Genomic DNA, 72,089 nt, shown 5'->3' with positions numbered 1-72,089 from the left:
CATTTCCCCCAATGCTTTGGCATGTCATTTTCACCAGCCCTTTGCAATGACATTATCATTACGACGAGAGTTTTAACAACGATGGTTGTGATTTCGAGTCTCCGACAACATCAAGCCTATTGTAATTAATTAATCTTTTATATTTAGAAAAATGTGTATAAATAAAAACACAAAATGCATATCTATTGGATCGATGGAATGGGTTCAAATGCTGAAAAAAGATCGGATCTTTCACTACTTCCTTTGCATGGTTCCAAATGCTGAAGAAAAGATCCGATCTTTCACGACTTCCTTTGCATGGTTCAAATGCTAATGAAAAGATCGGGTCTTTCACAACTTAATTTCAACCAATGCAAAAGATTCTATGAAATCACGTCATCGCATGGAACCCCTTCCTTCAAATTTTGCTGGGATCCAGTATCTTTACAGACTATGATAACAATTGAAGTATAAATATTTAAATAACAAGTATTAAGAATGTAAATTCGAATAAATGTGGTACACACATTTTTTAAAAGCTTCTTTTTATGTGGTAAAATCAATACTCGGTTTTGACTCTCTTTGAAGTAGATTATTTACGTCATTCAAACTCATAAATGTGCCCATTAATGACCCGGGCAACGCAAAGATTTCTAGGAGGAACAAATAGAGTAACCATGGATAATATATTTGACGAAACAATGTTGTCATCAAAAACAGCAAATCAAAAACAAAACATGCTGACTGCAACTTTCAACGACATTCTAAACTTTGTAAACCAAGTAATAAATATTTGGACCTGTATGGCGGCATTTCGATAAGAAACATATTTTTAGAGTAATCTTAGTAAATTTGTTTTGCATTTTTTCTATGCGTGAAATGTGAATTTTGCATTGAGGATCCCAGACAATGAAAGAATACTCAAGTTTGGACCCAACAAAATATGTATAAATTAACTTAACAGTATTTGGATTAGAAAAATTCGGCACAGTTTCTCTTAACAAATTTAGGACCTTATAGGCTTTTGGAATGATATGATCAATATGTGGAATGAAGAACAAGTTCGTATCAAAAACAATTCCAAGATCACGAAACTAAGAGTTATAAGTGTCTGTTTGCCAATATTAAAAGATCTTTGAATGGGATTGAGTAGTCTATAATAAGACACGTGAAAACATTTTGATAGATTGAAATGAAGCTTATTTGTTTGACACCAAAGATCCAGTGATTTAAATCACTTTGCAGATTACTAATATCGGGCAATGACCTCACTTTGCAGAAAAACTTTAAGTCATCTGCATATAAAAGAAATTTAGAATTTAAAAAACAAAATGATATATCATTGTAAACAGATTAAGAATAAGGGGCTCAAGAATACTACCCTGAGGCACACCCGAAGTTTGTAAGTTTCCAAGTAATATACTGAGTAATACTTTATCAAATGCTTTGCGTAGGTCTGTGTAAATTACTTCAACCAGATTCAAGAGCTGACAAACAAAAACTTGTAAAGAATGTTAAGTTGGTCGTATTATAATTGGGGATATTACAGTTTGCAAATAAAAAAGAGTTTCTTAAAAATTATGTGTTCAAATAATTTGGAAATACATGAAAGCTTGAAATGGGCCTGTAGCTAGAAACATCAACCTTTTCCCAATTTTTAATATAGGGGTTATTGATGCTACCTTCCAATTGTCGACAAGAACTCCTTCAGTCAAGGACAAACGGAATAAATGAGTTAAAGCAGGTACGATACTGAATGATTTTTGTTTTTAAATTAACACATTAGCCGTGCGCATCATTATTAAAGCTATTTTTTATCCTACTAATGACATCTACAACATCATCTTGGCATATATTTAAATTACCAACACTAAGAATAGAATTTGAATTGGGATGTACTCTATTAAACTTTGTCGATGACTCAAAATTGGATTGGAAAAAAGTAGCAAACATGTTGACAACATCTTGGCGAGATTGTGAGATGCAATCATTGTATTTTACTGTTAATGGAATGTTAATAATGAAGAAATTTTATTTGATCGTCATAGTTATAATATATAATTGTTCCACAAACATCCCATAAGGGACAAGGGAGACTTCTCTCATATCAATGAGTGCACCCCGATTCATATTAGCTCAATGATATGGGATCTTCAGTTTATCGCCGAGTCCGAGTAGAGAAGTTTTACATGGCTGAAATACTCAGGAAAAGTCACCAACATTACTGAGGGGTATTTTGCCACCGTTGAAAAGTGTTTTGATGTTGCCTGGCCGGGGAATCGAACCCACGACCTTATGTGTGCAAGGCGGGTGTGCATACCATTGCACCACGCTTGCACGCGATCGTCATAATAATAATTATTGTCATAATTACCAGATCTAATAAATCGATTATGGAATTTATTACGCAGGAAGCTTATAAAGCCGATTCCTATTTAAATGCACGTCCTTGAGAAGGTAGTAACGACAACCAATCAATTGAACTATGTTATGAGTTTAGCACAACAAAATTGCAAGCATTGTAATTAAATTGTATTCTATAGAATCCGAATGTTTAGCAACATATTCAAAATTATTTAACTCTATAATGATAGGCACATGGTGCATATTTGACGGGGAAATTGTAAAGTAGGTGGGGAAATTGAAACGATTTGAAACGAAAACAAGATCCAGAAACCGACGTAATTTATTCGAAATAAAATTCATTTGTCCTAAGCCAAAACTCAGCAAAGAGTCGATAAAATTGATTTCATGTTCTCTATTAATATCCAGCAAAATTTATTTGAAGTTGTTCCTTTTGAAGTAGTGATTGAATAGCTTATTTTGAAGCAGTCCATGCAGAATCATGAAAAATGCATTCCGTTCTTCACATTTTGGCAATATCCGATTTGAATCCATTTGGTAAAATTTTCATATTTTAGCAATGTTTACATTTATAATAACTTTTTACAAATAAAATACTTAATAACACAAAAACAATTTATTTTATATTATTTTCATTAACCATCAAAATGATTTGTATCCAAAAAAAGTAATCATGAGTTCAATTGAATGCGGGCTGCATCTTTGCTTGGAGCCAAAAATGTAGTTGAATCATGAGTGCAAGTGACTATATCTGATTATGTGAAAGAAGCAATGATTTTTACAAGGGCATGGTGCAGCGAGGATGCTGTACATTTTGCATCTTAATCACGTCTTTTGCATAATTCTGTGTAAGCGAGTAAAGAAGCATTTATTAAGATGTTTTTGGGTATTTTTGAGTAATTAAACCTATTTTCTAGCATAAAAAGAAATATCCTATTTGTGTTTATTTGCTCTCAATCGGTTTTTATACCCTACACCACTATGTGGGGAGGGTATTATAAGTTGGTTTTGGCCAAAAAGTTTGTAACGCATCGAAATAATGGTCGTAGACCCATACTTATATATATCAAAATGAATGTCTCGGCGAGCTGAGTCGATCTGGCTATGTGTGTCCGTCCGTCAGTCCGTCCGTCCGTCTGTCCGTCTGTCCATCTAAACCTTGTAATCACGCTACAGGCCGCAATTTTGATCGGATCGTCACGAAATTTTGGATGTTGATGGGGGACCCGGAGGGGAAGAAGCCTATTGATTTTGGTCATGGTCGGATAATATTTAGGGGTCGGAAAGGGCAATAAACTTAGGTGGGTAAAAAGACAACGTTTTTTTCTAAAGCCAATGTCTCAGCTTCTATATGGGGTATACCAAAAGCAAAACCTGACAATGGAAGCAGAAAATATCACCTTTCTAATGATGTAAAGTAGGTGCTCGTAGGTGATCAAACAACGAAGATATCGCAAAAGTGGCAAATAAAACCCCAATTTTCATTTTTGCGATTTTAATTATATTGACAAATATCACAGCTTTGGTTGAAATTTTCCAAAAGCAAAGCCTGACTATGAAAGTAGAAGATCCCGCCTTTACAATGATGCAAACTAGGTCGGCGTAAGTAACCTAATAACGGAGATATCGCAATAGTCGGTAATACATCCCATTTTTCTATTTTTTTGGAAATCACGCTACAGGTCGCAATATTAATCGGATCATCACGAAAAATTTCAGGGTTAATGGGGGTCTCACAGATGAAGAAGCGTATTGATTTTAGTGATGGTCGGATAATATTTAGGGGTCGGAATGGGCAAACACTTATTTGGAGAAAAGTCAACATTTTATTTCAAAGCCAATATCTCTGTTTCTTTATGAGGTATATCAAAAGCAAAACCTGGAAAGGAAAGCAGAAAATATCACCTTTACAACGGTGTAAAGCAGGTTGTCGTAGGTGGTCAAATAGCAAAGATATGGCAATAGCCGATAATGCATCCCATTTTCCGATTTTTTTTTGTAATCACGCTACAGGTCGCAATTTTGATCGGATGGTCACGAAATTTTGGGGGTTAATGGGGGTCCCAAAAAGAAAGAAGATGATGATGGTCGGATAATATTCAGGGGTCGGAATGGGCAAACACTTATTTGGAGAAAGGTCAACGTTTTATTTCAAAGCCAATATCTCTGTTTCTTTAAGAGGTATATCAAAAGCAAAATCTGGCAAGGAAAGTAGAAAATATCACCTTTACAACGATGTAAAGAAGGTTGTCGTAGCTGCTCAAACAACAGAGATATCGCAATAGTCGGTAACGAATGCCATTTTCCGATTTGTTTGTAATCACGCTACAGGTCGCAATTTTAATCGGATCGTCACGAATTTTTTGGGAGTTGATGCAGGTCCCACATAGGAAGAAGCCTATTGATTTTGGTGATAGCCGGATAATATTTAGGGGTCGGAATGGGGAAAAACTCATTTGGAGACAAATTCAAAGTTTTATTCTTTGTGAATATATTGGCTTCTAGTAGGGGTATTCCAACGACAAAGCCTGTCAATGGAAGAAGAAAATATTACCTTTACATTGGTGTAAAGCAGGTTGGCGAAGGTGGTCAAACAAGGGAGATACCACAATAGTCGGTAATGCATCCAATTCTTCCATTTTTTGCAATCAAGCTACAGGTCGTAATTTTGATCGGATGGTCACGAAATTTTGGTTGTTTATGGAGGTCCCAGAGACAAAGAGGCATATCATTTTTGGTGGTAGTCGGTTTATATTCCCTAAAAGAAATGTTTACCAGTGAAAAGTTTATGCACAGGGGTAGTGGTGTAGGGTACCACATGGTCGGCCCCGTCCCGACTATAGCCTTTGGTCACTTGTTATAATGATATATTTGAAATATACCATTGTTTTTATAGTCATTATATTTCAATTTCATAAGACGACCCATATTCAAATTTGCTCGAAATACTACCAAACTACTCTTTTTTGAAAAATACATATGAGTTTGGTTGTAATTTAGATCAATTTGAATTCGAATCGTCTTGCAGAAACAGCCCATAAATGTAAATTAAAAGCTACCACAACCCTTTCAAATAATTTTTCACTGATGTCTTCAAATCACCGAAAGTCATCCCTTAATACATGTTAACTTCTTCGGTATCCTCAAAATGCTTGCTTGCGAATCAATTTTTAAATGAACCGAAAAATCAATTAAAATTACGTTCAATAGGATGTATATTTATTCACTACAAAGAACTAATGCAAAATGTGTGCTTAAGAAGTAAATTAGACAGTATCCTCACTGCACCATGCCATTGTAAAAATCATGACTTCTTTCACGTAAAAAGATGTAGTCCGAAATCACTTTCACTCATGATTCAACTACTTCTTTGGCTACAAACATTTTGCTGGGTATTAGTATTCGTTAAAAAGCAATCATTCTGAACTGTTGACCAGCAAATACCTGGCGGATTAAAATCTCCAATGTGCAAATGTTAGTGACATGTTCACTATATAAATGATCATGACTACAAGGTGGTATATAAGACAAAGCAATAACATAGTTCAACTTAGACCCAATAATATAAATTGCAATTTGATCCAAAAGTTATCAATATTACAAATATAAGATTTAAATTTCGAATTCACAGCAATTAAAACGCCACCACCTCTTGAATAACCAGTACTGCAAACATTAAATAGATCAAGATCAAAAAAATTCAGAATTTAACTAGTATCCGTTATAGCAAATACATCAAAATCACATTGGAATGAAAAGTTAAGCATGTCCTTAGCTTTAGTGCGCTTACCTGACATATTGTGGTAAAATATTTTTAGGCTTTGAGTCGCATTTGTCAATGGGACACTGATTGTGCTTCTCTTGAACATTTCTAAATGGACGTATTCCTGGCATTTGGCATTTTGAAGTATATTTGACTAGATTCTCCTATAACCACTCGCTTTCACTGACACTCATCCAAAGCCCGAAATATTTGCTAGAATTCTACTAATAAACTTTCTATCCAATAGTGCATCAGAACAATAGTTAACCTTTTCAACGCCAGTATAACCCACAACTTCAGATAGAGCATGAAGTTGAATAGATAACTTTCGATTTCTCCTAAAATAATTGGTATAAAAATGAGTTGTTTAGCAGTGTTTTTACTTTATTTATTTATTTATTTATTTCAAAAGTCATCACATGTTACATTCACACTGCGAAAAGGAGATTGTCCCGATGTCAATTTAAACGGGTCAATTATACAACATAGTTCTTCTGTGAAATACTTAGGCATGCATCTAGATCGAAAACTACTGTGGAAAGAACACGTAAAAGCCAAAAGAAATCAAATTGATTTAAAATTTAAAAGAATGTATTGGCTACTTGGACCAAAATCAGAATTAAGTCTAGAAAATAAAATAATTTTGTACAAATCACTATTGAAACCAATTTGGTGTTACGGTATACATCTTTGGGGGACCTGCAGCAAATCAAATATCAAAATTATTCAATCAATTCAATCGAAAATTCTACGAAGTATAACTGCCGCTCCATGGTTCGTTTCCAATAAAACTATTCACAATGACCTTGGTATCCCTTTTGTTGATGCAGCAATTAAAAACTATAGTACAAAATATTTACAGAGGCTAAGCAATCATCCCAATCTCTTAGCAATTACCTTATTAGATGACAGCAACGAAGTTCGACGTCTGAAGAGATACCATGTTTTGGATTTACCTTTCCGACATTAAATCTTGATTAAATATATTTGTTATGTTCTGAAAAACATCATTGAATGTAAATATTATTATAAATGTACATATCTTGTATATATCATAAATATACGTATTTTGTATAAGTATAAAGTCTCCTTTCTAAAGAAAGAATGGAGACATCTGTTATATTATGTAAAAAAATGAACATATTTGCTTAATATTATAAAATAAATTGCAAATAAAGGATACCAAAAAAAAAATATTTATTTATTTATTGTTTGATATAGATAGTTTGGGTTGTTGGTAGTAATGACCTTGTGCAGAAATTTCATAGCTTTTATGTTAAGGATAGCGTTGAAACTGATTCCGTAAAGAGAATTGGTGAGGTGAGATATGTATATGCTGTGTTCTACTCAACCCATAGACATTGATATTTGAAAGCCCTGTTTAATTTAAGACGACTCTGAGAGTCACAATGAGCAAAAATTTCACAACCATACAGCAGTCCTGGTACCAAATATGTTTTGGCTAGTATCCATAAATTGCGAATTTTTGCAAATGTCTGCCCAACAATAGTATTGATGTTGTTTCACCAGCTTAATGAAGAGTTTAACATTACTCCCAAGTTTTTGCCAGAAGAAATTTGCTCAATCTGTATAATATTGATATGTATATTGATGTTCTGAAAAGATAATATTTTGTTTTTGTTGATGATAAGGCACTTAGACTTTTTGGGATTAAGGAAAAGTCAATTAGCGTTCGCCCACTTGTGGACCTGCCGTAGGTCGTCGTTGAATTTTCGACACACTGCACTATAGGTAATTTGCCCTGTTTTTGAGGCAAAAAGTCGATTTTGCAACTTTAAATAATAATAATTTTTTAGTTGGCATTGAAAAAAGAACATGTCTAAATTTATTATTATGAATGACATTTTTCAAAATAGTGTCTTTATCGCGGTTTAAATTGCAGTCAAAATGAGAATTTCGAAGAAGAACTAAAAAAATATATATTGTAAGGCGTATTTCAATGTACTTAAAACCGCGGAAAAATAAACCATATATAAATATATGTAAAATGGAATAGATTGGCAATTGCGAGAGGAATTTATTTCATATATAATATAGCTTAAACATTATGGGTAGGGACCAAAAACACAAAGAGTCAGAAATAAATATTTTATTTTTCTTAAACTCACTTCATATAGACTTATACTAAATTGGCCGTGTTTGGCCGTGATTTTGCCACCTAGAACACATTACTGAAAGTCTTCTGCATTGGTATTACCAGGTTTCAAAACCCGATTTTGCCCGTTTTTTGATATTCATGAGATTTTATTAGGTTACTTCTCAATAAAAAGTTTAAAAATTGTGGAAGTTTGGTTTGAGGAAATAAATAATAAATGTAAAAAATATTGTTGTTTACAATTGCATTGCAAGTAAAATAAGTAATGGCGACAAATTGTTCGGTATATCCGGGTTTTCTATAAGCGGTGCGGCAGTAGTAAGCTTTATTTTATCTCTCTATTACATATTAATCGTTGATACGGTTTAAAGGAGTACTAAACTCGTCTTTATTAACGTATATTCAAAAAATATACAAAACTGTAGTAACAATTCGTTGGAAAATCTACTCGAGGGGACAAAATTTGTGTTACTTACTACCGTGGTCGTTTTCATCAGTTTGTTGTGTATAAGAAAAATAATGAAAATGGCATTGGAAGAAATAGCTTTGTTCGTTATATACGTAGTTGCTTATAACCGTTGTTCGTTATATCCGAATTTATCTCTCGAAATCTTTGTTTTATCTCACTCTTACACATAAATAATTTAAAAAGTTAAAAAATCCTTTAATTTCGCTGTTATTAATTTTTGTCTCAAAAACAGGGCAAATTACCTATAGTGCACTGGTTGATATTATTAATACGGCTACTCAAAAAGAGTTGTAGGCATGCATATGTATGTATATGACAGTTTTTTTAATTGTTGCGAAAGGTCATTGGCTAACATGGAGAATAGAATTGACCCCTGCGGGACAACTGTGGGCACCGCTGATAGTTCAGAAATTTTTGTTCGTGTGTACACCGATTGCGAGCGGTTCGCAAGATATGACCTTATAAGATTAGTCGAAGTAATCGAAAAATGGGAAAAATACAGATTATTATGGTCATGGAAGAATGAGGAAACAGACTATGTTGTTGTCAATATCGTTTCTTATTGTCTCTAAGTCAAGGTTGTAATGCAGCTGTGACCAGCACGAAATTCTGATTGCACTTCGGTTAGAACCGATTTACGATTTAAATATTAACTAATTTTGTTATGGATGATCTTCTCAAATATCATGGAAATATAGCAAAGAATGACAATCGAGCGAAACTCATTTTTTGTCTTGAGAAGGGGTATTATTTTAGAGTGCTTCCAACGCGATGGGCAAGTTCTGTTAGTCAGAATATAATTAAAAAATGTGTAATATATGGATAAATCCAAGGAAGCAAAATGCGATAAAACTTGGGGTCGACCCCGTCAGGTCCAATAGCATTGCACTTAACAGCTGGACAACAGTCAAGGATTACTTGATGCTAGACGCAATGCAATTCGAGCTAGCTGTTGTGATCATGTGGACTATAAAAGGACGTATCAAACTGTATTCTAGGAATATTAACAAATGTCCTGTTTATATCATCAGCCTCTCCATAACACTGACTAGAAGCTTTGGACTTACCAATTCCAATTTCGCTGATAACTTTCCATTTTATTTGGAATCTAATGCTGAGCTGAAACGCTATAAAATTGGGTCTTTGCAGCATTGATAGCTAAGTTCACTCTTTTCCTGGCGATTCGAAATTCATCATGTAACTCTGCTGTTTTAAACCGTTTCCAGAGAAGATATGGTAAGTCTCTGTCGTTTACGCAAGACTTAATATATGAGTTGAACCACAGTTTACTATTGGTGGTTATCCGTTTACTTTTTGTGGGAACTGTTTCATTATATAAACAAATAATATTTTTTCAGCTATTTATTTATTTATGAAGTAATGTGTTGACTGTCGGCGAAAAATTAGTAGTATTTTTTATGTTTGTACGTTCATTTTCTGCTTAATCTGGCTCTGGGTCTATCTTCAGTTCTAGGAATGTGGCTGCTTCGATGGGATGTAACCATAGATCTCTTGGAGTTAGTTGCTTAGGTTGACAAGGCAGTTGATGAATTCAGGCGGATGCACCATCCCGAGCTTAGCTCATGCGAAAACTACTCTGGTTTGTCGCGGCAGCTGACGCTCTTAGGATGCCATAGATGGGGGATGTTCTCTGAGGACCGCATTCACACGGTAGTTGTTTATAGCATCAGCGACTGCATCCGTGTGAATGCTATTTAAACCTGGCGTAGGGGTTTTCTCCTGCAACGTTAGTATTATCTTTCTAGAGCATTAAGATCCCTCTAGACATGCCACGGCGTTGCCCGAGCTTAGCTCATGCGAAAACTACTCTGGTTTGTCGCGGCAGCTGACGCTCTTAGGATGCCATAGATGGGGGATGTTCTCCGAGGACCGCATTCACACGGTAGTTGTTTATAGTATCAGCGACTGCATCCGTGTGAATGCTATTTAAACCTGGCGTAGGGGTTCTCTCTTGCAACGTTAGTATTATCTTTCTAAAGCATTAAGATCCCTCTAGACATGCCACGGCGTTGCACTAATATTCGCGAACCACACTGGCGCCGCATATCTTACCACAGATCGACCTATCGTGTTATAGTGGTCAACAAGGTTTCCTTATCTGCAACCCAAGTACTGAAGGCCTGGGACTTGAGCACGTTGTTCCTACATCTCAGCATGTCCCAAATTGCTGTGACATTCGCGGACGACATGAACACGCTGTCGAAGTGATCTCTAGAACCTTGGGGTAGTTTATAGTCGGAATTCTGCTACCGTTGACATTACATTCAATTCAATCTCTGCCATCCATGTTATTAATAGAGTGGCCGTAGATTCACCGGCAGGAATTTGCATATTCCTCGAGTGGAAGGTGATAAGAACAGTCAAAACAGAGTTTAGCCTTTCACATGTGACATCAGTGAAGGTACCTGACGCTAAGATCGTACAATCATCCGCATACGTTACGATCTCAATGCCGCCTGGGGGTGGAATAAAGGAGGGAAAGAGGTAAAACGTTTCCGGAGATATAACTCCATATTGGGGAACAGGAAGAGATCTAATGCGACGTAGTACTCTTCTCGTCGCTCTGTCACTCCCGTGGTGCTCGACATACTGTCGACTGAAATAAGTGCGCACCTATTCGGATCAGCCAGCATAACGTCGCCAATGTGACTGAGGTCCTATCTTCTTTCTTTCCAGGGTTCGAGAGTGACTTAACCGTTGTCCACAATTCATTTTTTCCGGATCTAATGTTGCAACTCTTCAGAAATTTAACCACTCCCTGAATCTGGGGTCACTGGGGTAGGCACGACGAAACTCATAACGCTCATTTGCTAATGTCGTCGCCTCTGCTGGGAGTTTTGGTCTTACTTCGGGTATTCGACCAACAGGTATGTATGTGCCCAACACTCCTGATGCAACTGCTCGCCATAGTTGCATCAGGAGTGTTGGGCACATCTCTGAAGTGGTGATTAGTGAACTCTCTGAAACTAGGCTCATTAGCATTTCCATGATTGATGAAAGTGACGATTTCAGGGGTGATGAAATCGAGCGGTCTGAAACGACGGGATGCCAGGTGAGGTCCACTCCCCGCTAATTCTGGTAGTTACGTCTTCATTGGCCGTGCAAAACGTTGAGCTATCAATCTGCTCAGCCAGCACTATACCCTCCCCCCACACTGGTAGTTTCCGAGGACCGAATGTCACAACTCATGATGAGCTTTATAATCCCCCAAGATCGGACGGTTATGACAAAAAGCGGGTTAATGTAGGACTTATAACCTGGAGTAGAGCAATTTAACGGCGAGATGTATATGTTAAGTAACTCTGCATTCCATGTACGGGGCTTTGGACCCAGGCTCAAGCGACATACATTCCGTTTCATCTCAATAGTACATTTAAAATTTTTATTTGTTACTTCATTTTAGTTCACATTAGTTGAATATCTTTGGATATGTTTGTATATCTTCTTTCGTACACGAAGTACCTTTCCACAAAAAGTGTTGCTTCGATAAAGTCCCGTTATATTTTTTATAATTTTCTTTCAAAAAGCCCAAAATTTTTTCGGTTGGAAGTGTTTCAACGAAATAGCACATTCTTTAATAATTTAAGTACGACTGTAAATATTGAATGCTACTGTTACGATTCTCTAAAATTGGAACGAATAAAAGCCATTTTAGTTTAAAACTCTAAAATTAGATAAACGATGTCTTTCGTACTGGGCAAAAAAGATGATTTGAAGGCTTTAATTGTCTATAAAACGTTAAAAAAATTGCTTTAAGTTGTTAGTTTCCTGTTAGATTTATAGAGATTTAATAAAAAGCGAGTGATAGAAGACAAATGGTGCAAAATAAACTTGAGATTCTACTGAAATGTGGGTACAATTCTTCCTGAAACTGCAAATTCCGATGAATCCTATTCCATAATAGGGTCCAATGTTGGCCTTGAGATAAGTTAACCGTTAAAATAAACATGAACTTATTTTGCACCATCTCTCTTATATCATTCGTTTTTTATTACTTCTTTATAAATTCAACAAGAAACTATCAACTTATGCCAACATTTTAACGTATTATAGACAATTAAAAGCCACAACCTTCAAAACGTCTTACTTCCCCAGAATAAAGGACATCGTTTGACCAAATTTAGCGTTTTAAACTTGAAATGGCTTTAATTCGTTCCAATTTTAAAGAATCGTAATAGTAGCATTCAAAATTTGCAATCGTACTCCACTTATTAAAGTATGTGCTATTTCGGTGAAACACTTCCAACCGAACAAATTTTGCGCTTTTTGAAAGAAAATTATACAAAAATATAACGGGACTTTATCGAAGCAACACTCTTTGTGGAAAGATACTTCATAAGTGTGCGAAGCAAGATATACAAACATATCCCAGAATAAAATAAAAATTTGAAATCTGCTATTGAAATGAAACGGAGTGTAGGTCTGTATTGAACAGACTGTTGCAATAGGAAAGCTATTCCCCCACACCATTTCTGGTGCGATCCTTTCTCAGTACGTTGTAAGCAGATATACAATTGAAAATAAACTTTAGAGTCACATGAGATAATTAAACTGACATAACATTTATTTCTCACTAATTTTCTTCAATTCTGAGAATCGTAAAAATGTCGTAAACGCTTTTATTTAAAGATATAATTTTTTAACAAAAAACCAAAAATTTAAAATTTTTTCAAAGTGGTTTGTGCATGACCTTTTTCAATATTTGAATGAAATAAACATTATTATAGTTATTAGTAGGCTTATATTTATTCATTCGTGCAACAAAAAATAATTTTTGAAAAATCTTTTTTTTTTCATTTCATAAATTTTTTCAAAAAGTTATATTTTTAAAATCGATTTGTGCGTGAACTTTTTTTATATTTCAATAGAATAAACGATAGCGTAGTGATTATTGGGCAAAAGTTCATTCATCCCTGCTACAGGAAATCATTTTTGAGAAAAAATGTCAAAAAGTCATAACCCTAATGAGCACAAACATATGTATGTACATATGTACATTTGTGAGAACTTGGCTCCTCCTCATTTTTCCGTTTTCAGACAAAGTCATGTTGACACTTGTTTGGCTTCTCCTATTGTATGACATTTAAACATGCCATCATAAATCCCCTGAGTCCAGTTTGGAGGTCATTGATTGATATCATAATTCCTCTTTGTGGTGTCCGGATATCGAAAGGCTTTGGCTTGTTACTCCCTCCCTCTACATAAATCGTAGTTCCAATTATTTCATTTGTAGTTGATTAAAACAATCTCTGGTCACTGTTAATTTATTTCATAAATTTGATCCCTTCATGGATCAAATCAATAAAATAAACTATGTTGAGATGACATACGACAAGGCATTGGGAAAAATACATATAAACATATACCGACAGACAAACATGAAGATTTACTGCAATGACAAACAATTACTAAAATCATATGATTTGTACATCCTCCAGTATAAATGATTTGATTTCCACTTGAATGGTTGAATGAAAGATAGAATGACCGACCCATCACATCAGCTACTGTGATATTGTTGGTTCGCTGTCCCTGGAGTGCAGTTTCAATCGAACATAAAAAACAAACTCGCTGCCGGAAGAATTACTGCGCATTCATGGAAGATCTGCTAAAAGACCGGTCAAAAGTAACAATCGCTTTACAATTGTTTGTAAAGACATAACTTAAAATACAATTTAGATTTTTTAGCACAAAAAGTTTACAAATAAAAATTCGAAAAATATAAAACCACAGCAACTCTTCAATAGCTCTCTCTCAGCTATAAACTCATTCTTCACTACAAAAATTCAAATAAGACTTATTGATTGATTCTGCGACATATAAATAGCGGCATATTTCCCTTCAACATCTTTCAATATTAAAACATCTTATCACATTTATTCATATTTATGTAAATGTACATAAATAAACAATCTATTATGTGAGTGTATGTATGTGTTTTAGAATTGTCTTTTTATACGCCAATTTTATTTTATATTCTGTCAATAATTTGTCCGAGACTAATTGGATTTATTAAAAATAAAATTTATAATGTTCCGCTAACTTAGTAATAAATTTATATTTTTTAACTTCTGCTTAACAATAATACGCATTTCGAAATAAAATTGAATCGCAACATCGAAGTGTTGATTTAATAGCTCGAAGTGTTTTGATTTTCGAATTTTTATATTGTCTTGTTCAAGGCGAATTTAACAAGGTCTTCATTTGCTGTCAAATTTTTTTTGCGCGAAATATCCACAAAAGTTAGAAGAAAACGTTAAAATATTATTCGCGAAGCTTAAACAAAGATGTTGTACACAGATATTTTTTATAGAAGCAAAATATTTGTTATTTATTATTGATTAAAAATATGTTTTGACAGCAAATGAAGACATAGGTTGCTATTATTGTATCACCTTCTTTCTTACACCATGGTCTTGTTTTTATTAACTTTATTGCAAACCGAAATAATTTTCATAAATTTTATATGTACATATGTATATTTATTATTGCCGGAAGCCCGGCAGAACACTCAAACACACGACAATTACATGCACATGTATGTACATAAAATCTGTTTTTTTAACTCTTTTATAGGAATTAGCACAATTTCTAAAGGCCATTTGCACATTTGTGATATACATATTTAATTAGAGAACCAGAAGGTGAGCCGTTGTAAAATCATTGAATAGACGCAAAAGGACAACGTTTTAGAGGGAGGTTAGGTTTAAAATATATATAAATAATAATGATAACAAGCTTGAGTTGCCTTTGATTATTTCTCAAAAGCCAGTAACGTTTCCAGGAAAACGGATAAGAATCGTAAGATCCAATGAAGAAATACAGGTTTCAAAGTTTTATTGAAACAATGTTTATTTTTAGTTGAAAAAATTTGGTAAAAATTTGTTAATAATGACAAGAAATAGGAAAGACTCGCCACAGATCCTCATACACAGAAAAAAAAAATTGTAGCCATTTGATAAAGAAATTCAAAGATTCAACCAAAAATTTATCGATTTTCCGGCTATAAAAAAATTGTCATATTGACAAAATTCGATAAAATTATTTGATCACAAAGTAAAAATACAATTTGATAAAATAAAATTGTAATATTGACTAAAATATTTATCGAATTTGTTCATCTTGAACTGATAAAATATTTCACATATTGAAAAAAATATTTATCAAAATATTCCACATTTTGCTTGATAAAAACAAAATATTTTCTTGATTAAAAAAATTGTTGAATGCATTTTTTTCAATCGATAAAAAATGTTCATATTTACAATTATTTCGTTTTTTTTTAAATACAAACCCAAAAGCCATAAAAAAGATACATACACACATTTATAAATGGTGGTGGTGGTTATTTATTTAATTAAAACGCATAAAAATGCCAAACAAAAAGCAACAGCACACACATAGGTACACAAAAATAACAGATACATACAAGAAATAACAGATGAAAGAAAGAAAAACGGAATGGAATAATAAATAACAGAAGTAAAAAATTATTTGTTGCCACACTTCAATTTTAATAAAAGAAAACCAAAAAAATCATTTTAAATTTAAAATACAGGGAACATCGTTGAACGCTTCACGCTAGTTGTGAAATAAAACACATTCTTCTGCCACATTGAAAATCATCAGCGGAAAAATGGATATCTGTAATTACAAATATATTACATAAATATTTCAAATATGGGCAAATCCCAGAAACAGTCTACCAGACAACATTTTATTATTTTATCGAAATTAAATTATTTTTTCACAGATGATTAGACTGGATATCTAATTTTAGAAATATGTTAAAAACTTTTTTTTTCTATCATTATTAACACAAAAATTATTACAAAATTCTACCCTACCTCAGGTTTTTTAATTTTATACAAAAATTTTACATTTTTACATGTTCATATTATTACTTTAGTGTTAACATAAGTGGTAAACTCGAATGCTATATTGTTATTCACTCAATTCTCTTAGATTTTGACAGAAAATATTATCTTTTACTATTTTGGAAAAAGTGAAATTAGGTATGAAAAGACAGATCCAAGTGGTGTAGCGTTCGTCACGAAAAATTATGTTTTTTTATACTGTGGGCAGAAATTACTTTTTTATTTAAATTCATCTATAAATTTAACTAAAATTAATATCCAGCTTTTAAGGAAATAGAAAAAAAATTTACAATAATAAAAAAAAAAAATTACAGTGCTCCAAAAAAAAAAATTGCCTTTTAATTCTGTTTTCACTTTCTCTTGTATTCTATTTTTGTTTTATTCTGTTTTCGTCACGATTTGAGTTCTGTTAACTGTTAAGAAACTTAAAAAATGAAATGATATTTCAAAGTTATATTTATTTTCTGATGGATGTGCAAGTCAATTTAAAAACAAGTTCATTTTAAGTAGTATACCCTTTTTCAAAGAAGAATTTGAGTGGAATTTTTCGCAACTGCTCACGGAAAGGCTGCAGTAGACGGAATCAGAGCTGTCGTAAAGAAAAAAATTTGGAAAATGGTAAAAGCTCAGAATATTGTTCTTAATAATGCCCATAATTTTTTTAGGTTGGCAAAAATGAATACAAATGGTATTTTCATTTTATATGTAAGCAGTAGTTATATACAAAAATCAGCTGGAATTCTTTCGGAGAGATGGGCTAACGTTAAGAGCATTCCCGGAATTAAAACCAAATATTATTTTTCGTCATATAACAAAAATGCGCTCGAAATCGCACTAACGTCAGATTCATTAAAACATAAAATTTATTTATAAACATATACGCATTGATAAACTTATTTATGAACATAAAATATGACTTAAATAACGTTATTTACAAGAAATATACATTGTTTCGTTAAAATAAATACACTGGTTTTTATTTACTACTAGCTGAACCCGGTGCGCTTTGCTGCCCCGACTACTATAAAATATAATGGAATGCCATAATTATATTAACGTTTTTAATATTTTAACGAATAAATATAGGAGATATGAAGGCGTTATATACTTATTCAGGGTTGTTATGGAGCTACTATGGTGTTTTTGTATGTATAAGTATTCCTGCTGATTTAGATATATCATAATAAAACATAAATCTTAAGAAGTCTCTCAAAGATATGATACTTAATAGCTGTAGCCTTGGTCAATTCCTTCCCAACTATAAGTACTTGTGTAAATAATGATGACTTCTACTTTTACTGTCTTCAAAATTTCATTGATACGTTTCATACATACGTAACAAAAACATGAAATCGACCGAAAATAAATATGGGAGCTATATTCCTATATGAACCTATCTCGATAGAATTTGTCTAATTTATTTTTAGACCAAATCCCGTCTCACATTCCAAATTTCATTGAAATTGAACATACATAGCGTGGTTTGTGCATAAGATACAGAAAATCAGCCGAAAATATATATGGGAGCTATATTCAAATCTGAACCGATTTCGATATAATTTGGCACATTTATTTTTAGACCAAGTTCTGTAACACATTCGAAATTTCAGCGAAATTTGACATTTATAGCGTGCTTGGTGCATAAAGTACAGGAAATCGGCCGAAAATATATATGGGAGCTATATTAAAATCTGAACCGATCTCGATATAATTTAGCACATTTATTTCTAGAACAAATTCCGTTACTCATTCCAAATTTCAGCGAAATTGGACATATCTAGCGTGTTTGGTGCATCAAATGCGGAAAATCGGCCGAAAATATATATGGGAGCTATATCCAAATCTGAACCGATTTCGATATAATTTGGCACGTTTATTTCTAGACCAAGTTCTGTAACACATTCCAAATATCAGCGAAATTGGAAATATATAGCGTGTTTGGTGCATCAAATGTGGAAAATCGGCCGAAAATATATATTGGAGCTATATCCAAATCTGAACCGATTTCGATATAATTCGGCACATTTATGTCTAAACCAAATTCCGTTACACATTCCAAATTTCAGCGAAATTGGACATATCTAGCGTGTTTGGTGCATCAAATGCGGAAAATCGGCCGAAAATATATATGGGAGCTATATCCAAATCTGAACCGATTTCGATATAATTTGGCACGTTTATTTCTAGACCAATTTCTGTAACACATTCCAAATTTCAGCTAATTTGGGCATATATAGCGTGTTTGGTGCATCAAATGCGGAAAATCGGCTGAAAATATATATGGGAGCTACATCCAAATTTGCACCGAATTCGATATAATTTGGCACATGTATTTCTAGACCAAGTTCAGTCGCACGTTCCAAATTTTATTGAAATTGGATATAAATAGCGCGTTTGGTGCCTCGAATACAGGAAATCGGCTGAAAATATATATAGGAGCTATATCCAAATCTGAACCGATTTCCATATAAATTGGCACATATAATTCTAGGCCAATATCCATTACACGTTCTAAATTTCAGCGAAATTGGACATATACAGCGTGTTTGGTGGATAAAATAAATCGGCCGAAAATATATGTATATGGGAGCTATATCCAAATCTGAACCAATCTCGATATAATTTGGCACATTTATTTTTAGAACAAATTCCGTCAGACATTCAAAATTTAACGAAATTGGACATATATAGCGTGTTTGGTGGATAAAATAAGGAAATCGGCCGAAAATATATGTGTATGAGAGCTATATCCAAATCTGAACCGATTTTGATATAATTTCGCACGTTTATTTCCAGACCAAGTTGCGTCACACATTCTAAATTTCATTGAAATTGGACATAAATAGCATGTTTCGTACATAAAATAAGGAAATCGGCCGAAAATATATGTATGTGGGAGCTATATCCAAATCTGAACCGATTTCGATATAAATTGGCACATATAATTCTAGGCCAATATCCATTACACGTTCTAAATTTCAGCGAAATTGGACATATATAGCGTGTTTGGTGCATCAAATGCGGAAAACCGCCCGAAAATATATATGGGAGCTACATCCAAATCTGAACCGATTTCGATATAATTTGGCACATTTATTTCTAGACCAAGTTCTGTAACACATTCCAAATTTCAGTGAATTTGGACATATATAGCGTGTTTGGTGCATAAAAAAGAAATCGGCCGAAAATATATGTAGATGGGAGCTATATCCAAATCTGAACGAAACTCGATATAATTTGGCACATTTATTTCTTAAACAAATTCCGCCACACATTCCAAATTTCATTGAAATTGGACATAAATAGCATGTTTGGTACATAAAATAAGGAAATCGGCCGAAAATATATGTATGTGGGAGCTATATCCAAATTTGAACCGATTTGAATAAAATTTAGTAAATTTATTTCTACACCAAATTCCGTCACACATACAAAATTTGGAGATTGTATCTGTAATAGTTCTAAAGATATTTGCACACAAAATCTAAATTTTTTGGAGGTACCTCCGGTTTTGATGTTATATCTCCCGATCAACGCGAAATTTCAAAAAATGATATAGCCTATTTTCATTCCAGGCCATGTAGCAATGTACCCTTAACATTTCAGTAAGATCTGTTCAGCGGTTTTCGAGTCTATAAGGCACAAACAAACAAACAAACAGACAAACAAATTTCAATTTTATATATATAGATATACTGGAAAAAAATATAGCGTGCATCACGTAGCGTGCGTCACATTAGGTTCGCTGATTTTGAAAAAAATACAAAATTGTTTGCCTAAAAATTAATTGTTTTAGAATTCTCTTATATTCATCTTTCTTTTAAACTTTTCATTTTGTGTGCTTTATTATGCAAAATTTGCTAAACATTATGAAAACATACCACAACGTCGGAAGATACTTCCACTTTTTGTAGCGTGCGTCACAATAACTTATAATCAATTTTTTCCGCTAATTATACTTGTTAAAAAATTTTTTTATAGCATTTGAAAGTGCTCTCAAATTCTATTAAATACTATGTATAGATTCAATGCATCTATTTGGAAAGTTCAAAAAATGTTAATATTTATGCCCGAAAACGCGTACAAATGTAGCGTTCGTCACGCAGGATTTACCCATATATAACATGTATTGACGTTATTACCAATATCACATGCGGTTGCTTCTTTGTCTAATAAAATATTCTTATTCTCCTTTTTCAGATACGTGAATTCAATTATAAAATGTATTGGGAATTTAATTTACTTGAAAGGCACCTTTACTTTAAGAAAACACAGAACCACTGATTTATTTCTGCGTTACCGATCCACACACAACTACTGCTTTAAAGAGACTGCCAAAATTAACCAAATGGACGGTTAAAAAATATTATCTGCCTAACTTAACCACCAAACAGAACAAAACATGAGAACTCCTACCATTTTTTCCTTCCCTATTCGTTTGTTAGGTAAAAAAACAGTAGAAAAATTATTGTATACATACAAGCCTTCACCCGAGCACAAGTAGATAAACAAACCAAATGACAAACAAACGCATCATTCCTCCATTCCGCAAAAATGCCCATGAACATAGCAACTACACTCACATCTCATGAAAAAACACAGCACAATGTTGTAGCGCGCTATCTCTCTATGCCGTAAAAAAGTTTTTTTCTCTCGCTCTTGAGAGCGAGAACATGCGACAAACGTTGAAACCCATTTTAACAACAGAAATTCATTAATAACCATAAACAAATTTCAATAATTTTTTTGTTTGAAATCGTTTATCGATCGCTTTCTAGTAATATTTTCATGTTTGATAAATATTTTCCCTATATATTCGTAATATTTTATCACCATTCGACAAAAATATGGTGATAAAGCTTTTAATCAAAATTTTCAGGGTAGCTTTTTTTCTGTGTATTTATCTAAAATAGAATCTTTACTTACTTAGCTGGCCCATTACAGAACATTTGTTCTATAGAATCAACAATATTTATTATTATTATTATTAACAACCTTTAAGAAAATGTCTGTGCAAACCACCCAATCCGCCCGTCTGCTTATCTGGGTGGATCTCATGATAACTCTCGAATGAATGTTGATTCTGTTTGTTCCAAATTTTGGATTTCGTAATATGTCCAAACTTGGTTTAAGTCATATCGGTTCACTCCTTTAGGTTCAAAATTTACTTTTGAATTTAGATTATATAGACAAATTCCTTCAAGTACCACAAAAGCTCAACATCTTCGGGTACTACGCTCACAAGAGTTCAACATAAATGCAGTTTAAGGGCTGTTCGATGATCCTTTGGGCATTTTGACCAAAGGTTCCCCTTGTTTTCATAGTTAAGTCCATGCTTCCTGACACAATGGTAAAAAACTATACTGTGACAAACTAAAATGACTGGTGAGCGTTATAACTATCGAAAGAAATGCGCTTAAAATAAGATCCACTTCCAAAATGGATATGTCGGTCCACTCCTTCAGGTAACTTATCCGCAAAAGTGCAACCTTTTTGCCCTTAAATCCATTTAATCTGAGTGTTCACAATCATTAAGATAAATACCATAAAAATTTCTATATTTTTGTCTGCAAGTTCTGTCCAAAAAAGTTCACAAAATTCTGAAAACTCTCTAAATGCCTAATTTTTGAGGAAATGATTTTGGTTGTGTAGCCAGTATTCGATCAGTCATAGATAAAAGTCCCAATTCACACACAGGCTGAGGGGTATATCTTTGTCGGCAGAGCCGATACTTTACTTGTTTTCCAGAAAATAAAAGTCATGAATTTTCATGAGTTTGCTTGAAAACGTTTACAAGTTATGACAAATTAAATACGCTCTTGAGCCACGTTATTTGAGTTTTTGTTGATATATTTTCTTATTGTTATATATAAAAACTATCTAACTTTTGCAACAATAAAGTTAATTTTTACAAGTAAAAAGCGTTAAGCTGGTCCGAAATTGTTCATGTTTCACCATGAAGTATTCTGAAATAATTAGTTTCCTTTCTGTTACGAAAGTACCAATGTCCACAATTTTACGTGGAAATGTTTTTTGACCACTAGGAACGCCAAATACTTAATATTAGCTAATTCGGTCAGCAAAAAACTAGAAAATACCTGAAATCGGGCGATATCGTTATATGGAGGCTATTCCAAAATATGGACATATCTCCATAATTTTTGGTGGAGAAGTTTCTTTATCATTGGGAATCCTAAATGCTAATTCTCCCAGAAAATGTAGCTTAAAATGTCATAGTGGATCGTCTTTCCTATTTTCTTAATGTATATTTCGGAATTTTTAGTTGGATTGCACTGAATCTACACGGTGCTCTTGAATCCAATTTTAATGGAAGGTGCTTACACCTGGGAAGTTTTTGCGAATTCTGAAAGTACAATGTTCACAGATGAGAAAAGTCAAAAAACTAAAAAAATCGCCGGAGCGCTTTTTAAATAAATCGCGATTCAAGTTGACATTTTTAGGGGTTGTTTAGGTTTTTGCGAATGTGGTTTCAAAATACAGAAAACCGGGCGGAACTTTTTGTATGGAGACTATGCCGTGGTCCGATATGGTTCATTTTCATTTGGTTTATTTCAAAAATTGTGAACTTTCTCTATTGAATTTATATACTTTGTGTCAATAATTCATATAAAATCAACTAACTACACCTTAAAGTATATTTAGGTAACGCTACAGAACATTTTAAAATTTCATGATTTTTGGTCAAGTTGTTCAAGTTTCTTAACGAAATCTGAACAAACTCCTTGGGAAATTCGGAAGGGAAATTTATTTCCGACATTCGCTCCGATATCGGCACGAAATCGGTATAAAATCTTAACTATTTCCCATCCGAAAAATCGTTTAGAAATTGGAACGAAATATGAACGATTTAGCTTTCGAAATTGTTTAGATGTGTCGGACACAGCGTTGCCGACAGTTTTTGATCGGAAATCGTCAAAAAAATCGTCAAATCGTCAACAAAATTTGGAAAATCGTCCAAAACTCGGTTTGGCTACCGTTTAATGCAATTTTTCGCTGATATTTTTGTGAATGAGACTGACAACATAAGATATACAACACTCAGCAATAAATCTAACCCAATATCACTTAAATACCGCTAAAAGAACAGCTCTCAGAAAATGATGGTATTCCTATGAATAATGATGGTATGGCATGGTTAAGCTGGGTACACATTAGGTCTGTACGATAACCCAAAAGTTTGTACAAATTTGCACAAACTTTTACAAAATGCTGTTCGATAACAAACTTGTTCAGTAAAAGAGAATTGAGAAGTCTTGCAAGTAGTTGCAGGAACTTGCAAAAACTTTTTACTTGCAAAGTCATCGAACATGCATATTGTCATTTTGAATAACAGCTTAGCTAAAATATCGCTTGCTTGACAGTGTGACTGTCCATGTTTGTCTGTACACGTACATTTTAGTTGTTGGGCAGTCGTAAGTCGATAAAAATTTTCATTCAAAACTGGCTGACAGCTTAAAGAGGGCATTAGTAGGAAGTTAATAAAGCTGGATTCATATTTTTTACAACAATATATATATAATTAATATTTTATCACGTAAACTTTTTAAGGATGATTTTCATCCATTAACAAAACTAAACGAAAATTTTCGATTTTGGGCCAAAAAATCGTCAAAATGACGATAAATCGTCAAATTCGGCAACACTGGTCGGACATCCGACATTTGGTTTACTGGGAAGTGCCCCAAAGAAGGCAAAAACAATTCAATCGGCTGGTAAGGTTATGGCAACGGTTTTTTGGGACTTCAAAGGTATTTTATTGATTGACTATCTGCAAAAGGGCAAAACAAAAATTCAGAGTACTATTGCAACCTTTGGGATCAATTAAATGTACAAATTCGAGAAAAACGTCCTGGCTTACAACACAAAAAATAATTTTTCATCAAGACAACGCACCAGCGCACTAGAGTGTTTTAACAATGGCTAAAATCAACGAATTAAAGTACGAGTTGCTTGACCACCCACCTTATTCTCCTGATTTAGCTCCCAGTGACTTTTACTTGTTCCCAAATCTAAAAAAAATCCTTGCTGGCAAGCGTTTTACCTCAAATGAAGATGCAATTACAGTTGTAAACCACTATTTTGAAGACCTTGAGGAAAACTATTTTAATCAAGGGATAGAATTGCTAGAAAAGCGTTGGACTAAGTGTACTGAAGTTTCAGGAGATTATATTGAAAAATAAAAATATTTTTGAAAAACTAACTATTCTCTTTCATTGATAGGCTAAGAAGTTTCCGAACCGCCCTCGTATAACTATCGAAAGAAATGCGCTTAAAATAAGATCCACTTCCAAAGTGGATATGTCGGTCCACTCCTTCAGGTAACTTCTCCGCAAAAGTGCAAACTTTTTGCCCTTAAATCCATATCAAATTCGTAACAAAACGTAAGCATTTAATCTGAGTGTTCACAATCATTAAGATAAATACCATAACAATTTCTATATTTTTGTCTGCAAGTTCTCTCCAAAAAAGTTCACAAAATTCTGAAAACTCTCTAAATGCCTAATTTTTGAGGAAATGAGTTTGGTTGTGTAGCCAGTATTCGATCAGTCATAGATAAAAGTCCCAATTCACACACAGGCTGAGGGTATATCTTTGTCGGCAGAGCCGATACTTTACTTGTTTTCAAAAAAATAAAAGTCATGAATTTTCATGAGTTTGCTTCCAACCGTTTACAAGTTATGACAAATTAAAAACGATCTTGAGCCACGTTATTAGAGTTTTTGTTGATTGTTTGTTTTGTTTATTGTTGAAGTTCAATCTCATTTTCGATTGTTTGAGTGGAGTATTCCCCCATTGGCTCAACTTCATTTATTACCCTCTATTACAGAGAGTAATGTTTTTCAAAACGAACTGACAGTGTTGCAAAATTTTACTGATCGCTACCAATATCATGATTTCATCCCGGCGAAGGGAATTATCAATTGGCTTCTCAGTTTTTGAAATGATGCCTTTTTTAGCGAAAAACCGAACTCTTTAAGTGTCTAGTATTCTCATATGAATGAGAATCACACTCACTTTTCGGCTTTTCCAAAGAAACACCAAAATCAAAATATTCTGCAACATGTCAGCACGTATCAACTAAGAATTCTTCGAATTCTGTGAGTTGAAAAGAACACCAACACAGTTGCCTGTGAGGTTGTTTATTGGAATTTTGTTTTTGTTTTTACAAAGCTCCAATTCGCCCGTGCCTCGGCTGTTTTTTGTTTGTTTTGTTTATTGTTGAAGTTCAATCTCATTTTCGATTGTTTGAGTGGAGTATTCCCCCATTGGCTCAACTTCATTTATTACCCTCTATTACAGAGAGTAATGTTTCAAAAACTGAGAAGCCAATTGATAATTCCCTTCGCCGGGATGAAATCATGATATTGGTAGCGATCAGTAAAATTTTGCAACACTGTCAGTTCGTTTTGAAAAACATTACTCTCTGTAATAGAGGGTAATAAATGAAGTTGAGCCAATGGGGGAATACTCCACTCAAACAATCGAAAATGAGATTGAACTTCAACAATAAACAAAACAAACAAAAAACAGCCGAGGCACGGGCGAATTGGAGCTTTGTTAAAAACAAAAACAAAATTCCAATAAACAACCTCACAGGCAACTGTGTTGGTGTTCTTTTCAACTCACAGAATTCGAAGAATTCTTAGTTGATACGTGCTGACATGTTGCAGAATATTTTGATTTTGGTGTTTCTTTGGAAAAGCCGAAAAGTGAGTGTGATTCTCATTCATATGAGAATACTAGACACTTAAAGAGTTCGGTTTTTCGCTAAAAAAGGCATCATTTCAAAAACTGAGAAGCCAATTGATAATTCCCTTCGCCGGGATGAAATCATGATATTGGTAGCGATCAGTAAAATTTTGCAACACTGTCAGTTCGTTTTGAAAAACATTACTCTCTGTAATAGAGGGTAATAAATGAAGTTGAGCCAATGGGGGAATACTCCACTCAAACAATCGAAAAAAAAAGTTTTTGTTGATATATTTGCTTATTGTTCGAACTTGTTCATGTTTCACCATGAATTATTCTGAAATAATTAGTTTCCTTTCTGTTACGAAAGTGCCAATGTCCACAATTTTACGTGGAAATGTTTTTTGACCACTAGGAACCCCAAATACTTAATACTAGCTAATTCGGTCAGCAAAAAACTAGAAAATACCTGAAATCGCGCGATATCGTTATATGGAGGCTATTCCTATTCCTGGACCTATCTCCATAATTTTTGGTGGAGAAGTTTCTTTATCACTGGGAACCCTAAATGCTAATTCTCCCAGAAAATGTAGCTAAAAACGTCAAAATACCAGAAATCGGGCCTTACCACTACATGGGGGCTTACCCAAACCTGGACCGATACAGCCCATCTGAAACTGCAAACAAAAATACGCACATTGCCAAAATTGAAGGGACCGTTCTAAATTTTTGTGGATGCTAGGGTGATTACAACAGACTGAGGTAGACTGACGTGCGTGGATCGTCTGTATGTTCCGACTCCGTGCACAAACGCTTTCCTATTTTCTTAATGTATATTTCGGAATTTTTAGTTGGCTTGCACTGACTCTATCAATTGTTGTAAAATAGTTATGTTTTGATGTCTTGAAGACATAAAAGAGTATTAGTTTATTATGTTATCGAATTACTCATCCTGTTTGTATCTAATTCAAAGAAGTCGTTTAGGTTGCACTCAGTAATTAACGAAAACTATGCAGACTCTATTCAGATAAATATTATAAAAGTAGCTTATAGAGAGAAAAAATATTGAGGTAATAAAATACCATGTCAGATTACTCTATAACAATGACCATTAAAAAGTTTATAAGATGGTAATAAAGTTTAAATATCAAAGATGTTTTAATTAAAAACTTTTTGAAATGTGGGACTGAAGTTAGAGCGTGGTAACTGGATATGAACTTTAAAGAAGAAAAATACATTTTGTTCGGACCAAACTTTTTATAACCACGACATTAAACCCCTTCGTTACTCTTTTCGATATATTCGCGAATGGAATTATATAGGGATTGCATTGAGATTCTGCAAACCGAAAGGAATCCCAAAATTCATATTATAGCCGATCTTCGAAATACTCAAAAATCTTACGATATCGAAAACAATGACAGTTCTCTGCGGAAATTAGATCATAAAATGGGAATGTGGTTAAAAATTGTTGGAATATATGTACCAAACCGAGAAGATATATGGTTAAAAATTTCAAAATACAGAAAACCGGGAGGAAGTTTTTGTATGGAGACTATGCCGTGGTCCGATATGGTTCATTTTCATTTGGTTTATTCCAAAAATTGTGAACTTTCTCTATTGAATTTATATACTTTGGGTCAATAATTCATATAAAATCAACTAACTACACCTTAAAGTAGATTTACGTAACGCTACAGAACATTTAAAAATTTAATGATTTTTGGTCTAGTTGGTCAAGTTTCTTAACGAAATCTGAAGAAATTCCTTGGGAAATTCGGAAGGAAAATTTTTATACCCTCAGCCTTTAGGCTAAAGAGGGTATTTACTAGAGTGGGGCGATTTGAACACCATCACGGCCGCCTGGAGTTTCTGATTCATGGGATTGTACTGAGCAAAAAAGTCAACTAGACCATATGTCTACGGTGAAAATCGAGCCCCCGGATTTTGACTTGAAGTTTTTTTTCAAGGATTTTCGGATATTTTGGCATATAACAACCAAACCACTGATATTTTCGATCCAACACACAGACAACAATTGTAGCCAAGACAATAATAAAGAACTCTCTAGTACATCGCAAAAGCATTGGAACGCTCCTTCAGGCAGTTATGGCCTCGAGAAGGTGCACATTTTTCGGAAAATATCGATAAATGACACTGTGCTACAAAATCGGACTCAAATTCAGTGGGTGGAAAATCCATTTTGAAGATGAAAGCCCTTGGTGAGTGTACTAAGAACCCAAAAGGAAATTTTCACCATAGGTCAAGTTTCCGAGATATCGCGTGATTAATGGTTTAATTTTCGCCCCTTAATTTACGAGAAAACAGCTTTATATCTCTGTTAAGCGTTATAGTAGCTTCATTTTGAGATTACATGTCTTCAGTCAAATCGAATGGTGAATCTTTTTGTAGAATATTTCATCCCTCTAACTCAATTCTTTCCATGTCCTTTTCGTCCTTTATTTTTTGAACCGTAGTAAAAGTACCACAAGATGAGATTTTACATCATCCAAATATTCTACAAAAATGTTGTTCAGAAGATTTTAGGTACGGTTCTCATTGATGACCAATCGATATTTCCCCGTTTCCATAGTCCTTTTTGACATTTACCCGTATTTTGTTGAGAAAACTATGTTTTGTTTTTATGTATATTCGTTATTGGTCTGTGGTGCATCTGAAATACTTACCATAAATAGCTCTTGTAATGACGAACACGTTAATAACAAATTATATTGAAGGATAAGATCCGGGTATCTAAATTTTTGAACCGGATATTCTGATATCAAAACCGATTTTGGAACCGGTTTTAAGTAACCGATTAATCGTATATGTATATCATTGGAAAGCTAATAAAATGGTCAATCAAATGACAGCAAGTAGCTGATTACAAAAAAAAAAAAAAAACGCTTTCTTAAACAGATTTTGATGTAAAATATCACTGGGTTGAAAATTTTTTTTGGCGATGAAAGTCGATTAAGATATTTTATAAATCTGGAAAGACAGTTATTGGGGGCCACCGTGGTGCAATGGTTAGCACGTCCGCCTTGCACTCAGAAGGTCTGCGGTTCGAATCCCAGGCCAAGCAACATCAAATTTTCAACGGTGGCAACATTCCCCCTCAGTAATGCTGGCGACATTTCCTGAGTATTTAAGCCATGAAAAACTTCTCTACAAGTGGTGTCGTAAGACACGCCGTTCGGACTCGGCAATAAAAAGTAGGTCCCATATCATTGAGCAAATATGAATCGGCGTGCACTCATTGATATGAGAGAAGTCTCCCTTGTCCCATCTGGGATGTTTGTGGAACAATTATTAAAGACAGTTATGCCATAGGTCAAACTTCTGAGTTATTGTGAGATGAATTTGTGTTATGTTGTTTTGTTATCATGCACTTAAAGTTCATCAAGAATGAATTAATTTCGCCATAACTCAGAAGTTTGAACCACGTCAACCCAGTGATATTTTACATCAAAATCGGTTTAAGAAAGTGTTTTTTTTGTTCTAGCATCGGAACCAAGAAAGTTGTAATCAGCTACTTGCTGTCATTTGATTGACCATTTTATTAGCATTCCAATGATATACATATACGATTAATCGGTTACTTAAAACCGTTTCCAAAATCGGTTTTGATATCAGAATATCCGGTTCAAAAATGTAGATACCCGGATTTTATGCTTCAATAAAATTTGTCATTAACGTATTCGTCATTACAAGAGCTATTTATGGTAAGTATTTCAGATGCACCACAGACCAATAACGAATATACATAAAAACAAAACATAGTTTTCTCAACAAAATACGGGTAAATGTCAAAAAGGACTATGGAAACGGAGAATATCGATTGGTCATCAATGAGAACCGTACCTAAAATCTTCTGAACAACATTTTTGTAGAATATTTGGATGATGTAAAATCTCATCTTGTGGTACTTTTACTACGGTTCAAAAAATAAAGGACGAAAAGGACATGGAAAGAATTGAGTTAGAGGGATGAAATATTCTACAAAAAGATTCACCATTCGATTTGACTGAAGACATGTAATCTCAAAATGAAGCTACAATAACGCTTAACAGAGATATAAAGCTGTTTTCTCGCAAATTAAGGGGCGAAAATTAAACCATTATTCACGCGATATCTCGGAAACTTGACCTATGGTGAAAATTTCCTTTTGGGTTCTTAGTACACTCACCAAGGGCTTTCATCTTCAAAATGGATTTTCCACCCACTGAATTTGAGTCCGATTTTGTAGCACAGTGTCATTTATCGATATTTTCCGAAAAATGTGCACCTTTCGAGGCCATAACTGCCTGAAGGAGCGTTCCAATGCTTTTGCGATGTACTAGAGAGTTCTTTATTATTGTCTTGGCTACAATTGTTGTCTTTGTGTTGGATCGAAAATATCAGTGGTTTGGTTGTTATATGCCAAAATAACCGAAAATCCTTGAAAAAAAACTTCAAGTCAAAATCCGGGGGCTCGATTTTCACCGTAGACATATGGTCTAGTTGACTTTTTTGCTCAGTACAATCCCAAGAATCAGAAACTCCAGGCGCCCGATAACACTTTTTTCCTTCCATACAAATCGCCCCGGCCTAGTATTTACACTTTGATACGGCCAAAAATGTGCTTCATCGAAATAATGGTTTTAGACCCCAAGTATGTTTGTACGATATCCGTTTCAGACAATTTTGAGTCGATCTAGCAATGTCCGTCCGTCTGTCTGTCCGTCTGTCTGGCTGGCTGGTGCGCACGATAACTCTCGAACGGATCAATCGATTCGGTTCAAATTTTGGGTATCGAAATATTTTGTCCAGATTTGATTTAAGTTCGAAGATGGACCACATCGGTCCACTCCTTCAGGTACCTCCCCCACAAAAGTTCAAAAATGTTTGGAAAAATTGTCCGCACGATAACTCTTGAAGGGAGTAACCGAATTAGTCCATACTTTGCACATCGTGACATTTCTACTAGACATAGATGAGGTTCCAATATGGACCCTATTGGTTCACTCTTTCGGGTACCTCCCACACAAAATTTTGCTTAAGTGCAGTTTAAGGCCTGCTCTCGAATCGCTTTGATTTTTGTTGCAGCCACTTGTATTCACTACCCCCATTACGACGATATAATTTTTTTCAGGAGCAAGTCCATATATCCTCCGAAATCAGCACGAAAACTGCAAACAACCCATATAATACCACGTGTCGTAGTTGGAGTGCACGATAACTCTCGAACGGATCAACATATTTGGTTAAAATTTTGGGTCTTTCAATATTTTGTCCAAACTTAGTTTAAGTTCGAAGATAGACCATATCGGTCCACTCCTTCCGGTACCTCCCCCACATAGGTTCAAAATTTTTCGCCAAGATTGTGGGCATGATAACTCTAGGAGGGAGTAACCGAATTGAGCCAAACTTTGCTATTGGTAATATTACTTTCAGGCATAGATTGGGTTCCAATATGGACTATATCGGTCCACTCATTTGGTTACCTCCTACACAAAATTTGGAAAAAGTATAGTTTAAAAACTCCTCTCTGATCTTATTAATTTGTGATGCAGCCGATTGCACTTGCGGCCCCTGTTACGACGTTGGAATTTTTTTTTGTGGGCAAGTCCATACTTCCTGAGATAATGACCCAAAAAGGTCCAGAAAATCCTACCGGCACTGTGTAAAATAGCCCTTTAAGAGAGAAATCGATTTAGCTCAAACTTTGTAAATTGAAATGTTAAATTGTAATTTATTTAAATTCAGAAAATTAAGTACAACATATTTAATTATATAGTCTGTAAGGAAAATATCCATAGACTAATAAAGAAAAAAAATATTTCCTACAGATTTGTATTAGGTCCGAATATGTACTACATGGGATCACTCCTATGGGTACACCCTACCTAAAGTTTGGAAAAAATGCACTCGTCTTGGATCATTCTGAATTTTGTTGCAACATGTAGTTTTTTGCGGCCCTTTCCATCCTGGAAAATTTTCCCAACAGCTAAAAAACCTACAGAAGTATTGTGTTAACTTTTTTTCTTCGGGTACGTGGCTGAGGGTATATCTCTGTCGGCTCAGCTGACTGATACTTTCTTACTTGTTTTCCGACATTCGCTCCGATATCGGCACGAAATCGGTACAAAATCTTAACTATTTCCCATCCGAAAAATCGTTTAGAAATTGGAACGAAATATGAACGATTTTGCTTTCGAAATTGTTCAGATATGTCGGACATCCGACATTTGGTTTGCTGGGTACATAAGCTGTGTTACAATACAAACTGGATTTGGTTAGCCACCACCAAAGAGGCAAACAATGCTTGGCTGTGCTTTATTGTAGATATAAATTGTGAACGAAAATTCACACAACTGGCCCAATGAACGGACCACCTAAGCCTATCTAAATACCTACATATAATGTGCGTATGTAATGTACATATGCATATACACATTTTCGTAAGTCAATTTATGTTTTATTTAATATTCTCATTTGTTGTTTTGTTAATTTCATTAGCTATTATATATTTTGTTTGTGTCCAATTTACAAACAGCCGTGTTATTTGGCCAGGAACTGTAACGAAACAAGTGATTTCTTTTAATGTGCACTGTAAAAAGGGGCAAAGTTCAAGTCTGAAAAATTAAAATAATTGCATGTCTTTTATGTATCTTTGAATAGTTGAGGAGAACATTATTTCCAAGTATCTATTCAGTCTTGAGGAATGTGTTAATTTAGAATATCCAAATCTGATCCGTATAAAAGCTTTTTCTTTCATATCTTTAGACAGTAAACTGCTTCCTTTTCCACATTCCACGGTGCATGAATCCGTTCAATGTGCTTATGTTCATATTTTGTTATATTACCAACCACTAAATCGCCACTGATTACAAGGTAAATATCCATCAATTATAGTCTATTCAATCTTGAGGAATGTGTTAATTTAGAATATCCAAATCTGATCCCTATAAAAGCTTTCTTTCTTATCCCTAGACAGAAAATTTCTAACTTTTCCACATTCCACGGTGCATGACTCCATTCATTGTGCTTCTATTCATATTTAGCTATATTACCACGACCTTGATTATTACGTAAATATCCATAAATTATACTTAATATTGGTGTAATTTGTTTTCCATTTACTTGACATTAAAACTAATCACAACACACTATCAGTTTTTGGCCACTGTAAATGTGGATGGACTCGAATGTGTTCAGACGATATAAAAGAGAAGGGATCATGAGGTATGATGATTGGTCGTAAACGACTTTCCAAACGAAGCACATTAAAATAAATCGTCAATACTTTTTTAAACAATACAATTACTTTATTAAAACACTGAAAAGGAATTTCAATAACGTTAAAACAAGACATAAACAACCAACCAAAAAATAAAAAATAATAATAATTTTCATATTTTAGCCCTAAACAGGGAATGGTGTCTATAATACAACAGGAACATGTTGGTAAATTCTTGCTTTGCTTAATGCTTATGATATTCCATTCTATTGTTGGTTGATTAGTTGACCATATTAATTCTTGAAATGTTAATCCTTCGCTGCCGTTGGGTAATTGCATTTGCATTTGTTGATGATTAATATTGTTGTCATCGTCCTGCGATGTATCAACTCCACCACCATTTGACATGGGACTGTTGTTGGACATATCACTGCCACGCGGACTACAATCGAACATCGAAATCATAATCACTTTTAGTACCACTGACAAAATCGATTTGTATGCTATCATAAAGATCAGAATCGGAAAATTGGCTTTGTGCTGTGATATGTATTCAGCTTTGAGGGCTTTCAAGTTCACGGTAATACCCTTGGCTTGTAATTTTCGGGCTTGACGATCAATAGCTTTGGGCAGCTTCTTTCGGCGTCGTGCTCTGTTAGGGTGAAAATGGTAAAGATAAGGTGTGAAATTAGTATTGGAAAAACTTAATTAAATAATTGAAGCAAAAAAATGCGCATATATCATGTGAACTAAACTGCCTAAATTGGTATGAATTCCTGATGCGGAAGATTCTGATTCCTGTTTCGAATCTCACAATGGATTAAATTCTAAACACGGAGAGGTTGGTATGATTTCAAACCTTGGAAATCTTATGTTTCTGCCGAGACTTCCTTCCGAATTTGGACCGGAATCGAATGTAAAAGCTTGTGAAATTTGGAGAAGATTTTGAGAAAAAGTCCCAAAATAATATAGCAGAAGAGAAAAAATAAATTTTCAAACAGAAATAAAGTGAAAAATTTTAAACGCCTCTTTAATGAAGATAAATTGGGGAAAACTGCCAAAGAATTGCTTAGAGCATTGGTGATCGCTTCCTTACGGTAGCGTAAAAAAAACCACACGTAATCCCTCTTTATTTCCGATTTGCCATTGAATAGCAATGGGGCCAGGTCAGGCAATGTGCGCTTATTGAGAGCAAGTGAGCGAAAACTTCAATGTAAAATGCATTGAAATGTATGCTCAGTTGCTCTCAGCAAGCGCACATTGCCTATCCATGCAATGGGGAGAGTGTCTTACCACTACTAATACACCAACTATTCTTAGAGTGAATTGAAAAAAACATAGCTCCGACTCGCTCGATTTTACTCGTGAATGAGAGTAACGAAGAGAACGATTTTTACAAGAAGTTTACTTCACACTCTCCTTCGCGAGTGGCAGTCAAAATTATCGAAATGGAGTAAGAGATTACTCTCTGAGTGAAATCGAGTGGTATCATAAATTTATTCTTTGTTTGCCGATTTGTGTGTGTAGCAGTAGTAGCAAACGATTTTTGAAGTGTGTTCTCGCACTGGTAAAAATAACAAAAGAGCGAATTTGTAAAAATTGCTTTTTCATACAAACTTGTTCTAAAAGTATGGGAACGGAAAAATAGTAGAAACATAAAAAAATCTCTAAGAAATTTCAAAATCAACTTAATTGCCCATTAAAAGACAGAAATCATTTCTGCAACTTTTTGCAGTACGGGAACGGGTTTTTCGTAAAAAGTTGTAAAAATTGCAAAAATAGTAGAAACTTTCTGGTTCTGGAACAAAACTTCGACGTTGCGGTGGTCGTATTTGTTTTTGTTGGATTAGGAAGCACCAAAACAATGACTGGTATTACAAAATCTTAAAGAGTACCCTACGTATTTTACTCCCACTCTAAAACGAAGCATATGAACTCGTACTTCCTCTCGAATTCGATCGAGCTCCACTTTCTATTCGAATTCGAGGGAGCACTTCGGAGCTCTAGAAAAAAAACACCACAATAAAGTTTTGATAAATTCATGCCGATATGTGCGCATCACTGCCTTAGTTTCAGTTTCTTCTTCTTTATTCCTAAATGACTCTTACCTTTCATAAGCTTTAAGTTTATTGGGCGGGATAGGTTCACTAGAACATGTCTGTGACTGAGCATTATGGGCAGGTCGTCCAGGTCCTTTTTTGGTATGCCCCCGTTTTTTAACTTTGGCACGCCGATTCTGGAACCATACCTAGCTGAAATATTAGAAAAACACGAAAAGCGGGAAAAAACTAAAAGTTATATTTTGCAATTATTTTTCCAAAGAGTATGTCGGCAATTTGTTATGATTATGATGTTGGTTGATAGTGTAAATTTTATGTATCTGGAAAGACCGAAAGGAATTAGAAAGAATAAAGGCCAATAACTACAAGTCAGATATGCGTAAATATTACTTAGTATAGTCGAATGGATTGAACATAGAAAATATTTTTTATGGGAAACAGAAGTAAAAACGTCAAATGTCAATTTGATCGTCAAGCCTAATCAGGGTTGAACTTTCAACAAAAATTGATGGTTGCAATTAGATATGTAGGCATTGATCGTGACACTAAGCGACAACAACAACTAAGCACTTTAGTGACGACTAAGTACAAAACACTTTAGTTGTTGCTGCTTATTGTTACGATCGTGACACGCGCTCGCCATATACAGCAAAAAGTGTATAAAATTCATTAAGACGTCGACTATGTCGACCTTGAAAAGGCAGGAAGAAATTAAATCCAAATTACTAGTTGTTGCTTTCGAATTCCAAGACCCCCAGAATATCGTTACCCAGCACACTATTCGATGACAAATCATGAGTTGAATCTTGGGTGCAAGTGACATGGCATCGAAGAAAATTCGGGTGAATCACCGATGAAATTTACAAGGGAGTCACACGCTTTCATGAATTCATTGTCATTGCATTTTACACCAGTTCATTGTCATGGCATTTTGCACCAGTTCATTGTCATGACAACTTGCACCAGTTCATTGTCATGGCATTTTGCACCAGTTCGTTGTCATGGCAACTTCACCAGTTCATTGTCATGGCATTTTGGACCAGTTCATTGTCATGGCATTTTGCACCAATGCATTGGATCTGGACTTCCCACAATCAGAAATACAATTTTGCGGACCAATTATGTAATTTGTTGAATACAATACACAGATGTCATTTTGTCACTTTTCTTTATTTTTATGTAATTTTGAAGATTATTATCTTTATGTGTTTTTAATATATTATATTGATCTGCCAAAATCATAGTTGTCTCCTTCCATGGCTGCAAGATATTTCGTTCAACTTGGGGTTCCGTTCTTTCAATATTCGATAAATTATGTGCCAACCTCTGCACCATAATTTGGGAAATCTAATAAAAATTTGAATTCCATTATTTTTAAACAATTTATTCTTTAATAGTTACCACGTTTTGGTGGTCTCATTTATACTTATTTTGATGGCTTTTATTCTAAACAGAACATATTGTTACATAAGCCGAACTAAGAATATATTTCCAAACGCACCGATTTTCTACTATGTTTCTCCAATTTTGGATGCCATGTTTTCTGACATCATATTCAACTTGGTCTTTCCATTGGAGTTTTGTCGTAAAATGGCTCGTATTCATATGTCGGTAACTTTATTTATCCTCTTGACATGGTCCAGCCAACGCAATAGTTGCAGCTCGATACGTTTTACTATATCGGCGGTCTCTTTTATACTTATTTTTAATTCCACAAAAAGGAAACAGGTTTTCAAACACAAAATATATATATATATATATTTTTTTTTTTGGTTTTATAACAATTTACATAGTATTTTTAATTAAAATAAGTAAAATTTGCCACTATCGATCACTTTCTTCTGACTTTTATTTTCATTTTAACAATTACTTTTACAAGTAAACAATTGTTCGGGTACATGATTATTTGATCATTTATTGTACGGGTACTTATCAATTTTTTTAAACTGATCACATGAAAATTTAATGATAAGGATTGGATCTTTCACGACTCCAGTCGAAATCGTGATAATTAGATGTAAAAGATCGTATCTTTCACGACTTCATTTGAACTCATGCAAAAGAACCAGTGATATCATGATTTCACATGGAACTACTTCAATTTAATTAAGCTGGGTTTGACTTGCCTTCACACAGTGGTGAACAATGCAAACCTAAATCTCAATCTCAATTTAAACAATTCCTTTTTAAGCTTGCTCTTCAATTTAGTCTCTTTTTTGACTTGCTCTCAAGATTTACACCCGCTCCCACCTATCGAAACTACCATTTATGTTTTCTCCCTTATTCAAAAATTGGTAATATTCATTTAAAACTAAACTTACAGCAACACGGCTCTCCTTCAAATCCAAACGCATAGCTAAAGCTTCACTCATAAATATATATCCCATTTCTCCAATTGCCATGAATTAAAGTTGGTGCGGGCACGAAGACGTTTGGCGGCACTACTTTCATTATCGCCGTCGGCAGAAAAACCTGCAAATAGGGAAAAGCAAACAAACAAAATGAAAATTAATAGCTGAACTGAGAAAACAAACCACATACATATATATTTTAATTAAATAATAAAAATACACAAAACTATCACTGTAAGTTTTGCACCAAATTTCATAGATATGAGCGAATTCCCATATCAAAGTGCCGAAAAATAAGCAAAAACTACAACACTCAATTAATAACCTGAAACCACAGCAACAACAAAAACAGCATTTCCCAAACAATTCCAAGAACATTTCATGAATTTACATATCAAGCTTTGGTGTAGTTGTTGATGGCCTGGTAAATTTCATACTCAACGCAGTAGTTGTCGGGGTGGGCAAGTTGGTCACTTGTACACATTAATTTTGATTTTAATTACCCCTTTAGCATTACACTCGGGCACATAAACATTTACTAGGTGACAATAAATATTCATAATCATATATTTCAATTATTTCCATTAGGTTTGCGAAAATTCAAGCCCATTTAAAGACAACAGTGTGTATGTATGTCTGAATGTATGTATATATGCCTATATTCATATGTGGCCATGGAAAACTGCCTGCCGTTTTAGTTGTTTATTTGGTAACAACAAAAGTGGCAACAACATTTTAATTACCTATCGTTTTGTATACACACTAAAGTGTCCATTTTTGGCCAGGTTAACTCCCTACCGACAACATTTCCCCAAACTACCGTTTTTCATTTTGTAAACTTGTTTAGATTTAGGTCCACAAGTGTTAGGGAGGCACATTTATACATTTGTAGGGAAATATCGTTGTGCCCTCTAATGAATTGACATTTCAATTTGAATGATAAAATGCACAAAATCATACAGTGACTCAAAGGAGTTTGGGAATAATTTAAAATCCAAAGGATTGCGGGGCTGAATTTGGCTGACCATAACTTTGCCAGCCCTACGTGTATAAAAACCGTTGACTTTTTATCAAAATAATATTATAAAAGATTGCACTTTCCTTCAAACACCAATCTGCATTCACGAACATCCCTTAACACCATGCAAAATCTGACACATTCATCAGGTCGTTCGGTACACACCCTCCCATGAGACCAATAATTCTTACTATGCATACCATGGGTATTATCCAACAGCTAAATAGCCATGGATAGAGATTCTTAATGCTTATTTGCCTGCCATCTTCAACAGAAATGTTGCATTAACTGCATTTGCATTGCATGTTGCAACGTTGTTGTTTTTTCTCTCCCATTTCGCTGACCAACAAATGCATATTTAGCCAAACTACAGTTACACACAAATCACAATTTCAACTAAAGACCTAGACAAGCATCATCATAAAAATACAAAATCCTAACATTATGGCCGAGCTTTGAATGTTTTAAAAAGAAGACACTTTGTTGCGTCACGAACAATCTACCACCTCCTTTTTTAAATAGGTAATTGAAATGTGTTATGATTATGTTATAAAGGATGGAATGCATCAAGGGATAGGAAGAAGAATGGGTGTAATATGAAAAAAACATTTAAAGGTATTGCTTAAAATATCAACATATTTAACCACTGTTGGAGCAAACCGGGATTAGCCTGTTAATTATTTACAAAATCCCCTTGCATAAAACATACTCACTTCGTGGGATCAACTCTTAATTATGGTACTGTTATTCCCTTTTAAAATATCAACACTAACCACTTTAAGAAAATTATTTTGGAGAATGTATAAACAAACATATCCCGGTGGTGTTGTTCCATACCTTTTTTGCAAAAAGCACGCAATGTAACCAAATCCAAATGTTTGATTCCTTTTGTTTTTCATTCTTTTTATATGGGTATTACAAACATTAATTTTTGCATGACAGTGTCAAATGACTTAATGGCAAAGTAAATGACTTCTACACATGCTAACATCATCATTGTGCCTTTTCTCTAGAGGACCTACCTGTGCTTGGTTATTCCTCAGAACTAGCACATATAAAAAGTACAAGTTAGTGATCATGACCCATGTTTTTCGTTTTTTAAAAGGAGTGAAACTTTTAATCATTTATAATTATACCTCTACTGTATCTTGATTTTTTAATTATACTCACCAAGAACAAATACAATAAACATTGGCTGTATAAACACGAAAATGTTTATAAGATGATTACCATGTTTTGCAAAATTGATAACTGGATAAATGAAAGGATAACCAACCAACAAACCACCAAAACAGCTAGTCAGCTAACCAACCAAGCAGTCGTCTAATCACAGGGGTCACATGTGCTAATTTTCAATATTCACCAACTCACACAATTACCATAGTGGCGTTACCAAGAGACCACTTTCGTCCATTCATTGAAAGAAATTTTCAGCTAACACACCGTAAATAACTACATACATATAAATGAAATTTCTTTGGAAATCAAGTCAATGAACTTTAATTATACCCTATACCACAATGTGGAAAAGGGTATTATAAGTTTGTTTTGGTAAAAATTCATGTAACACCGCGAAATATTCGTCGGAGACCCCCAATGTGGTATACCAATCTTCATATCTCGACGAGATAAAGCGATTTTGAGATGTGTGTCCGTCCGTCTGTCCATTATAAATTGTAAACACGCTCCAGGCCGCAATTATGGACCGATCGTCACGAAATTTTGTATGGAGGTCGGGTTCAGATCAGAATAGATCCCTATTCTTATTGGTGATGATCGTGAAATATTTAGCGGGTGAATTGGACCAAAATCATAATATTTATCCAATTTTCTAGCGGCTCTGTAGGTCTCAATAATAGTCCGATCAACGCGTAATTTTAAATAAGGGAAGAGTATATCACAAAGGAGAAGCTTGCAATTTTGGATGGCGATCGGATAATATTTAGAGGGTTAAATGGACCAAAACTTTTGTGTGAAAATTTTGAAAATTTGTAATAGTGAGATATACTTGAAAGTGAAACGCTTGACCTTTCAATTGATGCCAATTAAGTTTGGTGTGCATGATCAGATAACAGAGTTACAGCCTAATATATTCCGTTATTTGTTTGTAGTGTAATAATAAACTCGCTAGAAGTCGCAATTATACATCAATAGTCACGAAATTTTGCACCGGGTAAGAGTATAGGTCGAAAAAGATGCCTACAATTTTGAATGATGATCTGATATTCTTTAGCGGGTGAAATGGACCATTACTTTTGTATGAAAAATATAAAAAATTTATTTTTGGTCGATATTTTAATTCCTTGAGGACAATGTAGCCTACATATGGAAGAAAAACTACTGACCTTTCCTCTGATGTAAATTGCAATAAAGTGTTTGCTAGATAACGCGCCTACTGCCTAATATATAATGGGTTCTGTGTAGAGAACCACATTTTTTATCCCATGCTACATATTGTCTCTCCAAAAGTTTATGTAACACCACGAAATATTCGTCCTAGACCCGTTATTTGGTATGCCAAAATTCATATCTCCACGAGATAAAGCGATTTAGCGATGTGTGTCCGTCCATTAAAACTTGTAAACAAACTTAAGGCCGCAATTATGGACCGATTGTAACGAATTTTTTAAGGAGGTTGGGTTCGGGCCAGAATAGAAATGATTCGTTTTTGGTGATGATCGTGAAATGTTCAGGGGATGAAATTTTAACCAATTTTGTAGCGGCTCTGTAGGTCAAAATAATAACCCGCAAAATTTTAAACAAAATTTGAGTTTATGATGAAGAAGAAGCGTACAAACCAACGTGAAGATCAGATAATACTTAGCAGGTTAAAAGGACTGACACTTTTGTGTGAAATTGCTAAAAATTTCAATAACGTAGCGGTTAAAAAAGAAGTAGTAGTACTACGTAAGTGGGTTTCATTACATTTTAGTTTGTGTGAACTAAATTTTCCTTTCCTGCTACAAAAATGTCTTTGTCATGCTAGATAACTTTTTGGTTTTGGTCATAAGTATTATACATTACATCTCTGATATTTGATAATTAAATGTTCCCAATCATTGAAAATAAGTTCCGTGGAGAGCGATTGTCCAGGGATAGTGGTATAGGGTATCCCATGGTCGGCTCCGTCCGACTATAGACTTTTCTTACTTGTTTTTTAATAATGATAATATTAGACAAGCCTTAATTCCCCATCAACGTTTTTTAGAATTTAACGCATCGTTCCACATTTAAATTACGCAATTGCCAAAAGTTTTCTCCACAATTTTATGAATGAAATTTTTTCAGTTTATTTTCATCAACACTAATGTGTAAATTTCCATTAAGAAAAGGAAGTTGAAAGCTCTTTATGGTGGCCACATAACAAAATGCATGACGAGCAATAATATCTATTTTCTCATCCAAGTGTGATGTTGGTGGATTTAATTAAAATGTGACATATTGAGCACTGCTTTAAAAACAGTTCAACAAAGCTGTTCTTCGTTATGCCCAATGTCCATTAAAACGAGGATTATTGATACGATTTATTAAACTTTGTACTTTGGTTGGTATCTTCCACTTGGTTTCTCAACTAGTACTATAGCCAAAACTTATTAAAAGCTGGTTGACTTGTTGGTTTCTCAAAGGTTGATCCCAAAGTGATTATTCCCTCAGCATTTATGCTAACTAGGGTATATACACTTTCATACGGGAAAAATGTGCCTTACCGAAATAATGGTTTTAGACCCCAAGTATGCTTGGACAAAATCCGTTTCAGTCAATTTGGAGTCGATTTAGCAATATCCGTCCGTCTGTCTGGCTGGCTGGTGCGCACGATAACTCTCGAACGGATCAACCGATTCGGTCCAAAATTTGGCTTTCTTAATATTTTGTCCAAATTTAGTTTAAGTTCGAAGATGGGTTATATCGGTCCACTCCATCCGACACCTCCCCCACAAAAGTTCGAAAATTTTCGCAAATGTTGTGCGCACGATAACTCTTAAAGGGAGTAACCGATTTGATTGAAATTTCTACCATAGTTAGACGAGGATCCAATATTGTCTCATTCGGTCCACTCCTTTGGTTACCTCCTACACAAAATTTTGGAAAAGTTCAATTTAGGACCAGCTCTCGAATTACTCTGATTTTTGTTGTAGCAACTTGTATTCACTGCCCCCCATACGACGGTAAAAGTTTCATCCGGGGCAAACGCATACTTCCTGAGAAAATAGCCTGAAAGTTGCAAAAAAAACCCCTATGATACCATGTGTAGTGGTTGGAGCGTAAGATAACTCGCGAACGGACAAACTTCCGGTACTTCCCCCCAATATTTAAAAATTGTCACTTAAATGGTATGCACCAACCAATTCTGTCCAAACTTAGGATTTTCTAATATTTTGCCCAAATTTAGTTTAACTTCTATAATGGTCCATAATGGTCCAAAAGTTATACGATGACCCACTGAAATAACTAGTGGGTACGAAATCTATCAAGAGTTATGACTTTCAAAATAAGATCCATTTCCATAATGGACTATGTCGGTCTATTCCTTTAAGTACCTCCTCCGCAACACTTTTGAACATTAACACTAATCCACATTTCAAAAAGAGCTACAAAATTCTGAAAACACCCTAAATACTTTCGATCTGAAAGTTTCAATTCATATAGTCTGAGGGTATATCTCTGTCAGGAAAGCCGACTGATACTTGTTTACTTATTTTATTGAGTTTTATTCTGTTTACGTACTACTTTTGAGAAGCGAGATTCTCGTCTTGAACACAGTTGCTAAATATGGTACAACGAAAGTAGTAAATGCATTGCTTGTAATATAAGAGAATGATAATTAAATACTTACAGGGTTACATAGAAACATAACAAAGTTGAACAGATTTGTATGGAATATGTACAAGCTTACATACTAAACGTTAAATTCATATGAAAAGATAAATAAAAAAAGATAGTTCAGGTAATTTGGACAGGTTTTTAGGCAAAAATCGATTTTTGCACTTTTAATAACGCGAGTTTTATAATTTGATTTGAAGAAATAACATGTCAAATTATGGGAATATGCAATTTGTTTTCAAAAATTCAAAATTCGCTGTATAATTCGAAATCAAAGTTAAAATTTCGAGGGCAAAATAAAAAAATTATTAAAAAATATTAATACTTCGAGCCGAATTTAAACGCAATTTGTTGGAGTTCTGTAATAATGAAATTTGTACATAGATATGATATTCAGTGTAATTGTGGCGGTGTGATCTCTCTTTTTAAGATATAATTTTCTTCAAAATGTTTGTTACAAAATTTAAGTTTTATAAATTACACTTTTACCAAATTGTCCAAATTTTTCTGAAATTCTGCCACCGGGAATTTTTAAAAAAAAAGGGTTCTGAATCAACTACATAATATACCAAGATGCGATTTTTGAGTTATATCACTTTTATTTTTAATTTTGGTTTGGTGAAGAAAACCATCCGATTTGAACTTAAAAGAAATTTTCTTTAAAGAAATATTCACCATGTGTTGTAAAACTGTACGGACGTGTCGTGGTCAATATTTTGGTTAATTATATCTGTAATACGTTCTAACTGCGAATCATGATTGTGCGGTTTATTTGGTCCTATAAAAAATAATATTTATAAAGGTCTCTTTGCGAATCAATATTTTAAACATATTACTGTTTATAAAAATCTTTTGGCTGATCAATATTTTAGTTCATTATAATTATTTTATTTCGTTTGAACCGGCGTTCATTGTAAACGCGTTCGTCTGCAAAATTCTTACTAAAGCTTAAATATTATATATTAAAATGTTTGAAACAGTGCTTAAATTCGTCGATGTCCGCTTGTGCTTAAAAGCGGGCCTGTAAATCCTACCATATTGTAAGAAATTCTACTCGCGCACACTGGTCGAAACCATTGATCTAGCGGCGCGAAAGTCAAAAAATCAAAGTATAAAATTGCGAAATGTTTTCCACTGTATCGATTACAGACACTCTGCTGACTAAAATTTTGTTTTCACTTTTTTGTTGTTGTAAATATTCACTCAGTTATTAACTGTCAAGTGCAAGAAATTTTGATGCATCAGATTTTAACAAAATTGTTGCTAAAAAACTAAACAAAGTTTATTTTTTATTGATAGGGGAGGGTGTAAGTTAAATTAAAAAAAATGTTTGGGGCCTGAAGTTACATAGTTATGTAGCAACAAATTTGCAAAAATTATTATTTTGTTTATGTTTTTAGTGCAATATACTTTTGTTGAATGGAGCGTAACTACCAAGGTCCACTAAGGTTCAGTCCAATTTTTTTTACTAATTAATTTGGACTTCCTAGATTCCGAGTAACCACAATTCAGCTGCAATTATCTACAAATCTTGCTGACAAATGGTCTTGAAAAATAGCTTAAATCTTAAAAATACCCAAAATCTGTCGATACAGTTTTATGGGGCTATATCAAAATGTAGACCTATGTTCACAATTTTTGGTGGAGAAGATGTATAACCAACGAGAACCTCCTATGCCAAAATTCAGCTTATTCGGTTTGAAAATGTAGGCAAAATCCTAACAATACCGAATATTGGGATGTACCGTTGTATGGGGACAATATCAATACGTAGACCTATGTCTACAATTTTTGGTGGAGAATGTTTGTATCCACTGGGAACCCCAAACACCAAATTACACCTAATTTGGCCGGAGAACATAGCTTTCAACACCCAAAATACTGAAAATCGGGAGGTACCTTAAAAGGGGCCAATACCCAAACGTGGACCTGTGTCTACAATTTTTGGTGGAAAGGTTTAGTGATCACTAGAAACCCTAAGTACTAAATTACAACTAATTTGGAATGAGGTACCGTTATATGGGGGCTATACCAAAATATTAGCCAAAGTTGTTCTTATTTAGTCCATTATTACCCACAGACATACACTGAGTTTGTGCAAAATTTCAGAAAGATATCTCCATGTTATTATTTTGGCGCCGCTAGATCATTGATTTCGACCACTGTGTCACGGGGTGACAGTTTTTGTTCGTTATAATCGTGATCATTTTAAGATGAATGTGTGTACAAATGTTAAGAAAAGTTCTTTGGGAACACAAAACTTGGTTCGTTATAAACGTAGTTTCTTATAACCGATGTTCGCTATATCCGAATTCTGTGTAGTTCTTTGTTTTATTTTACTTTTGCATATAAAGCACTAAAAATGTATAAAAAGCCCATAAGTCCACCGCTATTAATTTTTGCCTCAAAAACAATCAAAATTACATATAGTGCACTGGTTCAAATAATTCATACATATTATGAATAGAGTTCAAATAGCTCTGCTCTGAGATAGATTGAAACAAAAACAATTTGTTTTGTTTTTAGTTTTTTAGAAAGATTTTTCATGGCCGACGTTTGATTTTTCTGCCAAATATTGTAGAGGTTTGGACGTTGTGGCACTCTTCAATAAGCATTAAAATGAAAATTAAATGAAAATTCTACACGCAAAAAAAAAAAACGGCCTCTCTAACATATGTCCCAAACATATTTTGCAGCAAACATATATATGTTTGCAACAGTCCCAAACATAATATATCTTTGGGCATGCAAACAAATATATGTTTGGGTGGAAACAAATATATGTTTGGGTGCAAACATATATGTGTTTGGGTGCAAATATATTTATGTTTGTGTGCAAAGATATATATGTTTGGATGGAAACAATTTTATGTTTGGGTGCAAACATTTTATATGTTTGGGTGCAAAAAAATACAAACCCAAAAGGCACAAAAAAAAAAAAACAAACACATGCACCAGTGGGCGCTTACTGAGAGCAAGGGAGCGTAAAATTCTATGTAAACACTTCGAAATGTGTGCTCATTGCTCTCAGTAAGAACTCACTGGCTATCTCTATAGCATACACACAAATGTTGAGGTTGTTTATTGAAAGGCAAAAGAACAACAAACACATAGGTACATACAAAATTCCAAAGAAATTATAACACACATTAATAAAAGAAAGACTGATTGAAATAATTTGTTAATAGTCACACTTTTAAAAGGGAAAAATATAGAAACGTAGTTGAACGCTTCTCCTTAGTTGTGAAATAAAACAAATTGTCCTCATAGTTGAAATCATCAGCGGGGAATCGGCATCTAGAATCAAATAAATAAATATGGATATGCCATATTTCAAATATACATAAGTATGTATGTAGTTACCAATATTAAATGCGATGTCTTCCTTGTCCAATAAAATAATTCCATTCAACTTTCCGATTCAATTATAAAATGTATTGGGCATTTAATTTACTAAAAAGCACAATTTCTTTAAGAAACCACAAAAACTGATTTATTCACTCACTTTACCGTCTTGACTCTACAAAGGCATCTAAAGCACTGAAGAAAAAAAATATAATTCATATCATTTCTTCTTCGCCTGCTAAGTTGGTTAACAACAAGAAACACACGAGTTTGACGCATACATGCCACCAAAGCCCCCTTCTTCGCTTCTACGTCTTCTATTATACAATACACACAACTCTTCATTATAAAACAGCATTCCACAGCAGCGAGAGCACGGTTATTACTCGCGTTGACAAACATCCTCTCTCCACCCATGAAAAAAATGTTCTAACATAAAAAATATGTTTTACCCAAACATATCAAATTGAGATATGTTACAAAATGTTGCAAACATATATTTGTTTGGACCCAAACACATTATGTTTGGATACAAACATATATTTGTTTGCAACCGGTCCCAAACATATATTTGTTTGGATCCAAACGTATTTCTTACATAAATTTTTCTGCGTGTACAATAATCGTTTAAGCAATGCTTCGTTTTGAAAAATCTCTAATTCGATATATATTTTCGGTCATATTATTTGCAAGAATTTAGTCAATATGCTTCAAAAAGATTAAAATATAATCGAAACGTCCCGAAATGAGATTTGAAAAATATATTGTAGTAAATTAGTATATTAGTGTATTACTCCTTAAGTCATCTCTCACTCAATTATTTGTTTTTTAGTTTATTACTCTCTGGATTATGTTTCACACAATTATGTTGTTTGCTCTCATACTCATGGTATAGGCGTTGTGGCCTGCTAACAACGTAACTTGAACAGATGACTCGAGGTAGTAAAATAAAAGGCTTTAAAGCTAAGCTTTTTGGATAACAAGGAAAATTATAAATGAACTCATGAAATGAGTTTTTCTCATGACTTTCTTCTTTTTGCTGAAGATTTTTTCAAGCGTTAAAAATTAATTAAATTAATAGTTGCATAAAGGAATAATAGTTGTATTTGGGTGCCACCGTGGTGCAATGGTATGCACGCCCGCCTTGCACGAAGAAGGTCGGTGGTCCGATTCCCCGGCCAGGCAACATCAAACATTTTTCAACGGTGGCAAAATCCGCTTCAGTAATGGTGGCAACATTTCCTGAGTATTTCAGCCTTGAAAAACTTCTCCACAAGTGGTATCTTAAGACACGTAGTTCGGACTCGGCGATAAACAGTAGGTCCCATATCTAGAAGTCTCCCTTGTCCCGTATGGGATGTTGTGGAGCAATGTCTATGAAGGAATATGAGCTCAAATCATGGTTGTCATTCACATCATCATCATCAACATCCATCCCAAGATCTATAGAGACATTTAAAGCATAGCATTAGTTGTTAACACTGAATGGCGGTGTGTTGCGGTGTTAACGGGTTATTTGTACAGCTCCGCCTTCTCCTATTATGCAGCGTCATCGTCACATGCATAGCTAAGATCTATGACAAACTTTTATTTTCATTTGACAGCAGGCGGATTTCAGTTAAGCTACGACGCATGGGCTTTTAAGTTGCGTAGGCATGAAATTAATGATTTTAATTTTCCCTGCATATATCATTCCATCAATTTACTAAACTTTAACGTGTGTGCATTTTTTTTAAAATTTTTACATTGCTATTGTTCTCGCTGGGCTTAAGTTTTCTTTTTTCAACTATCGTGCAAAATGTATTATGAAGAATGATTAATGGCTGACGACGGCATGTTATTAAAAAAATCATATTCCCAAAATGATTAAAAGCGTTGGCAAATAAATACATAACTACTTGCGGACATTGTATTCAAACACTCCCAAAATCGTTGTTATTTATTAATCTATTTTATATAAAATCTCATCATCTAAGAAATGAATTTATGTTGATGTTGTTTACAATAAACAATTTGTGTATTGACATTAAGTCGGATTTATTAACTTCTATGCAGAGTGTGTGAGAAGAAATTAATGTTAATGGCGGCTTATTGAAATGTCTTCATTAAAACTAATCAATAAAAAGCAACTTCTTATTGAAAGTTGTATAAAAAACAGTGAAGAGAATATTTAATATTGGCAAATCCTAGGCATATTATTGTTGCTGTCTTTTATTATTTTAATCGGATTTGTATCCGATGTATGCAAACAATACTAGTTTACAAATATCTCACGTATGTAATCTTTAATTATAAGGCCAGTAAATAAACATAAAAATGCAATATGATGGTATTTAATGGGAATTAAGAAATTGGAAACCAGATATAATAGATTTTTTTTCTATTTTTTATACCCTCCACCATAGCACTGAAATAATCATTTGCGACTCTATAAAGTTTATATTCTCCATAAGGATAAAGTTCTGAGTCGATCTAGACATGTCCGTCTGTTGTAATCACTCTAGCGTCCGCAAAAATTGAGCTGGAGCGCTATATTTTTGCACCCGAGTGTCTTTTTGTCATAGGCAGGTCAAGTTTGTTTTGGTATAGGTATATTGTGTGTTTGACTACCTGTTTTGACTGAACTACCCGTAACTTTACATTTTGGACTTCCCGCGGTCACGGGAAAAAATTGACAATATAGGTTCATGTTTAGATATAGCCTCTATATAACGGTACATCCCGATTTTCGGTATATTGAGGGTTTTAGCTATATATGTTGACTTAACTAACTGTAACTTGACATTTAAAGTTCTTAGGAACCTCCCGATTTTCGGCATTTTGAGGATTTTATCTACGATTTTTAACCGAACTAGCTGTAATTTGTCATTTGAGGTTCTTAGGGGTCGCTACAATGCTGCACTAAAATGTGTCAACGTAGATCCAATTTACGTATGGCCCCCATATAACGGTACCTCCGAATTTTCGGTATTTTGCACATTTAAGGATTTTTAAACGAATAAGCAGTAATTTGCCATTTAAAGTTTTTAATTGTCCGATTTTCGGTATTATAAGGGTTTAACTATATTTTCGGCCTAACTTCCGGCAACTTGGCATTTGGGATTCCCTGTAGTCTCGAAACTTCTCCACCAAAAATTTTTGACATAGGTCCACATATAAGTATAGCCAGCATTATTCTCAAACAATTATCAATATAGGTTTATGTTACATTTTTTGACTGAAACACCCGTAACTTGATATTCGACATTCCCCGTAGTCACGAAACTTCTCCACCAAAAATTGTCAACCCAGGTCCATGTTTTGGTATAAACCCCATATAACGGTACCTCTCGTTTGGCGGCTTTTTGGGGGTTTTAGCTACATTTTTGGACTGAACTACCCGTAATGTGATATTTGAGGTTTCCTGCAGTCACAAAACTTCCCCACAAAATTTTTCGGTACATGTTTCTTTATATACTCATTCAACGGTACGTCCAGATTTTATGTAATTTCAGTATTTTAGCTTTATTTGCTGACGAAGTATCTATAATTTGACATTTGATTTTGCCAGTGGTCACAAAACATCTCCAAAAAATTTGTCAACATAGGTGAACGTTTTGGTACTGCCCAATAAAACGGTAGCGCCGACTTCAGGCTTTTTAATTTGTATCTACATTTCGTAGTATTGCCCCATATAACGGTACCACCCGATTTTACCTGACCGAATTAGCTAACATTAAGTATTTGGGGTTCCCAGTGCTCAAAAAAAAAATCTCCACATAAAATTGTGAAATTAATTATTTCATAAAAGTTCAGAATACTTTATGGTGGAAGGTATAAAAAGTTTGGCCCGACCAATCATATTTAATGAATGTAATATAAATTGTTAATCAATTATATCAGTGTGCCACGGCATTGTTATTATCATTAATAAAAAGTTAAAAAATATATACACATACATATCGTCACCATAAATGCCCGAGGTCCTATCTTCAAAAAAGTCAAAATTAGTTTTTTGATTGAATTTAATACATAAGACTAAAATACATGCTCTTGCAAAATTTCAAGTTACTACGTTCAAAACTAACGATCCTACGAGTATTTAAGAAAATGCATTTCGGAAAATGGGATAACATTGCAGATTTTGTTGTAATGACGGATCCCAAATCCAAGCGTTTCCGCGGTTTTGTTTTCATTACTTACTCTCATTCGTATATGATTGATATTATCGCCTTCATAATATTAATATTGCATAAAACAGTTTTTTTATTCTATAACGTTTTTTGCTTCTACTGTAAAATTATTATTTTGTTAGTCACCACTTTTGGCATTTGTGGTGACGATATGTATGTATATTGAAATTAGTGGAACTTGACATTGAAAAATTTTCGCTCTATTATGATTATATCATCAGTTAACGTAAGATTTGTGAAACCTATGGGCATTATATTGAATCGGTAGATTTTTAATGAGACTCGTGATGGATTTATAACGATACTCGTGAAAATATAGGAGATAATTGGTCTGTTATAGAATGAAAGTAATAAAATAAATTCAATTATTTCAATTCGTGTTTCAAATAAAATGTAGTCGCCAATTTCTGTATTTAAACTCAAATAAGTAAAAATTACCGTTGTTATTTCAAATAAATTAACGCATTAATGTACATATATAACTTTTGTTTATTTAAATATAGCATGACGACTATAGGAGCACCTCATGCTGACAATTGGTAGATAATTGGTACCGAAATAACTCTAACATAATTTCACAAATTTTATTTAAAAATAATAATTTTTATTAGTAAATCAAATATAATTTAGTAAATCAATTTAATGGGATTGATATTTGCACTCGGAAAGGCGAATGATTAATTAGAAGCATTGAAGTACTGACCAGAGGAAGAAGCCAGTCAGCTGAAAATGGGCGGCCCGCCGCCTCTCATTTTTTGAGCAGAGCCGCCGCCGATTTTGTCGGCCCCAATCGGCTTAAAATCGCCGCCGTCAATTCGTTAATTTTGTCGCACTACGATTTTGACTAAATTTATTTTCAAATTACGAACAGTCCATCCTCGTTTATTCTAACAAATTCGCCAATCTATTTAGCACTTATTCGCATCATCGTTAAATGATCCTTCACTTGATGGTCCCGTCGGTGGCATATTTTATAAATTTCCAATCATAAGGCGATGTTGTACTGCCGCACAGCTGCAGCCGTTGTCTGGGCCGCTGAAACATTTCTCATTGCCGCACTTAAATCGGTTAAATTGGGAAAGGCATTGCTCGCAATAACAGCCATTTGCGCTGCAGCGGCGGCATTTTGTGGTCCGTTGATCTCAAATCTTGGTCTGCCTAAAAACAGGATGCCTCTAAAGACGTCAGGTACTCGGTGTTACCCTAACATCGCCAGGTGCCAATTGAGCAGCAGCAGCATACAGTTGTAGGGGGTGGTGGGATGTAATGCCTCCGACGGCATATTGGGAGAAAAAAGAACGTTACTATTACCGTTATTTTGCGGACAGAACAGGCGACAATTGGCAGGCTAACGGTGAATGATGTCGTTGAGGGCTGCTGGGATGGTGCAAAGGTGGAGGTGAGGAAGGATGTTGCTGTGCTGCTGGCTGTTGAGGTTGTTGTTCCAAAACCATTATTGTTTGAGCAATATGGAATAGGAGAATAACTTTGACTTTGTATTGTTATTAAATTTTCACAATATTTGCCATTTTTATTACTTCCGAAAGTAAATTTCCTTGGAGATTATTTCAGTTTCAATTAATTAGCAATAAAATCATACGTCGTATAATGCCAAGTCAAGATAAATTGGATAATTTTTTGCTTTAAAATATTGTTTTCAGCGTTCCGAAACACTCCGCACTGCTTGAACTGACTAAATGCTGAACTGACTGAATACTGAACTGACTGATGATAATTTCATATTCTTGTGTAGTTACTACGGACGGGGTTGTGGGTAGGTTTCAAACTGGATTCCAATAAGAATTTCTCAGAGAAGATAAAAACGGTTGTTGTATGATGACGGTGTAAATGTTTTAGGGTTTTCTTCCTTTTTATTGGACTTAACCGCCGACGGTAAAAAAGAAATTTACAGTTTCGAGCCGTTAAATGAATAACAAACATTCACAATGAAAATTCAATTTGAACTGAGAGTTGCAGAGAACTCTAGTCAGCGAAGTAAAAGACCACTTACCAACAACGAGCAACAACACCACAATTATCAACACGCTAAGAAAAAACACCCATCAGCATCATTATTATCGGAGGAACCATCAAAGCACCCAAAAGGACTGTTGCAGAGAGCGACTGATGGCGGTGGTGAAGTAGAACAAAAAATAAAACCACCACCATAGCTGAGTTATTGAAACGAATGACATTGCGTATTATTTAAGAGGCAGCTCAGCCAACGCAACAATATTATCCGTTTTTTGTATGTAGTAGTTTTTGTTGTTGTTGAAGTTGTGGTGGTGTGCTAGATAGTTGCCATTGTTGCGCTGCCTGCCCAACAAAAACAATCCAATGAATTCATACCAGGGGTGCCAAATTGGTGGTTTTCCCGCTACATGTGGTGATTTTTGACGTACAAAAACCACTGTTTAAGCAGGAATGTCGACTGTTTCAAGGTAAAAATCGCTACAAACCTATGGTGCGTATGTGGCTGTAGCGATTTTTGCCTCAGAGCAGTTGGTATCCCTGATTCATATCCCATACATACTCTCTTACTTAAGCTGAACTGAGAACTGTGTGTTCTTTTCAATGGGAGTTGGTTGTATAAGTTTTCTTGGGGTCGGTATCGGGATACCTTGACTAGCATGTTTACCGTGACAATTTCCGTCATTGGCGTCGACTTAGCAGAATGCAGAGTCAAAGGAAAATGAATTCTCCTGCCTTCCATAATTCATCAATTGGGATTATTCAACTCTCTTGCATTCATAGTCCCACTAAGGCTCTCATTGTGGCGGCACATGAACAGCAATATGGCTGACTTCCGGTAGTCTATGAAAAAAATTGTATGAAAGAGATCACTATATTTTTATTACATTGGGTCGCTCTATTTCACTGGTGACAAGAAGAAAAATACTGGGAATTTTGTACATATTTGTGTTTCCGTTACTCTTGTTGTTGGAACTCAAGTGAATTGTTTTGTGGATTTTAAATTTATGCGCCGCTTTTATTTAATTTGTTGTTGTATATGTTTACCCAGGGAGAGAACAATCATACTCGGAGAAATGTCTTTTACTCCTCAAGTTATTTAGAGACGCTCAGTGTTTTTGACTGCGTCTTGTTCTTGGTCGTAACATTGCGTTGACTACAGGGCGGAGTTTTCGTGATTATTTCAATTTAAGCTCATATAATTATTATTTATGTGCATTTGTTGTTGTTGGTATAAATGCTCTGGCAATTCTCTACGTTGTTGAACGGAGTCTTAAATTTCTATCAGACTTAGACATTGTTGGTTATACAACACAACGTACCAAAAGATATTGTGGGTGTTTGACTGCCGTTTTTTGTTTTTTTGTTACAAATACATAAACATTTTTGGTTTTATGTGTACATATATAAAACCACCACAATTTATGTACAACTTTCAATGTCTCTCTGTTTTTTTGGCACTTTGTCCAATAGACTTGGCCAAGATTTGTGGTGTTGTTGCTGTTGCTTTTTTATTTTTTCTTTTTCTTGCTCATCCATCTCTTTCAAACTAATATCTGTTCATTTGCCGCAAATTGGTTTGAATTGAATTTTGTTTAAATGTTCATTATAGCATTAATTGATTGATATTCTATTTAGTTTGGGGGCTTTTTACTTGTGGCTAAACGATGGCACAGTAAGGCAACAAGCAATCGAATGGTCTGAATATCCAAGTGGTATTTTGGCAGATTTCGTGGTAAATGCACATTGTAAACTGTGGAGCTTTATGTGAGATATACTTACATACATACTCGTATTGGTTTTGGTATGTGCGCAGTGTTGCCGAATTTGACGATTTATCGTCATTTTGACGATTTTTTGGCCCAAAATTGAAAAATGACGATTTGACGATTTTATAGTCCAAAATGACGATTTTTCACGTAAGCCAGAAATGCATGAAATAAAAGACCACAACTACATTTTGACCAAAATTTCATGAAAGATTTTAAGGAAAACAATGTTCCAAACTCGAGATTTTTGTGCTATTTTAATGGTTTCTAGACGGATTGGCTATATTTAGGCACATATCTGTAATACAGGTATTTTCATAGTTTTTGTTGTCCCATATTCAAATTACATCAGCTGAAAAGTTTCTTTTAGTTTTGTTAATGGAAGAAAATCTTCCAAATTAATTAATTATTAGCTTTAATAACTTCCTACTAATGCCCTCTTTAAGCTGTCAGCCAGATTTGAATACAATTTTTTATCGATTTACGACTGCCCAACAACCAAAATGTATGTGTACCGACAAACATGGACGGTCACACCGTCAAGCAAGCGATATTTGAGCTAAGCTGTCATTCAAAATGATGCGTACCCAGCTTTCCATGCTGCATTGCTGCAAACTCGATAACCAAAGGAAAACTATCATCTTCTGAGAGCTGTTTTTATTGCGGAATTTAGGTAATATCGGGGTAGATTTATTGCTCAGGGTTGTATATCTTATGTTGTCAGTCGCATATCAGCAAGAAATCGCATTAAACTGTAACCAACCGAGTTTTGGACCCTGTTGACGATTTTTCCAAATTTTGTTGACGATTTAACGATTTTTTGACGATTTCCGATCAAAAACTGTCGGCAACGCTGTATGTGCGTCGTCGACACTTTAAGGATTTGCATAACTTCAATCATTCGCCATTCAGTAGTGGGATTCTGTAACTCATTTTTGCTGTTACCGACAAAAATCGGTAAAATTAAATCGCAAATTTATGACTAAAAGCATAAAGAGGTAGAGGCTAGCGACTACTTTTTATTCATCGTTAACTTACCGAAAAATTTCGTTAATTATCGAAATTATAAGCATTTTAATTTTACCGACAATTATCGATAACAGCAAAAATGAGTTACAGAATCCCACTACAGAGTAAATGTTTCCAATTGGAATGATTTGAAGCTTATTTGCTTCGAACTTTGTCTACTTTCCAAGAATAAAAATAAATTTTGAATTATTAGTTATAAAACTTGTAAAATTTGCGAATTTAGTAAAATAGTGCTTTTTTGCTAGTAGTCGACACCATTTCCAGTTGTCGACATGACATGTTTCAGTAGCCGGCACATTGTATTAAGTACAAAAATGTTATAATCGTGATACTTTTTATCATTTTAAATAATTAATTTTAATCCATATTACTTTTAAAAAGTAAATAAATTAAAGATTTTGCTAGCATTTGGAATTCATTTTAAGTTTTTTTTTTAGATTCGATTTTAACTTATGTGAAACGTTATTCTTAGTACACTTTCCAATTTATTGAGCATTAAAAACGTAAAAAAATAAATTTATATGGCTTAGATAAATTAGTTCGTGCCGATAGTCGCCAACTATTAGCCAACTGTCGGCATGCCCAAAGTACTAGCTTCAAGCCATGCCTAATATAGCCTAAAGTAAGTTAAAACTTTTTTTTTTATTCAAATTATTTTTATTAATTAAAATTTCCGAGTTCTGGTGAACTTTACATTTTTTTTTGTCCTAGATTCGGCATTAGCAAAAATGGCAGACTTACAATTATTTTGTTATAATTTCTTTTTCTAATGAGTTCTTTTTAATATTTATTACCATCACAGCAAAATTTGTTCATTATACCCTCAGCCGTTAGGCTAGAAAGGGTAAATACACTTTGATACGACCAAAAATGGGGTCTAAATCCTGTTATTTCGATGAGGCAAATAACGGGTTTAGACCCCAAGTATGTTTGGACTGTAAAATGGTGTGAACAATAACTCTTGAAGGGAGCAATTGATTTGGTCCAAACTTTGCACATCGTAGTATTCCTTCCATATATATCGGACTCGAATATCAACTATATCGGTCCACTCCTTAGGGTTCCTCCAACACAAAATTCGGATAAAGTGAATTTTAAGAGCAGCTCTCGGATCGTGTTGAATTTTTTTCAGTAGGTTGTCCTTGCGGCTCCCTTTACGACGGTACCATTTTTTGTGCAATTCCATGATTCTTGAAATATTGGCCTAAAAGCTCCATGAAACCCTGACGGCACCAACCAAAATGGCAAATCCGCAGGATAATTCTTGCATGGAGTTTCTGCTTGGTACAGACTTTGCACATCGTATTATTTCATCCAGTCATTTATCAGGTTAGAATATGGACTATTTCGGTCCACTCTTCCGGGTACCTCCCACACAAAATTCGGAAAAAGTGAAGTTTAAGAGTTCCTCTCGCATCGTTTTGAATCGTTTTTCAGTAGGTTGTTCTAGCGGCCTCATTTACAACGGTAAAATTTTTTTCCGGAGTAAGTCAATACTTATTGAGATAATGGCCTAAAAGCTCCAAAGCCCTGCCTGCACATATTAAAATGGATAGTGTGCAGGATAACTCTCAACATTTTCAAAAATTTCTTCTAAACTTATTTTAACTTAATTTAATAAGAATAAGAAGTTTGCCCACTAAAATTTTTGGTTAATGTCAATGATTTGGTATAGCCAAACATTAACATACCAACAGATTCCATGTATTTTGAAGCAAACTCGTGATACAGAATTAATATATATTTTTATACTGCACAATCATTGTGTTTGGTCATTTTTTGGTCATCGGCTGAGGGTATATTTCCGCCTGATACTTTCTTACTTGTTTTAATATAACTACTGACATTATTATGTTGACGTCTCTACTATTTTTTTAACAAAAAGTTAAATTCCGGTATAATAAATGGTCTAAGCACAATGAAATTTTACACGGAGTTAGTTAATTTTTAGTTATTTATGTTCTAATACAAAAGATGCCGACAACTGGTATATGTCGGACTTAGGAGCATTACACCGTTTTAACTTGAACATAAAATGTTTATTGAACTTAATTAATATGTTTTTTTAATGGAATTTCTATAAATAATGATTTATAACACAGTACAACAAAAATTTACTTTTTTAAATTAAAAGAAACCCCGCACAGATTATGAAAGTAGACCGAAAAAAGATACACGTGTATCGGCGTTTTGAAGGTTTACGTCGGGAAGTAACCTAAATAGGCGTGGCAAATTCCGCCCATTTCTACAGGTTTTGAAATATTCGACATCAGATTCCTTAGAATCAATGCATTTTAGGTATAAAGTGTCTTTGGCAATATTACTAACATCAATGCGGGGTATTTTTTTATGAAAAAAATTTACCCTCATAAGAGTCACTAAAGGGGTCTTATTGGTCCCTTTTTTCAAAAACGTTTAAAAATTCCTTTAAAATGTGATTGTAGCAGATCAAAATATTGTACAAAATTATTTGTCATAAAATTTTACTATAGGACCCTGATTACACCAAAACTCTAAATCGTAGCTAAACGCCAAAAGTGAAATCACGTTTTAGGGCTAATGTTGTTCTTTATCTGAGTTTATTAAGTTTTGCCCAACACAACTTCATTCTAGAATAAGACGTCAAAGACAAAAACATTCTCCATCAAATTTTAATATAAGTCGCCGAATAAATGAAATATTTATTTACAATATATATCAAGGAAATATATACATCAAATTTGTCAACAAAACACCCAAATATTTTTTTAATACATTTGTTTTGTTCTTTTTTCGAGTTGATGCATGAAAGTAACATGAAATTTAGTTTTAGACGAAAGGTGTGAGAAAAGTGAATAAATATTCTACACAAAATTTCACTGTAAGTCCCTGAACAAAATCGATATATACGTAAAATATTTTTTTAAGAAAATGACGTTACAAAATTAGATATTATAGGTAGAAATTATTTCTTAAACTTTTAGACTCTTAATTGAAATTTATTCCATACTGAGTCAAAATCTCCTAAAATACTTAACTTTTTGGGGATTGTGTCAAAAGCATAGGTGCTGATATAATATGTCATACGTACTTCATAGGCTAAGTGGCGGGAAATACTGGAGAAATTGAATATGGGTCAGGAGCTTCAGAAGTTATGTTCACATTTCAGTTTGCGATTTAATAGAATTCAGATTTAAGAGTGCTGTTATGTCCTTTATTAGAAGTCTGGGTCTCCGAAAATATATGAGCGTAGGGATTGGGACCTTACCACAATGACGAAATTATGAGGGGCGGTTCCATTGGAAATTCGAGATTCTATAATAACCACGAACATTAAGTATGTAGACATTTCCAGAAAACGTGAATTCAAAATATTATAAAAATTAATATTAAGTGTGTTTTAAATGGAATTAAATTTCAAAAGACATTATTTATTGTTTGAAAAAAGACAATAAAACGTGGTAGTTATATTAAAAATTAATGGGATTTAGCGACCAATAAATGTTTTGAAACATTTTTTTTTTGGGATCGCCTGTACTTTTTCTGGAAATGTCTATATACTGAATGTTCGTGGATAATTATCATCTGATTAGCTTTCTAAAACTTGTCGTATTTATAGAACCCCAAATTTAAAAAAAATATATTTTATAAAATTTTGAAAGTTCTCACATGGGATTTGGTTCAGTTGAATATGTTTTGACCAAAAATATATTTATTATTCACGACAAGTTGTATTTACAATTTTTGCGGAACTGATGTAATATGGACCCATTCTAATGGAATGTGAAATACCAATAAACAGTTTCCTTGAGTGGTGGTGTGGTGGTGTTGTGTTAGACAATAAAAACAACTCGCCAAAATTGTTTTTTTTCAATCTCTCAGAAGAAACCAGTATTTGTTTGCTTTATGAAAGGCTTTCTTGAAAAGCAGAAATTTGAACTTTGGCAAGACTTTATGAACACTATTCCTATAATATAGTAAATTTTTTTCAGTGTACTAAATTTGGTACAATGTGGATTTGGGTGAACGGATAGAGCTGAAAACCAGCAATTTGGAAATAGGATTCCTGTTAGAGTGTAGAATTGAGATATGGCTGTAGTTTTGGAAATTCTTACTTATGTGTACAAAAGTTTTAAGCTTCACATTTGAAATGAAAAATCAAGGTTGAGAAGTTGAGTTGATACAAGGAGGTGGTTTTGGAAATGTGAACTCAAGTGTGCGAAAAGTACTAAATGATACTAAATTTGGTACAATTAGGATTTGGGCTAACCGGTAGAGTTGGAATCCTGAAATTTGGACTTAAGATCACTGTTGGAGTGTCTGTTCGAGATATGGGGGCAGTTTTAGGAATTCGTATATATAGGTACGAAAAGTACTAAATGGAACCAAATTTTGGTACAATTTAGATTTATGTGCTGGAATCCTGAAATTTGGAATTAAGATTACTGTTGGAGTGTAGGATTGAGATCTGGAGTCAGTTTTGGAAATTCGTACATATGGGTACGAAATTTGAATTTGGGTTAACGAACAGAGCTGGAATCCTGAGATTTGGAATTAAGATTACTGTAGGATTGAAGTAGTTTTGGATATTAGTACTTATGGGTAAGAAGGTACCAAATGGTACCAAAATTTGTATAATTTTTATTTGGGTAAACGGATGAGCTGGAATCCTGAGATTTGGAATTAAGATAACAGTTGGAGTTTAGGATTATGATAATCTAAATGGTACCGAATTCGGTACAATTTGGTCTTAGGTTATCGGATACATTTAGAATCCTGAAATTTGGAACAAAGAATGCTGTTGGAGTGAAGGATTGAGATAGTTTTGGAAATTCGTACTTCGTATAATGGTACCAAATTTGGTACAATGTGGATTTGGGTGATCGGATACAGCTACAATAATGCAAATTTGAAATAAGATTACTGTGGAGTGTATGACTGAGGTAGGTATGGAAATTCGTACTTATGGGTACATAAAGTACTAAACGGTACTAAATTCGGTACAATTTGGATTTGGGCGAAAGGACAGAGCTAGAATCTTGGGATTTGGAATAAAGATAATTATTGGAGTTTAGGATTGAGGTAGTTTTAGAAATTCGTAATAATGGGTAGGATGAGTAATAAATGATGTCAAATTGGGTCTTAGGTGATCGGATACATTTAGAATCTTGAAATTTGGAATTAAGATTACTGTTGGGGTGTAGGATTAAGATCGTTTCGGACATTCATTCTTACGGGTACGAAAAGTACCAAATGTTACTAAATATGGTATAATTTGATTTAAGAAAACGGATAGACTTGCACATTGTACACAATTTGGTACCAAATTTGGTACATTTTGGTATTTGCTAAAATATAGAATTGAAATGAATTTTTGTATCAGGATCACTGTTGTTGTGTAGAATAGATATGAAATTTGATATAGGTGTAGGAATAGAGGTAGAATTCGGAATTTCGCTATTATAGTCACTGTTTCTGTGGATGTGGTTGTGTTAATACGTTAAGAACACGAAAAGTACTAAATGTTACAGAATTTGGAAGAGGTTTTCAAAATTCGAACTTATGTATACGAAAAGTACTATAATTGTTTTTTGGGGAATAAGTAGAGCTGGAAATGAGAATCGCGGTTGGGACATAAGGAGGTAATTTTATAAACGTATACCTATGTGTACGAATGTTATAAAATTTGGTACCATTTTGGTATTTCATAAACGGATAGAGTTGGATTCTTAAAGCTTGTATTACGGCCAGTGCTGTTGTTTAGATTAGGAACTTTTTGAAATGCGTACAAATTCTGAAATTTGGTACAGTGGTCGTTGTGAGTTGAGTTATGCAGGTTGTGTTGAAAGGTACAGAATGGTACTAAATTTGGTGTTGGTGGAAGTAATAAAGCGGGAATTAAATTGCTAGAGTACTAAGGGGTGTCAAATTTGGTATTGGTGGTGGAATTCTGAAAATTATTATTAGGTTCACTGTTAGATGTGGTCACTGTTAGAGTTTACTCAAAGTATAAACAAAAGTAAGTAAATTTAAAAATTCTGCTGAATGTTGTTCTATTGGTTTTATGTGAACGCCAATGCGGTTTCTAAACAATCCGTTAAAAAAGATTTTTACACCTTGATAAATTGAAATACCTGAAAAATGCACCGTTATGTAGCAGCTACGTCAAAGAGTGCACATTAAGAAAATTTGTTTGAATAAAGATTTTCTACCCTGTCATACCAGAAATTCCGAAATTACAGCTATTTCTGTTGGTCATTTTGAATACCGGATTTTACGGAAGTATTCGGGTTCTAGGCAAAACCGCTGAACCTAAAACCTGAATTTGGAATGTGAGTTACTGTTAGCGCATAGGGGCTGGATAAGGTTGGATGTTTGGAAATTTTTAGTGGAAGCGTACGAAAATTACCAAATTCTTTGTTAATGAATTGGTGAAACCAGAATTCTGAATTTTTCAACGTAAGTCACTGTAGGTATGTATCTTCGATATAAGTTCATAGTTTTGGAAATTCGAATTAAAAGGGAATTAAATACTGTGCGATTTTTAGCGAATGGATAAAGCACACTGAAAGAAAAATGCTTCGTAGTATGAATGAACGGGTTTCATAGATTATTTTTCAATGATGCTATGAAACGTTCCATTAATATAATGAAATGTTTCATTTAATGCAATGAAACTGTACGTTATTTAAAATTCAATGATTTTTGGTTTTATTGCATGAGTGAAGGAGTTTCATTGCATTAATGAAAAAGTTTTATTGCATCAATGAAGAAGTTTCATTGCATGAATGAAGGAGTATCATTGCATTAATGAAAAAGTTTCATTGTATTAACGAAAAAGTTTCATTGCATAAATGAAGGAGTTTCATTGCATTGATGAACAATTTCGTTAATTTTACTTCAATGAAACTTTTTTCATTTATTCAATGAAGCTCTACGTTGGCTCAAAATCAATGACAAATTTCATTGATACAACGTAGGATTTCATTCATGTTACGTAGCTTTTTCTTTCAGTGCAATAAATCTGAAATTAAAGATTTGGGCGCTGATGGTGTGTAGTGGTTATATACTACGATTTCTTGGAAATCCAACTATAGGCGGACGAACATTACATAAATGAAATTAAACAGAAATTAAAATAGCTATTAGAATCCCGTGTTCATCATCAGTGCTGTTTAGTTGTATTTTGTTCCCTTTCCACATACGAAGTAGCGGGCACTTTGCTAGTATCACATATAGGAATTAGAAATCGATGACGACAAAAAATTGAGGTTCGATTTCTAAACCATTGATGGCCAAAAGCACACATTTGCAGATTACAAATTGCGCTAGTGTGAGTGAAAAAAACCCGAATGACTATTACACTCAGAAACTAACGTTAGTCAGCTGATGAATGGTCATAATTTCTATGACAACAATAACAAATGTCTTTTTATGGTGTACTTATAACTTATTCGAACAAATCCGATGACATATTCAGCATTGTGAGTTGCTGTCCAAATTCTCAATTAAAAAAGTGTTTTCCCATTCTTCATTAAAATACATTTTGTTTTGAGTGTACTCAACTGGTTTGCAAAATGTAAACAATGCGTCAACCCAACAAAGCCACACGAAGATGTCTTACACTGTACGTGTGCATACGTTCGTTTTGCGTATGCCCGCGGGCATAGGAAATTTGTTGTTGGTGGCCATCACTGTTCTAAACAAACCATTGATGGCCACCAACAACAACTTTCCTATGCCCGCTGGCATACGACACACACGTACACTGTAAACACATTCGTTCGGTTAATGTATTGTTTACGTTTCCACTCACACTAGCGCAAGTTATAATCTGCAAATGTGTGTTTTTGGCCATCACTGTTCTAAACCATTATGCTTCGTATAAGAAAGTAATAGAGTACGGGTGCGTATGTGTAATACGACCATTAAAAATGAAACGTATACGACCCGTATGCACATGTATGTACTCAGCAAAATGTTTGTAGCCACAGAGGTAGTTGAATCATGAGTGCAAGTGATTTCGGAATACATCTTTTTACGTGAAAGAAGTCATGATTTTTACAAGGGCATGATGCAGTGAGGATACAGTCTAATTTGCATCTCAAGCACACATTTGACATTACTTCTTTGTATACGTTGAATCGAGCACACGTCATTTCCTTAACAAACTCAGGTTTAAACCAGTAAAGAAAGGATCAAAGTCGGGCGGGCCGACTATATGATACCCTACACCACTGTGAATATGTAAAACATAAATCGGAGCTACATCCAGATCTAAACCGATTTCGATATAATTTGGCACATTTATTTCTAGACCGAATTCAGTCACACATTCCAAATTGCATCGAAATCGGACACATATAGCGTGTGTGGTACAGAAAATACGTGAAATCGGCCGAAAATATATAAGCGTTCTTCCTATGGTAGCGTTCTTCCTATGGTAGTCAGCTGAGTAGGACAAAAATGCGACCTGTACGTTGCGAACAAAAATACATGGACAGACGGATGGACGGACATGCATAAATCGACTCAGAAAGTGATTATATGTATATCCTCAAAAGGAACTATGGGTCTATTTCGTTTCCTTTTGAATGTTACATACAAATGCACAAAGACATATACCCCTTACCACAGTGTGGTGTAGGGTATAAAAACATACAATAAATATTTTTGGTGACCAAGAATAACGAAATTCTGAGTAAAAATTGTAAAATAGGGCCCTGAGCTGTATCTCAAAAAACAAGAGCTGATAGAGAGGATCTGTTTACGGATTTGAAATTAACTCGCCAATTTGGTTTAGAGCCGTATCGTAGAAAACGAAACTGCATTTCTTAATCGAATGAAACAAAAGTCGTGTTGAACAGTGTTTTCGGATTAAAATCCCGATTTTACCTGATTTTCCTAAAAAGGGTCAGAATTTTGGACGAAAATATTCAAAATATCGAATAACACATTCGTAAAGTTTCCACTTTACGGATCAAACATCTTTCAGCTGTTAAGAATTTGTATAGAAATTTTTTTAGAATCTCGTTAAAAATCTCCGAAAATTGTTACGAAAATCAAAATTTCCCTCAGAATTTCTCCTGAATTTTCTTTCGAATTCAAAATTATGTAGCTTGGAATCTCTAATTTCCTTCAACAAATCTTCAAAAACCTACATATAACAACAATTTTTGTGGATAAGTTCTTTAAACACTAGCAACCCTAGGTGGCAAATTTGTGGAAATGAAAATGTGGACATATGGCGCCAATAATTTTCTGGCCTCTTCCAAAACTTAAATGCCGAATTACAGCTATTATTTTGTGAGAGATTAGCTAAAATTTAGTAACTTTTAATGTGAAATTACAGCTAATTCAATTAGTAAATTAACACATACCACCGGCGTTGATGGAATCTCTCAAATAAAACGCTTGTCGTTTAATTTTGCCACCATTTATAATTTAAATGCAAGCGTTTTATTTGAGAGATTCCATCATGAGAAAGAATGTATTTATTGAGGCTAAGCGACAAATTATTTCCTAGTTTTAAGTGCATTTCTAAATAAAACACCGAAACTTAATTTTTTTAAATTATATTTTATTTTAATTGTTAACAAATTTATAAAGGTAAAAATTGCGTAAATTTAAATAATATATAAATGCATAGAGTCAGTTTCAATGAGACTACATTAAAATACGTTCCATATTGACGGATTCTGATTGATTCGTACGAAGAACGCATAAAGGCTTTTTAGTAAATACATTTTTTTGACCACTGAGAACAAAATTATAGTCAATTTAGGCCGAAAATTCAGATAAAAACTTTAAAATACCTGAAATCGTGTAGTACCGTTATATAAACGCTATACCAAAACCTGGACTTATGTCCATAATTTTTGGTGGGGAAGTTTCTGTGCCATTGGCGACTCCAAATGCGAAATTACATCCAATCCTGGCTAAAAATTAAGATAAAATTCTTAAAACAGTTGAAATCGGGTGGTACCACTATATGGCGGCTATATCAAAACCTGGACCTATGTCAACAATTTTTAGTCTGTATCATTGGAAATGCCAAATGAATGCTAATTCGGGCAAAAATGAAGATAAAATCCTCAAAATACCTGAAATCGGGTAGTACCGCTATATGGAGGCTGTAGGAAAAATTAGTCCCATATTCATGTATTGTCATCCAAATCTGAAAAGCGTGCAAAGTTTCAGTTCGATTGGTCAACTGCAACTGTGTGGAAAATGAGTTAAAAGAGTTGAAATGCAAGTTAAATAAAACACCGTTAAAACACTGTAAAATGGACTAATCTTTCTTTCAGTTTCATATTTATGTATTGTCATCCAAATTTGAAAAGTGTGCAAAGTTTTAGTCCGATTGGTCAACTGCAACTGTGTCAAAATTGAGTTACCAGATTTGAACTAAACGGACCAAAGCAAGTTAAGTAAAACACTGTAAAAATAGTACATTCTTGCATATTCATTCTGGAACAAAGCAAATTGCAGCATAGAAAATGCACTAAAAATGTAAATAGAAACTGTTAAGGGGAATGGCAGCTGAACAGGCAGCTGTGTAACAAAATTGAAAGACTTACAGCAGATTAGTGGATAATTCAAATTGATTTTGAAGCAAAGTCGACGAAAATTTGACCAGATGTAAAACCATTAACCTAAACTTTCCTGAATTGTAAATTAAAGAAAACATATTATATTTTCAGGTAAATTTTAAGTCTACATTTATGATCTGTTCCATAACATACGAAAAGCTACTAATTTTTACTACGATAACATATTTATGACATCGAAAAAGAACATATGCGGAATGAAGAGAACGGTCGTGTTTATATTTGCGTCTGCATTAATTTACAAATACTTTAATAATTATATGTTAAAGTGATAACAATTTGTATTCCATTACCAGCTTTTTTTATTGCAAATTTGTTATTATTGAAATAATACACGGTGTGCCTTAACCAAATTTAAATTGAAGGTGATTACACCTGGGAAGTTTTTGCAGATTCTGATACTAAAATGCTAATAGATGAGAAATATCAAGAAACAAAACAAAAATCGCGGGAGGGATTTTCAAATAAATCGCGATTAAGGTTCACATTTTTAGGGGTTCTTTAGGTTTTCACGATTTTGCTTGGAAACCGCGAGTCCAATGTAAATGAAACTGAAAAAAGTGTTTTAGCTGTAAAAATTCTCCATAAGATTGACCTTTATGATATTTTCGTAGTTTTTACCGTTTTTGAGATATAGAAGTTCAAATTGAGACAATGCACTGACTGTATCGCCTCCTTATAAAACAATATCATGCTCAGTGCTCCTTAACTAACATTTGATGAAAACCATTTACACATGGGAAGATTTCACCGATTCTAAAACAGCAATGTTCATAGATAAGAAAAATAAATACAAAAAAAAAAAAATACAGAAACTGTCGCCGGAGGGATTTTTAAATAAATCGCGATCAAAGTTTACAATTTTACGAAATGAGTCTAAAGAAAATGTTGTAGCTGTAAAAATTCTCTACAAGACTTTTGGGTTTTTTTCGTAGGATTTACCATTTTTGAGGTATAGAGGTTCAGTTCAAATTTTTAGGTTTTTATCCTAAGTCTTCAAGATTTTGCTTGGAAACCGCAAGTCATATCAAAATAGAAGTAAAGAAAATGAAGCTGTGCAAATTCTCTACAAGATTGGATGATTTATTTTTTCCTAGGTTCTACCATTTTCAAGATATATAAGTTTAATTTGGGAAATTGCAGTAATGACATTTTTTATAAGGAGGCGATACAGTCAGTGCATTGTATCAATTTGAACTTCTATATCTCATAAAGGTCAATCTTGTGGAGAATTTTTAAACTATACTGTTCAATAATAAAATTAACATAACATTTCACAAAAATAACAGTTGTGTTTACAAGAACAACAATGCAATCGATTAAAGTAAATCAACCGCGCAAAATGGTCTCTACTCATACAAACAAAATTTCGTGTTGATGATACACAAATATCGTCTCAAAACTATCGTTAAGTGGGGTATACACGATCAGTTCTGACTGTCAGTTTTGCTCAAATAATCGGTTGCTTTTCAGTGGGGCCGCTAATTTTTGTAAGTCGTGTGCCCCTCACTTTGCACAAACGCTCAATCATATGTTCCTGATGATGTCAATTAACCTTTATTCCTGCTCTTTCCCACATCTGTTCACAACGTTGCCACTAATGATGATGTCGCATTGGCAATCGTCCAGTACCACATCGATGTTGCCATCTAATATCCACAGTATCAATATATTTACACTTAAAAATTTTATAAAAAACCATAACACGATTTATTTTAATATGTCAAATAACAATATATTAGTCCATTTGTTTATTTTGTTATATTATAATCGTGTTGAATTTTAAAAATTCTTTATTTAGAATTTCCTTTATTATCTCAAATCTTGCCAAATTACAATTCACCGTACTGCAGGTACTTGTTGCTATGACTATTATATTTGAACGATGATAATAATATAATTTAAATTTTGGGAAAGTGCGTCTTTTGTTTGCAGGCAGGTCAAGTTCGATGATGGGCTATATCGGTCCACGTTTTGGTATAGCCCCCATATAACGGTACCCCCCGATTTACGGTATTTTGACGTTTTTAGCTACATTTTCAGACCTATGTAGCTATAATTTAACATTTTTGGTTCTTAAGTGTCAATAAACTTATATGACAAAAGTTGTGGACATAGGTCCATGTTTTGGTATAGCCCCCATATAACGGTACCCCCGATTTACGGTATTGTGCCGTTTTTAGCTATATTTTCAGACTGATTTAGCTATAATTTGACATTTTGGGTTCTTAAGTGCCAATAAATGTATATAACAAAAGTTGTGGACATAGGTCCACGTTTCGGTATAGCCCCCATATAACGGTACCTCCCGATTTACGGTATTTTGACGTTTTTAGCTGTATTTTCAGACCGATGTAGCTATAATTTGACATTTAGGGTTCTTAAGTGTCAATAAACTTATAAAACAAAAGTTGTGGACATAGGTCCACGTTTTGGTATAGCCCTCATATAACGGTACCCCCGATTTACGGTATTTTGAAGTTTTTAGCTACATATAATGTGACATTTAGGGTTCTTAAGTGTCAATAAACATATATAACAAAAGTTGTGGACATAGATCCACGTTTTGGTATAGCCCCTATATAACGGTACCCCCGATTTACGGTATTTTGACGTTTTTAGCTACATATAAATTGATATTTAGGGTTCTTAGGTGTCAATAAACTTTTATAGCAAAAGTTGTGGACATATGTCCACGTTTTGGTATAGCCCCATATAACGGTACCCCCCTATTTACGGTATTTTGCCGTTTTTAGCTACATTTTCAGACCGATTTAGCTATAATTTGACATTTAGGGTTCTTAAATGTCAATAAATTTATATAAAAAAAGTTGTGAATATAGGTCCACGTTTTGGTATAGCCCCCATATAACGGTACCCCTGATTTACGGTATTTTGCCGTTTTAAGCTACATTTTCAGACCGATTTAGCTATAATTGGACATTTAGGGTTCTTAAGTGTCAATAAACATATATAACAAAAGTTGTGGACATAGGTCCACGTTTTGGTATAGCCCCTATATAACGGTACCCCCGATTTACGGTATTTTGACGTTTTTAGCTACATTTTCAGACCGATTTAGCTATAAATTGACATTTTCAGACCGATGTAGCTATAATTTGACATTTAGGGTTCTTAAATGTCAATAAACTTATATAACAAAACTTGTGGACATAGGTCCACGTTTTGGTATAGCCCCCATATAACGGTACCCCCGATTTATGGAATTTTTACGTTTTTAGTTACATTTTCAGACAGATTTAGCTATAAATTGACATTTAGTGTTCTTAAATGTCAATAAACTTATATAACTAGTGGACATAGGTCCATGTTTTGGAATAGCCCCCATATAACGTTACCGCCCAATTTTAGGTATTTTGACGTTTAAATTCACATTTCTAGACCGAATTAGCTATAATTGTATATTTAGGGTTCTTAGTGACCAAAAAACTTATATTCGAAATAATTATGAACGTAGCTCCATGTTTTGGTATAGCCCCATATAACGGTACCTCGGTATCCCCATATAACGGATTTACGGTATTTTGAGAATTTTACCTACAAGTTTTAACCGAATTATCTGTAATTTGAACATTTGACATTTGAAATTTTTAGTGGTCACCACACCTCTCCACCAAAAATTGTCAAGAAAGGTCGATGTATTGATAAAGCCCCCATATAAAAGTACCTCCCGATTTTCAGTAATTTGATGATTTTAGCTACAACATTAAACCGAACTAGCAGTAATTTGACATTTGAAGTTCTTAGTCGTCACAACACCTATCCATAAAAAATTGTCAACATAGGTCCATGTTCGGATATAGCTCCCATATAACGCTACCTCGCAATTTTCAGTAATTGGCAATTTTAGCTAAAATTTTTAACCGAACTAACCGTAATTTGACATTTGAAGGTTGTAGTGGTCATCACACATCTGCATCAACAATTTTCAACATAGCCCCAATATAACGATACTCCCCGATTTTCGGTACTTTGAGGATATTACTTAAAATGTTTAACCACTTTGGTCCATGTTTTGGTATAGCCGCAAAACAAACCTCCCGATTTTCTGTACCTTAGCTTTATTTTTTGGACAAACTTTCTGTAAATTGAAATTTAAAAACAAACAAAAATTCTGCAACGAAAATTGCTCTTTTAAGTTCATATTTTCGTATAGAACACATACCTCCGAACTAGCTGTTAATGATATTTGAAGTTCCCACGTTATACCGATTTTCGGTATTTTGAGGATTCTAGCTACAATTTTTAACCGAATTAGGAGTTATTTGACATTAAAGGCTCCCATCAAAAACTGTCAACATAGGTCCATGTTTTATTATAACCCCTATATAACGGTACCTCCCAATTTCTCGCCCACCAAAAATTCTCAACATACATAGTTAGATATATACATAGTTAGATTCGGGGCCTCCCGAATGAAGCATTTTATGTACATTATCTGACATTTTAACGTACCCACTTAAAGTTGGGGACAGGAATGAAAACTAATTATTCCATTTTAGTTAAGAATATTTTATGGTGGAGGGTATGAAAAGTTCGGCCCGGCCGAACTTAACGCTTCTTTACTTGTTCTCTCTATGTTTTCGTATTTCAATAGATTTTCAATGAGGTCTAGGTCTTCTTTTGATGCTAAACGCTTCGTAGAATCTGAAGAACCATCTGTCCCGAAAATATTCAAGCGCGGCTTCAACAAGAACTCCTAACCGTGAAATTGTCATTGCTGCTGGACCCCTGTAAAGTATAGGAACGTTAGTCGTATCATTTTTTCTACAGTAGAAGCTCTCGGAGAGGACCCACAAAAAATATATGATCTTTAGAAGCTTTATCCGTTTATTTCGGAGAATAAACAGCGAAAAATACTAGCAACAACTTCAAGGAAGATACCTCAAAACAAGGCCATTTGCGTGCACTGGCATTGAAAACTATTACCAGGTATTCCCAAAACAGTGCAGAAAGAACGGGTTGCTGTTCTGGTATCATCTGGTATGGGAGTAAAGAACAACTCCTTGGCGTTCCTGAAACTGACAGTAGCTCAGGGGAGAAACAAGACTTAGCAGTGTACGAATACCTTTAATAATGGGGTCTTAACCACCTTGAGCAGATGTTAAGTATAGAAGAAGTATTGTTGAGAGGGATTTTTGACTGCAAGTTTGGCAGCACGTCCGGACATCAAACAAACATATTCACGCGATTTCTATAAGAATAGTCTGCGATTGACAAATCCAAGTTCGATGTAGGCGAGCATGTTTTAAAACTACTTCCCAGCTGACTTCCCAAGAATAAGAGGTCGTAGAAGCACTTTGTGTTTTCATCTTTCAAGCCCGGTTTAACGCGCCCAATACGTTTCTTATTTTGTTTATTTATTTTGTATCAAAGGACAACAACTGAGTGTTATAAATGAGAGTGTGGGTTATTGATTTT

General features: G+C 34.1%; 1 protein-coding gene and 1 pseudogene across 1 annotated transcript; both read right to left on the bottom strand.

Annotated features, from left to right (window-relative positions):
- Nucleotides 1-33,441: 33,441 nt before the first annotated feature.
- On the bottom strand, nucleotides 33,442-53,028 carry LOC141398193 (uncharacterized). Its single transcript, XM_073975425.1, has 6 exons — nucleotides 53,016-53,028; nucleotides 47,136-47,241; nucleotides 46,965-47,069; nucleotides 37,904-38,054; nucleotides 35,631-35,770; nucleotides 33,442-34,174 (listed from the first exon to the last, which is right to left on the bottom strand). Exons 4-6 carry the CDS (start codon nucleotides 37,982-37,984, stop codon nucleotides 33,442-33,444), a joined length of 954 nt encoding a protein of 317 aa, XP_073831526.1. The 5' UTR covers nucleotides 37,985-38,054; nucleotides 46,965-47,069; nucleotides 47,136-47,241; nucleotides 53,016-53,028.
- Nucleotides 51,761-53,270, bottom strand: LOC141399328 (homeobox protein unc-4-like; annotated as a pseudogene).
- Between the last annotated feature and the right edge of the window lie 18,819 nt (nucleotides 53,271-72,089).

The sequence above is a fragment of the Musca autumnalis genome, unplaced genomic scaffold (assembly GCF_047663935.1).
Source record: "Musca autumnalis isolate F117 unplaced genomic scaffold, ASM4766393v1 scaffold_3, whole genome shotgun sequence".
NCBI classification, from domain to species: Eukaryota; Metazoa; Arthropoda; class Insecta; order Diptera; family Muscidae; genus Musca; species Musca autumnalis.
The sequence above is the reverse complement of the archived record's forward strand: the minus strand, read 5'-3'. Positions and strand labels throughout refer to the sequence as shown.

Bases quoted from the DNA above. Each gene is read 5' to 3' on its own strand.
- LOC141398193 (XM_073975425.1), bottom strand. From the start codon at position 37,984: ATGGCAATTGGAGAAATGGGATATATATTTATGAGTGAAGCTTTAGCT. The intron at 35,771-37,903 runs GTAAGTTTAGTT...TATTTCAGCTAG, and splicing joins TGAAGGAGAGCCGTGTTGCT to GTATGGTTCCAGAATCGGCG. The intron at 34,175-35,630 runs GTAAGAGTCATT...TCACCCTAACAG, and splicing joins AAACTTAAAGCTTATGAAAG to AGCACGACGCCGAAAGAAGC.